Source organism: Bos indicus x Bos taurus, chromosome 3, assembly GCF_003369695.1.
Source record: "Bos indicus x Bos taurus breed Angus x Brahman F1 hybrid chromosome 3, Bos_hybrid_MaternalHap_v2.0, whole genome shotgun sequence".
Taxonomy (NCBI): Eukaryota; Metazoa; Chordata; class Mammalia; order Artiodactyla; family Bovidae; genus Bos; species Bos indicus x Bos taurus.
The window spans coordinates 11,182,291-11,254,379 of NC_040078.1; the positions used below are offsets into that span (position 1 = coordinate 11,182,291).

A 72,089-nucleotide genomic window follows, 5' to 3' on the forward strand; every position below is an offset into this window, starting at 1 on the left:
AAAATAAGATGTAGAATTATCAAGGAGAAGGCAATGGCACACCACTCCAGTACTCTTGCCTGGAAAATCCCATGGACAGAGGAGCCTGGTAGGCTGCAGTCCATGGGTCGCTAGGAGTCAGACACGACTGAGCGACTTCACTTTCACTTTTCATTTTCATGCATTGGAGAAGGAAATGGCAACCCACTCCAGTGTTCTTGCCAGGAGAATCCCAGGGACGGGGAAACCTGGTGGGCTGCCGTCTATGGGGTCGCACAGAGTCAGACACGACTGAAGCGACTTAGCAGCAGCAGCAGCAGAATTATCAAAGAACACATAAACTCATTAACATTAACCTTGTTCATATACTGAGCTTGGCATTGAAGACATGGGTAAAATGTCAATTGTTACCTGACAATTATACATATATTCTAATTAATCAAAAATATTGTAAGGGTTTTTGTATTCTATCTTCCCTCCCTCTCTTCAGAGTAGAAGGAAGGGAGCATGTTCTTTACTTTTAACATTTAAAGGCCTAACTCGCTTCTCCAAGAATTGCTAATAGCTTTGAACTTCTCTTACAATCATAAGCCATCAACCAAATGTAGTCCACAAATTCCTAGGAAGTCAAATATCAACCTTCACTCATTAGATATTTATATACAATATCATATGTGTAATTTATTGTGTTAGACTCTGATTCTATTAACTATTGAGCAGTGATTTCAGGGTTCAGAATCTGATCCAACTCTGAGTCACCTTTGCACATGAATTTCCTTTATCTGGACATGAATCATAGAAGTTTCTGTCCTTTTTAAGTTATCAGATAAGAAAATCCTTTTAAAACTAAGCCAGAAAAAGCCATAATAAGTAATTGAAATTGGTTACTCAACAGAGAAGAAAAAAGTTAATGAAAAAAAAAAAAGAAAAAAGTTAATGAAAATTATGAAAATACCCTATGTCTATACACACAGTTATTTTGCTAAACTAAATAAACCAATAAATAACCAATAAATTAGTGCAGCCACTACAGAAAACAGTATAGAGGTTCTTTAAAGAAACTAATATTAGAGTTACTATATGATCGTGCAAGCCCTCCCCTGGGCATATATCCAGAGAAAAAGTTAATTTGAAAAGATTCATGCACTGATTACATTAGCCAAGACATAGAAGCAGCTTAAATTTCCATCAACAGAGTAAAGGATAAAAGAGTCAGATATGCGTGAGGTGGCTTAGCAGAACACAGCACATAATTATATGCAATGGAATTACTAAGCCATAAAAAAAGTGAAATAATACCATTTGCATCATCATGGATGGACAGAGATGATCATAGTAAGTGAAGTAAGTCAGTCAGAAATGACAAACATAATACAACTTATATGTGGACTCTAGAAAGTGATACAAATTAACTTATTTACAAAAAAAATAAACTCACAAACTTAGAAAACAAGCTTATGATTACCAAAAGGGATAGCAGGGGTGGGGAAGAGAGATAAATTGAGTCTGGGATTAACTTACACTCATGGGCTTCCTTTCTGGCTCAGCTGGTAAAGAATTTGCCTGCAATGCGGGAGACCTGGGTTCAATCCCTGGCTTGGGAAGATCCCCTGGAGAAGGGAAAGGCTACCCATTGGCCTGGAGAATTCCATGGACTATATAATCCATGGGGTTGCAAAGAGTCGGACACAACTGAGTGACTTTCACTTTCATGATTATATGTAAAATTGTAGAGAACAGCAACCTACTCTATAGCACAGGGAATTATACTCAATGTCTTATAATAACCTATGATGGAAAAGAATCTGAATAAGATGTGTTTATATCAATATACATATATATAAAACTGAATCACTTTGCTGTACACTTAAAACTAACATTGTAAATTAATTATATGTCCATTTAAAAAAAAGAATCAGTTTGTAATTTTAACATCAAACATTTGTCTCATTCATAGAAAAAAATGTCAACTAATACTGGAAAATATAACATTTGTTTGTTGTTTCTTTTAGATTTCAGATGTCCAAACAATGAAGATCAACCAAACAGTCCTGGAAGAGTTCATTCTTGTTGGCTTTTCTGTTTACCCACATGCACAGACATTCCTCTTTGTGGTTTTCTTCTGCCTCTACCTTCCCACCCTCACAGGTAATCTGGCCATCATGGGTCTAACTTGGGTGGACAGACGTCTCCACACACCCATGTACCTCTTCCTTAGTGCACTCTCTTTCTCTGAGACCTGCTACACTCTGACCATTATCCCCAAGATGTTGGCAGATCTTCTCGTCAAGTACAGAAGCATTTCAGTCATAGGTTGTGGCTTGCAAATGAGTTCCTTCTTGGGACTTGGTGGCACTAATTGTTTCATTCTCACTTTGATGGGATATGATCGCTTCCTGGCCATCTGCAACCCTCTCAGATATCCTTTGCTTATGACCAATATGGCGTGTGGAAAACTTGTGGTCTCTGCTTGGGTTGCAGGCTTCTTTATCTCTGTGACAGAGACTGGAATGATATTCAGGGGCTCTTTCTGTCATCCCAACCTTGTCAAACACTTCTTCTGTCATATGAGGGCTGTTGTGAGGCTGTCCTGTCTAGACAGCAAATTCACAGAATTCATTGTAACAGCAATCTCAGTGTCAGGCTTGATAGGCACCTTCCTGCTTATCATACTCACTTATGTGTTCATTCTCTCTACTGTTCTTAGGATCCCTTCAGCTGAGGGCAAGCAGAAAGCATTTTCTACCTGTGCCTCCCACCTCACAGTGGTCATCATCCACTTTGGTTTTGCATCTATTGTGTATCTGAAGCCAGAAGCATCAGGGGGAGATGACACACTGATAGCAATCCCCTACACTGTCATTACTCCTTTCCTCAGCCCTCTTATTTTCACCCTCAGGAATAAGGACATGAAGAATGCTTTCAGAAAGGTACTCGGAAAAACAAATTCCTTGAATAAATAATCTTGATTTATTGCTGCATGATTGAATATTCCTAGATGTCAGTAAGGGATTTACCCTATGATATCTGAGAAACCTGTACCATTTGCCTTTTTCCAGGGGTTGGCATATCGAGATCAAGTGACTGAGTCTAGGACCCAAGAATTGACTTATCTTGTTAAGGAAGTTGTCTATCTCTTTTCATTCTGCATCTTCTACATCTACTATACTCAACTCTACTTTTACTAGTACTATCAGTTCTTTAATTCTGCTTTGATATCAGTCTCTGAAGGTACTAGGCTTCTACCAATCAACCTCTGGGTTTATTGCACCTTTGATGAAGTGGAATAAAAACGATTGTGGAAGGAAAAAATACCACGAGTGACCACTATATTCAGAAATGTTTAAAGATATCTAGAAATGTGAATTTTGAATAATGTATATAGGCAATGCTGTGAGGCACTGAATTGTGTCTCCCAGGAGATAAACCACTTTAACAGGAGGTTCACTATATAGTAATCATAATCTCTTTATCTGTGCATATCTGAATTGACATCTATATTTGTTAAGTACCATATCATACTGATTATTAAAAATTTTTAATAACACTGTTTATCATGGTGTTCCTTAATGATTTTCAGATGCTAGCTTCTGAATTTACAGGATGTGTTGGAATGTTGATTCAAATAAGTCAACAGGGCAGAAGTGCCTACTTGTTTCATAACTGGGGGAATCTATGTTGACAGCTGGAAATAACCTCCATTTTCTTTAAGATGAAGGCACTAAACAGCAAATGTTTGAAAAACTCTCATGGTATTGATGAGTGTGACATTAAAAAGTGTTTTGGAATAATTTTTACAGACATCTTATATGTAATAAAGGAAACTAGATAACACAGCATCAAATCTTTATATTACCTAAAAGAAAGTAAGAAATACTGTGGAGGTTGTATATCACAGAAAATTAGCAAGGGATCTTATGGAAAATTCCAGCATACAAGCCTGGGGCCATTGCTGAATCCTTTTTCAGTTCTGCTACTAACCAAATTCATGTCCTCTCATGAAGGTTATAACCACTGTACTTGTGGATTGTATATATAAAATGTATACAAAGTCTGGAGTAATTTCCAACCCAGATTATTTATGGGGATCATGTAAATATAGGTAACATAATGGATAAAAATGATTATGTACTTGCACTGATTAGGTTAATTCTTGCCATGATTCTCCTTTCTTCCCTGAGACCATTTTTGTAACACATATGCAGGCAGAATATTTACCCCTCCTTCATCTGTGATCACTGCTTCAGTGATGAAAGTGTTCCACCTCTGAGCACTGCTTAGTCAATCCAGAGAAGTTATACATCTCGGACATAAATACTAACAATCTGCTCACTCACAGTGAGTATAGAAGATAAAATGTTAAGTGTAGACTCAAGTTCCTGACTTGAATTTGGGCCAGTTAACCTGCATACATCTGACATGGTGACCATGGCAGGGATTGCTAGGTGCTACTTAGCATAGATTGTTAAACTAGAAAAAGCCAATTTGAGTAAATAGAATCTAGAAATACCTATATGGTTAGAAGTCAAGAAACACACTTCTAAATAAACAATGAATCAAAATAAGAAATCCTGTGGCTATTAGAAAAGAAGGTATGAATTGTAAGAATTAAAAATACTACAGAACAAAGCTTTAGGATACATCTTTTCAGTATTTGGATGAAATATGTAGTGCTCAAAATACATATTAGAAAGGTATAATAGGCTCCAGTTTCATCCACCTCATTAGAACGGTGGATGAAACTGGAGCCTATTATACAGAGTGAAGTAAGCCAGAAGAAAAAACATAAATACAGTATACTAACGCATATATATGGAATTTAGAAAGATGGTAACAATAACCTGGTGTACGAGATAGCAAAAGAGACACTGATGTGTAGAACCGTCTTATGGACTCTGTGGGAGAGGGAGAGGGTGGGAAGATTTGGGAGAGTGACATTGAAACATGTAGAATATCATGTAAGAAACGAGTTGCCAGTCCAGGTTCGATGCACGATGCTGGATGCTTGGGGCTGGTGCACTGGGACGACCCAGAGGGATGGTATGGGGAGGGAGGAGGGAGGAGGGTTCAGGATGGGGAACACATGTATGCCTGTGGTGGATCCATTTTGATATTTGGCAAAACTAATACAATTATGTAAAGTTTAAAAATAAAATAAAAATTTTAAAGGAAAAAAAAAAAAAGAAAGGTATATAGAAAGCAAATTTGTAAGATAAACATTTGTCTCAATAATTTAGTAAAGGAATAGCTAAACACAGAAAGATTGTGAAGAAAAAATAAATATAAGGGCAAAGATTAAATATATATTAGTATGTGATTGTTGCTTTCTAATCATTAACCCATGTCCAACTTTTGTAACCCCATGAACTGTAGCCCACTAGATGCCTCTCTCCATGGGATTTCCCAGGCAAGACTACTGAAGTGGGTTGCCATTTCCTTTTCTAGGGTATCTTCGTGACCCAGGGATCAAACCCATGTCTCCTGAACTGTAGGCAGATTCTTTACTGCTGAGCCATCAGGGAAGCCACCATTGGTTCAAAAAAGTCAGAGGTTGGAGTATTGAAAATATTGGTAAATTATGTTATTCTTTGATGAGATTGACTAGGGAATAAAGACAGATGACACAAATAAACAACTATGGGAATGGAATAGAGTTGTTTCTCAGGTCACAGAGACATTAAAGATGAGTGAATACTGTGAATGATTTCATGAATATAAATATGAGGATTTACATAAAGTTGGAAAATTCTATAAGATACAACATAAGATACATGCTAAAACAAACACAAAAGTGAAACATTTAATTGTCAAGAAATTGAATTTTAATTATATTTCACATTGAAAAGTTTGAGTCCTTTAATTTCAATTTTTTCTAAATTATTTTACTAATAAAAATTTTAATGGGAAGAAGCTAGATTTTTATTCCTGTCAATGAGAAATATAGTATGGAACCAATGAAGGAATAAAGTAGGAGGTCAGTGGCTTCTGTTTTCTTCCAAAATGGGAAAGATGTTCATTTTCCCCTCTATGTGTAATGAAAACTTCAAGGAACAAATACAATTTGTTCTCTCAAGAAATGCACATTCTTCTTGTGAAGAAAAAGACAATTAGTGAGAGTTGGACTGTGAAGAAAGCCGAGTGCCGAAGAACTGATCCTTTTGAACTGTGGTGTTGGAGAAGACTCTTGAGAGTCCCTTGGACTGCAAGGAGATCCAACCAGTCCATCCTAAAGGAGATCAGTCCTGGGTGTTCATTGGAAGGACTGATGCTAAAGCTGAAACTCCAATACTTTGGCCACCTCATGCAAAGAGTTGACTCATTGGAAAAAACACGCAAAAAAACATGGTTCAGTTCAGTTCAGTCGGTCAGCCGTGTCCGACACTTTGCGACCCCATGGACAGCAGCAGGCCAGGCTTCCCTGTCCATTACCAGAAACATGGAGATATTACCAACTACCAGAAAAAAATATTAGGCAACAGAAGCTACCTTGTGAGTGTGACTAGATTCTGTGTTTAAAAGACAAAAACTTTATTTAAAAAACTAAAAACAGAGTTACCATATAAACCAGCAATCCCATTCCTGGGCATATATCAAGAGAAAAACTCTAATTTGAAAAGATATATATACACACTCCAATGTTCTTTGCAGCAGTATTTACAAAACCAGGACATGGAAACAACCTAAATGCTCACTGACAGTTAAATGCATAAAGAAGTGGAGGAGAATCCTCAGCCACAAAAAAAAAAAAATGAAACAATGTCATTTGCAGCAATATGGATGGACCTAGAGATTATGATATTAAGTGAAGTAAATCAGACTGAATAAGACAAGCATCATATGATATCACTTAAATGTGGAATCTAAAATATAATTCAAATGATCTTATTTACAAAACAAAAACAGGTTCACAGAGACAATAAGAAAACAAACTAACAAAATTATGGTTACCAAGAGGAATGGGGGAGGGATAAATTAGGAGTTTGGGATTAGTAGATATAAACTACTATATATAAAATGATAAAAAACAAGTTCCTACAGTATAGCACTGGGAACAATATTCAATATCTTGCAATAACCCATGGTTGAAAACTATATGAAAAAGAAAAAAATATATATATATATATCTGAATAACTTTATACCAGGTTTAAATCAACTATATTTTAATACAAAAGACAAAAGTTCAAAGTAGCCATTAAAAATATTTTCAGATACCTAAAATTAATGATTAAAGAAATAAAGGAAGCCATCATGAAATGATAAATACAGAATATGAATAAAGAAAATAAATTTTTAAAAAGAACTAAATGAAATGCTGGACTTGAAAATTACAATAACTGAAATCTTTTAAAAATCAGCCTTGGACTCAGCAATGATAACCTTAACTTGAAGATGGCAGAACCAATTCTCCCACCTGTGACTTGTATAACCTTGTGAAGTTTAACTGTCTTGCTAGCCCCGCTAATCATGAACTGCTTGTCATTGCACTTTTATGAGAGAGCAGTATACTGTTTCATTTCAGACACTTTAATTTTGGGGTCTTAGTAGTAAGGTTGTAGCTACGTTGTATTGTTAAGATAATTAAATGATATATTTATAAAATTTTTCATAATGTGTCCAGTATATTATAAATTCTCAGTAAAAGATAATTAGACATAGTTTTCTCCATCCCCGGGGAGAAGTACAGAAGTATCTCTTTCTGTTTAATTTCTCATCTCCCTCCCCTTTCTGAAACCATCTAGTCATTCTCCCTCAAGAACACTGTAGTCTTGTGATTCTTTTCTTGGCCAGCATTTGGTCTTTTCTTTCTTTGGTCCACCAATGGCTATTTCTCAAGCTTTTCTTGTTCATATTCCACTATTTTGGTAGATTATGTTTCTCAGGTAAAATCTATCAAATCTGCACTCATTATATTTATCAGTTTTTATGACTACAAGGTTCATCATCTGAAGACAGACATAAGACTCAGGCCAACACTTCTAAATTTCTGTTGCATATATCTGCCTCTTCTTTGAGCTTAATATGTCAAGACTGATCTTGTTATTGATTTTCTCATGAAAATCAATAAACAAAATCAATAAACAACCTTCTATGTTTTCTAAGACTTAGCATCTCCTCACAACTTTAGGATAAAAATCAAAACAGAACTGCAGTTTTCCTACTCCTTATAATATCGTCTAATTTTTTAAGGTACAGTTGCTTGTAATCCTATTATTTTTTTGTAGAGAGAATACTTCTTCTCCATGGCATCTTCTCTGACCTTTGATCCAGTTCCTCTATCTTGTCTATTCAACGTTTGGGTCTTCAGCTCACTACAGTGCAATCCCCTTTTCATCTGTACTATCTTCTCTCCTCCATCAAAATATTAACCCTTGTAAGAAGAAACTATTACTCATACTTTTCTGATTTTTCCCACTTTAAATACAGTGAGCTTTTCTTAAATGCTCAGGGTTGACTAAAAAAATACACAAGCCAAAAGCTGAGAATATGCTTTATTTGGTGAACTTTCTGAGGAAAATAGCCAGGTTTACAGCTTTTCAGATAGTTTTTAGATATTGTTCTGAAGAGGTAAGAGAGGAGCCAGTATATGTAGGAGTTTTGCTGGAAAAAAATGTAGGTGAAAAATCAAAAGATTACTGCTAATCACAAAGAAATCCCAAACATCTGAAATCATTTTTAATGTTTTTCTGTAAATGGGAAGATGTAAGAGCCTGAGATCAATGAAATTATTCCTTTGGTCTTCATCTTAACTATCAAGGGCCAGTATCCTAAATTTCTTCATTTTGAATTCCCCTCCGGGTGCACCATTTGTGGGGTGAGATTCAGTGGTTCATTACTTGATGATTTGAAGGCAAGAAACATTCCTTATTTACTAAAAAAGGCAGACAATATTTTTTGTTCATACCAGGAGTGGACTCTGTGACTAGAGGGACAAAGTGTGTTTATGGTGAGGGGAAGAGCAAATTGAATGAGTATTAGGGATACAGTTTATTCCACTCTTCAGCAAAACAAAACTAACGGAGTAGCAGGAAGCCTTGGTTATGAGCAGAATATAGACTCTGAAAGTTTTAAATCCCCAGAGACTCCCAGAAGCCAAGTCACATATTATACAAACCCCTGTAACTAATGAGAGCAAATTACAAAGTTGAGTGAGAAAGTTCTTTTCCTCTCTCTGATGAAGAAGAGAGAAATCCCTGAGGGTCTCTTAACCAGAAACAAACCTCTAGAGCTGAGGAACTTCAAACAGGTGATTAGCAGATATCATCTTTAAAGTGTTAGAAGGAAAGGCTCTAAGCCATTGTAATTCAGTGAGTGTTGGGAACTGATCACAGCACATGTGGCCTAACTTCACACCTCGTGTCAGAAACTCTGGAACCATAGAAAGCTAAGGGGCATAGTCAGGACCTCTTTCCTTACTTGCCAGGTAGGAAAATTTGAAACTGGAATGTACAGGAACTTTCCCAGTGTCACTAAACTAGCAATGATAAAGTAAAAAATCTGGAGTCTTTGACCAATGATGTTCATAGTAAGTTGATCTTTACCTTTTTTGAGTTATGAACAAAGCATTTTCCCAACAATTTCAAGACTATCATAGAAGAATATAACTGATACTGAGTTGGCTTTGGAGCCCTGATAAAATACACGAGGTAGGAAACTATTCTTATATGGTTTGACTGTTTTCTTCATGATCAATTCACTACATTTTCTTCAAATTTACTATTTCTCTTTGACTTTAAATTAGTAGTGTATTATTTTGTCAGTGGATCCATATTCCAAACTAAATTTGAGACAGTTTGATTTAGCAACAACTTCAGAGAGAACTGAGGGTGAGGTAGAGTACCCTCATCCCCTTCACAAACACAAACAGCCAGAATATGCCAAAAGTAGAAGGAGATTCTAATATTCCTATTCTACTGAGGATGATTCTCCAAGTAGTCATTTACAACACAGTTGAGTAAAGACTGGATAAGGAAGGGGCTACTTTGAATTTGAATCACTGATTCTTTGCATTATCAAAATTCTTCTGAATTTAACTGTTTCTGTGAAAACAAATTTGATGGGGGGGCTGTCTTGGAAGGAATATGGCCTACTGTGTGAAGCCAGGCTGTTCTGCAAGTAGTGAGTTAGAAATAGCTTGGGTTTACACCATGGAGCTATTAAAACAACTTCTTATTATGCCAATATATTTTTCCTTTGGGGAACCTATGTAATCTTAGTTTACAAACCATAAAACTGCCTTTGTTGTAGAGTTATTGTAAAGAGTCATGAGAATTTAAGAATCTCAGCTTATAAATGGCTCTATAGGTAGAAGGAATTCTTAACAATGACTTAGAGATAAATAGAAGGACATGGTCTTCACTTTTCTTTAATATTTAGGTCCTAACCAATTTCTCCAAGAAGGGATAATGACAATGGGATTTTCTTATAGTTGTAAGTCATTGTCCAAATATAGTCCCAAAATAGCTAGGAAGTTAACAATCAACCTTCACCCCTTAGATAGTTAGACAACATTATACAGAGGAAGTTTCTGAGTCAGACAGTGACTCTGTCTATTAACTACTTGATAGTTTTTTTCAGGATTTAGAGTCAAATCCAAAGCTGAGTCACCAAATTCATCTGAATTTCCTTCATCTGGACATGAATTAGAATATTTTCTGTCCTGTTAGTATTATGGGCCATTAAAATCATTAATGAGGGCAAGAAAGAGCCATAAAAAGTAATGAGCATTTGTTTACAGAAACAAATAGTACATTGGAAAAAACATCACCTACATACACATGGTGAATTGCCAAACTAAATGATCTATCAGAAATTGTAAACTTGGACTTCTCTGGTGGTCCAGTGGTTGGGAGTCCACCTGCCAACGCAGGAGACATGGTTTGATCCTTCGTCCAGGAAGATTCCACATACCACAGGGAAAATAAACCCATGTGCCACAACTACTGAACATATGCCCTAGATCCTGCATGCCACAACAAGACAAGGCACCACAATGAGAAGTCCGTGCGTGCAACTAGAGAGTAGTCGCTGCTCGCTGCAACTAAAAAAATCCCATGTGCGACAATGAAGACCCAGCATGAACAAACATAAACAAAAAAAATGATTTTTTAAAAAATTGAAAATTTCACTATTTATCTATTTAAACCATTTCAAAAAATAATGGAAAGTTTAGTATTTATTTGTCTTTCTTTCATATTTCAGAAAATTCAACAATGAAGATCAATCAGACAGTCCTGAAAGAGTTCATTCTTGTTGGCTTTTCTGTTTACCCACATGCACAGACATTACTCTTTGTGGTTTTCTTTTGCCTCTACCTTCTCACCCTCACAGGTAACCTGACCATCATGAGTCTTACTTGGGTGGACAGACATCTCCACACACCCATGTACCTCTTCCTTGGTGCACTCTCTTTCTCTGAGACCTGCTACACTCTGACCATTATCCCCAGGATGCTGGCAGATCTCCTGGCCAAGAAAAGAAGCATTTCAGTCATAGGTTGTGCCTTGCAGATGTATTTCTTCTTGGGACTTGGTGGCACGCACTGTATCCTTCTCACTTTGATGGGATATGATCGCTTCCTGGCCATCTGCAACCCTCTCAGATATCCTTTGCTTATGACCAATATGGCATGTGGAAAACTTGTGGTCTCTGCTTGGGCTGCTGGCTTCTTTATTTCTGTGACAGAGATTGCGTTGATATTCAGGGGCTCTTTCTGCAGTCCCAATCTTGTAGAACACTTCTTCTGTCATATGAGGGCTATTGTGAGGCTGTCCTGTCTAGACAGCGAACTCACAGAATTCATTGTAACAGCAATCTCAGTGTCAGGCTTGATGGGCACCTTTCTGCTCATTATCCTCACTTACATTTTCATTCTTTCCACTGTCCTCAAGATCCCGTCAGCTGAGGGCAAGCAGAAGGCATTTTCTACCTGTGCCTCCCACCTCACAGTGGTCATCATCCACTTTGGTTTTGCATCTATTGTGTACCTGAAGCCAGAAGCATCAGGGGGAGATGACACAGTGATCGCAGTTCCTTACACTGTCCTCACTCCTTTCCTCAGCCCTCTCATTTTTAGCCTCAGGAATAAGAACATGAAGAATGCTTTCAGAAAGGCCCTTGGAAAGACACATTTCTTGAATAAGCAATCTTGGATTATGGAAGATTATGAGAACATACATAACTGAATGTTCTCATAAGTCAGGAGGCATTTACCCTGTGACATGTGAAATCTGTACCATTTACCTTTTTCCAGAGGTTGACGTATGGGGATCAAATGACTGAGTCTGGGACCTATGCCTTGACAAGCACTTACTTGGCCTGAAAGAAAGGTGTCCAATGACTTCTATTCTCCGTCCCTGCAGATTTTAGGCTTCTATCAATGAATCTCTGGGTGCACTTCACTTTTGATGCAATGAGGAAAGCAAGATTATGGAAAGAAAAAAAGCAAAACCTTTGACCATTTCACTAAAAGAAATGCTTTTAGAGAGCTAGAGATGTAAAAGTTGAAGAATTTTTCTAGGTAATATTGTAAGGAACTGATTTGTTCCTTCAGGATATAAACCATTTCTGATATGAGCTATAGTACGTATAAATATTCAACTATGTGTAAATATATATATTTGTTAAGTTCCATGCCAAACTATTAATGATTTTTAATAACTTTGTTCACGATTGTGTCCATCAGAATTAGATACTAGATTCTAACTACACAGGATGTTTTGGAACAATGATTCAAATAAGTAAATTGGACAGTAAAGTCTATATGTTCTAAGTCTATGGGAACCTGTCAAAGCCTGAATATAAACTCTACTTTCTTTATGAAGAGGGCGTTAAACAGCTAACCTTAAAAAAATGCCTCAATATTAAGTGGTTTAACAACAAAAAAGTGTTTTTGAATAATTTTGGCAGACTATAGGTAATGAAGGTAAAAAGGCATACACAGAACCAAACACTTATTTTACCTAGAGGAAAATAAATATTGTATAGGTTATATATCACAGAGAAGTTTTTAGTAATCTTAGTGAAATTCCCAACATACAAGCTTAAGAATTTTCTGAATCCTTTCTCAGTTCTGCTGCTAACATGTCCTCTCATGAAGGATACAATTACTATACAAAGGATCGGTGTATATAAAATATATAAAGCCTTTGGAATAGTTTCTGACCTACATTATTTATGTGAATGTTCTAAAGATAAGTAAGATAATGGGTGAAAATTATTATGCCCTTACCCCAACTCAGGTTATCTATTGCTGTGACTGTTTTCTTCCCTGGGACTATTTTTGTAATACACATGCAGGCAGAATATTTGCCCTTTACATTTGTGCTTATTGCTTTAGTAGTATTTCTCTCCATTCCTAAAAATTAAAACCTAGAAAATATCTAAATGTTTAGAAGTCAAGAAACACATTTCTAAATAAAAAGTAAATCAATCAAGAAATCCCATGAATATTAGAAAAAATATTTGAACTGGAGGAAATAAAAATACTTCAAGTCAAAGCTTGTGGATGTAGCTTTTCAGTGCTTGGATGAAATATATAGCATTCAAAATATATAGCATTTAAAATGTTCATAGGTTGAATATTTATAAGATAAGCATTCATCTTTAAAATTTAGTAATAGCTAAGCACAAAAAGACTGTGAAAAATAATATTCCTTGATGAAATTTATGAATAAATAAAAACAGAAGACACAAACAATCTTAAGAATTGAAATCTGGATGTTTCTCAGATAGACATTAAAGATAAGAGAATTCTGTACATTATGTTATGTTCATAACATAATTTGAGAATTTAAACAAAGTGGGAAAAATCCTATAAAATACATACTAAAACTGACATAAGAAGAAAAAGTTATTTAATTCTCAAGAAAATGAATTTTAATTAACATTTCTTGTGAGTTCTGCCCTAAGGCCACAGGTGCAAGGCCTTCCATCAAGGTCACAGAAGTAGAGCCCAGAACCAAGGATTATGTCTGGAACTGACTCACAGCCTCTGTAAATGTTGCCGAAAGACCCCCTCATCATCAACAGCAAGCTTTCTGACTCCAAATTAGCAAATGTGCCCACCCCAGTAGTCACCCAATAGTCCCCTAACCAGTCATCTAATGCCAGTCTCCCACCAGGAACTTTCTTTGCCTTGAGGCTATACAAATTGGCATTGCAGTTGGATTCTTTACCAGGTGAGCCCCCAGGGAAGCCCAAGAATACTGGAGTGGGTAGCCTACTCGTTCTCAAGTGAATCTTCCCAATCCGGAATCAAACCAAGGTCTCCTACATTGCAGGTGGATTCTTTACCAACTGAGCTATCAGGGAAGCCCCCAAGTTGGATACTGACCCACAAACAGTGTCAGCTTTCCTTGGTCTATCAGGAAGTGTTGACCCACTGGACTCACAGTGCCCATATTATCTCTGTTCTTTGTTCTTAATAAACTGATTCCTTACTGAAATACTCTGTGTCTGGAAATTGTTCTCCAACCCATTTTCAAACTGCCCTAATACTTATCACATTAAGTATCTGGGTCCTTTAATGTCACTGATAGATTCTGCCAAACTCTCAAAGTGGAAATTGCTCCAAACTGCACAAAGAGATTACATGGAATAGATAAGAATAAATACCCTCAACTCATTTTTTTTTTTTTTTTGGCTCAGTTCAGTTCAGTAACTCAGTCATGTCCGACTCTTTGCAACCCCATGAATCGCAGCAGGCTAGGCCTCCTTGTCTATCACTAACTCCCAGAGTCTACCCAAACCCATGTCCATCGAGTCGGTGATGCCATCCAGCAATCTCATCCTCTGTCATCCCCTTCTCCTCCTGCCCCCAATCCCTCCTAGCATTAGGGTCTTTTCCAATGAGTCAACTCTTTGCATGAGGTAGCCAAAGTATTGGAGTTTCAGCTTCAGCATCAGTCCTTCCAATGAACACCCAGGATTGATCTCCTTTAGGATGGACTGGTTGGATCTCCTTGCAGTCCAAAGGACTCTCAAGAGTCTTCTCCAACACCACAGTTCAAAAGCATCAATTCTTTGGTGCTCAGTTTTCTTCACAGTCCAACTCTCACATCCATACATGACCACTGGAAAAACCATAGCCTTGACTAGATGGACCTTTGTTGGCAAAGTAATGTCTCTGCTTTTGAATATGCTATCTAGGTTGGTCATAACTTTCCTTCAAAGGAGTAAGTGTTTTTTAATTTCATGGCTGCAATCACCATCTGCAGTGATTTTGGAGCCCCCCAAAATAAAGTCTGACACTGTTTCCACTGTTTTCCCATGTATCTGCCATGAAGTGATGGGACCAGATGCCCTGATCTTAGTTTTCTGAATGTTGAGCTTTAAGCCAAATTTTCCACTCTCCTCCTTCACTTTCATCAAGAGGTTCTTCAATTTCTTTTTTTTTCTTCTTTTTGAATTATTATTATTTTTTAAAATTTTATTTTATTTTTAAACTTTACAAATTGTATTAGTTTTGCCAAATATCAAAATGAATCCACCACAGGTATACATGTGTTCCCCATCCTGAACCTTCCTCCCTCCTCCTCCCCATCCCATCCCTCTGGGTCATCCCACTGCACCAGCCCCAAGCATCCAGTATCGTGCATCGAACCTGGACTGGCAACTCATTTCATACATGATATTATACATGTTTCAATGCCATTCTCCCAAAGCTTCCCACCCTCTCCCTCTCCCACAGAGTCCATAAGACTGTTCTATGGACAGTGTCTATTTTGCTGTCTCGTACACAGGGTTATTGTTATCATCTTTCTAAATTCCATATATATGTGTTAGTATACTGTATTGGTGTTTTTCTTTCTGGCTTACTTCACTCTGTATAATAGGCTCCAGTTTCATCCACCTCATTAGAACTGATTCAAATGTATTCTTTTTAATGGCTGAATAATACTCCATTGTGTATATGTACCACAGCTTTCTTATCCATTCATCTGCTGATGGACATCTAGGTTGCTTCCATGTCCTGGCTATTATAAACAGTGCTGCGATGAACATCGGGGTACACATGTCTCTTTCCCTTCTGGTTTCCTCAGTGTGTATGCCCAGCAGTGGGATTGCTGGGTCATATGGCAGTTCTATTTCCAGTTTTTTAAGGAATCTCCACACTGTTATCCATAGTGGCTGTACTAGTTTGCATTCCCACCAACAGTGTAAGAGGGTTCCCTTTTCTCCACACCCTCTCCAGCATTTATTGCTTGTAGACTTTTGGATCGCAGCCATTCTGACTGGTGTGAAATGGTATCTCATAGTGGTTTTGATTTGCATTTCTCTAATAATAAGTGATGTTGAGCATCTTTTCATGTGTTTGTTAGCCATCTGTATGTCTTCTTTGGAGAAATGTCTATTTAGTTCTTTGGCCCATTTTTTGTTGGGTCATTTATTTTTCTGGAGTTGAGCTGTAGGAGTTGCTTGTATATTTTTGAGATTAGTTATTTGTCTGTTGCTTCATTTGCTATTATTTTCTCCCATTCTTAAGGCTGCCTTTTCACCTTGCTAATAGTTTCCTTTGATGTGCAGAAGCTTTTGATTTTAATTAGGTCCCATTTGTTTATTTTTGCTTTTATTTCCAATATTCTGGGAGGTGGGTCATAGAGGATCCTGCTGTGATGTATGTCAGAGAGTGTTTTGCCTATGTTCTCCTCTAGGAGTTTTATAGTTTCTGGTCTTATGTTGAGATCTTTAATCCATTTTGAGTTTATTTTTGTATATGGTGTTAGAAAGTGTTCTAGTTTCATTCTTTTACAAGTGGTTGACCAGATTTCCCAGCACCACTTGTTAAAGAGATTGTCTTTAATCCATTGTATATTCTTGCCTCCTTTGTCAAAAATAAGGTGTCCATATGTGTGTGGATTTATCTCTGGGCTTTCTATTTCGTTCTGTTGATCAATATTTCTGTCTTTGTGCCAGTACCATACTGTCTTGATGACTGTGGCTTTGTAGTAGAGCCTGAAGTCAGGTAGGTTGATTCCTCCAGTTCCATTCTTCTTTCTCAAGATAGCTTTGGCTATTCAAGGTTTGTTGTATTTCCATATAAATTGTGAAATTGTTCTAGCTCTGTGAAGAATACCGTTGGTAGCTTGATAGGGATTGCATTGAATCTATAAATTGCTTTGGGTAGTATACTCATTTTCACTATATTGATTCTTCCAATCCATGAACATGGTATATTTCTCCATCTATTAGTGTCCTCTTTGATTTCTTTCACCAGTGTTTTATAGTTTTCTATGTATAGGTCTTTAGTTTCTCTAGGTAGATATATTCCTAAGTATTTTATTCTTTCCGTTGCAATGGTGAATGGAATTGTTTCCTTAATTTCTCTTTCTGTTTTCTCATTATTAGTGTATAGGAATGCAAAGGATTTCTGTGTGTTGATTTTATATCCTGCAACTTTACTATAGTCATTGATTAGTTCTAGTAATTTTCTGGTGGAGTCTTTAGGGTTTTCTATGTAGAGGATCATGTCATCTGCAAATAGTGAGAGTTTTACTTCTTCTTTTCCAATTTGGATTCCTTTTATTTCTTTTTCTGCTCTGACTGCTGTGGCCAAAACTTCCAATACTATGTTGAATAGTAGTGGTGAAAGTGGGCACCCTTGTCTTGTTCCTGACTTTAGAGGGAATGCTTTCAATTTTTCACCATTGAGGATAATGTTTGCTGTGGGTTTGTCATATATAGCTTTTATTATGTTGAGGTATGTTCCTTCTATTCCTGCTTTCTGAAGAGTTTTTATCATAAATGGATGTTGAATTTTGTCAAAGGCTTTCTCTGCATCTATTGAGATAATCATATGGTTTTTATATCCCAGGGATGCAAGGTTCTTCAATTTCTGCAGTAAGGGTGGTGTCATCTGCATATCTGAGGTTATTGATATTTCTCCCCACAATCTTGATTCCAGCTTGTGCTTCTCCCAGCCCAGAATTTTTCATGATATACTTTGCATATAAGTTAAATAAGCAGGGTGACAATATACAGTCTTGACGTACTCCTTTTCCTATTTGGAACCAGTCTGTTGTTCAATGTCCAGTTCTAGCCTTTGCTTCCTGACCTGCATATAGGTTTCTTAAGAGACAGGTCAGATGGTCTGGTATTCCCATCTCTTTCAGAATTTTCCACAGTTTATTGTGATCCACACAGTCAAAGGCTTTGGCATAGTCAATAAAGCAGAAGTAGATGTTTTTCTGGAACTCTCTTGGTTTTTGTGATTCAGCAGATGTTGGCAATTTGATCTCTGGTTCCTCTGCCTTTTCTAGAACCAGCTTGAGCCTTTTTTTTTTTTTTGGCTAGTATAAACCATATACTGGGGCTTCCCTGGTGGCTCAGTCAGTAAGAAATCCACATGTAATGCAAGAGACCCAGATTTGATCCCCTGGAAAAGGAAAAGGCAACCCACTCCAGTATTCTTACTTGAGAAATCCCATGGACAAAGGAGCCTGGTGGTTTACAGTCCATGCAGTTGCAAGAGTTGTACATAACTTTGCAACTAAACCACCACCAAACCATACACTATATCTTGAAATCTCTCCCAGGAACATAGATGTAAAAATCTCAGGTAAAATAAAACCAACCAAATACATATACTCAAGTTCAATTTAGTTCAGAAATGTAAAGTTTTCACATTTGGAAATCATTCGGTGTAATTATCAGAAGAAAAAATACTAATCATGAGATTATTCATTGGTACAGAAAATCTTTTGATAATATTTAATATCCATTCAGGTGATAGAGAAAAAAGCTTGTAGTGTAATAGAAATTAAGAGGAAATTCCTTAAACTAATGAAGATTATCAAACTTTTTACTTTATGGTAAAATACTTAAATCTGTCCAGGTTAAATTAGGAACAAGACAAGAAAAACTTCTCTCATCAATCCTATTCCATGTTATTCTAGACTGTCAGTATAGTAAGAAAAGAAAAGAAATAAAATACATTAGCTTTATAAAGAAGATAAAGGGCCATTTCTTTACAATATTGTATGTTATAAAATCCAAAATAAACTGCATGCAAATTATTAGAATTAATAATCAATATACTGCTGGACACATGAACATAAATCAATTGTAGTTTCTTAAATTAACAACTATAATGTAGTATAAAAGTGTATACTACATGTAAAAGCTTTAAAACTATCAAACACCTTGGAACAAAATTCATAAAAGACAAGCAAAGTCTCTACAGGGAAATTTGTAAAGAATTACTAAAATACTTTTTTAAATATGTAAATTATGAGTTATATAATTTCATGGGTTAGAAGACTCAATGTTGTATAAATGTCCATTCTTTCCATAAAAATCTATGTTTCAAGAAAATACCAATGGGAATTCTAATAATTTCCTTGTTTGTGTCTGAAAATGAAGTATATTAAAATTTATATGGATTTACAAGTAGCCAAGATATTATTGGCAGAGAAGGTGATGGCAACCCACTCCAGTACTCTTGCCTGCAAAATCGCATGGATGGAGGAGCCTGGTAGGCTGCAGTCCATGGGGTCGCGAAGAGTCGGACATGACTGAGCGACTTCACTTTCACTTTTCAGTTTCATGCATTGGAGAAGGAAATGGCAACCCACTCCAGTGTTCTTGCCTGGAGAATCCCAGGGATGGGGGAGCCTGGTGGGCTGCCAACTATGGGGTTGCACAGAGTCGGACATGACTGAAGTGACTTAGCAGCAGCAGCAGCAGCAAGATATTATTGAAGAACAATTTAGCATTATTTGTTTTAACAGATAACAGTTCTCATTATGCAACTGCAGCATGTTATTGGCACAAGTGACAAATACAACAAAAGAGCTGAAGAATGAGTCCCCAGATTTACATGCACATGGGTATAGCTGGTGGCTAATTATAATTGTTACTATATTTCTTAGCCTCCTTTGCATCCAGGATTAGCTAAGCAACTAAGTTTTTCCAATCACATGTAAGATGAAATAATGGGTGCAATGTCTACATGTCTCCCTTAAGAGCAGCATTTCTCTTTCTGCTTTCCTGATGGCTAGGAATGGGAAACCAGTACTTTGAACTCTGAAATAGAAGCCTTATTTTGAGAATGGCAGAACCACTCTGTGACTTGTACAACTTTGTGATGCTAAGCTGCAGTGCCAGCCTTGCCTACTGTGAACTGATTGTCACTGGTGTTATATAAGACAGAAATAAATTCTGTCTCATTTCAACCACTTTAAGGGACTTGATCATTGAGACTGTAGCTACATTGTGTGAAGATAACTAAATGAGATTTTTCTTAAAACTTAAACAAAGTGTCCAATGAGTGACAATTGTACATATTTTTCCAGCATCCATTGGAAAAAGTACAAAAGCACTCCTTTCTGCTTCACTTGATTACTAAGATACTTTCTCGTTTTTCTCATCTCCCTCTCCTTTCTGAAGCTATATACCCCTTCCCCTCAAAAAAACTGCTGTCATGATTCTTTTCTTAGCCAACTTTTGATCTTTTCACTTCTTTGGTCTACCAACGGCCATTTTCAAGCTCTTGTTCATCTTTCTCTCTTTTTATAATATCTGGTTTTCTCATTAAATCTGTCAAATTTACTCCTGTTATATTTACTAGAGTTTAATATTTAAAAATTTATAAAGATTGGCAAAACCCAGGCCAATATTTCTAACTTACTGCTGTATATACCTGCCTCTTTTTTTTGCACTTAGTGTGTTAAGACAACGAATCACTGATTTTCTTATGTTGTTCCTCCTTTTGTGTTTTCTAAGAGTTAGCATCTCCTCACTCCTTCAGGCTAAAACTCAGAAATACACCTTATAGCATCATCTAATCCATTGTAAAGACTATGTTTAAAGCCCTATTGTTTTGCTTCCCTCATAGCTCAATCAGTAAAAAAAATCTGCCTGCAATGCAGGAGACCCAGGTTCAGTCCCTGGGTTGGGAAGATCCCCTGGAGAAGAAAATGGTAACCCACTCCAGTATCCTTGCCAGGAAAATCCCATGGACAGAAGAGCCTGGCAGGCTACAGTCCATGGGGTCGCAAGAGTCATACATGACTTAGTGACTAAACCACCATTTTGCAATAACAATAAACTTCATTACAGAGAGGAGTAAAAATTACTTATATTAGGTGGGTTCACTCCCCAATATTGCATTCTAAACAGGATGCTTTTGGTCTCTCTTTGAACATTTCCAGTGATAAAGAGATTAACACATACCTTTGGCCACCTGATCCGAAGAGCTGACTCATTTGGAAAGACCCTGACACTGGGAAAGATTGAGGGCAGGAGAAGAAGGGGACGACAGAAGACGAGATGGTTGGATGGCATCACCGACTCAATGGACATGAGTTTGGGTGGGCTCCAGGAGTTGGTGATGGACAGGGAGGCCTGGCATGCTGCACTTCATGGGGTCCCAAAGAGTCATACATGACTAAGCGACTGAAATCATAGGAAATAATCTACCCCATTTGGGACAGTTCTAGTAGACTGGGAAGCAAAGGGACTGACAGGACATGAATGGCAGTCAGGACCCCCAGATTTATGACAGAAGAAAAAAAAAATGTATTTTCAACAGATTCAGGTTTGTACCAGGAATCATGAATCTGAAATTACTCCTCTGCATACCTTCATCCAATTATCCTGAGGTCTTCCTATGTGCTCTCCAAGCCCAGTTCTATTCAAAAAAGGGTATGAAAGGGGGCAAACAAGAAAGAATGCTTTCCTCTTTGGAGCCTGTAGACTTATGCATGGGAAATAAAGAATCTCTCCTTCACACATACAGACAAGTTATATAAATGCAAAAGTGGACAGAGTTTGACAAATAATATTTTCTCAACATTTAATAGCTTTACAGAGGTTGCCAGAATTAGTCCTTAACTTGCTTACTGTATTTTGTAATTTCCTCAACAGAATTTAAATTTGAGTTAGTTTTATATTTGTCTAGTATGCAGACAAATAACCTCTTCAGCACCTCTAAAAATAGAATTTGTATAAGCACTGCACAGATGACACTCTGGCAATGAACTCAAGGACTTCATCCTGCATTCCTCCAGAGCTGTGTCCCTCCAGATTGTGTTCTTTCATCGTATCATGGATTTCCTTGAACAAATGGTCCCTGAGGTGACTTGGACATAGTCTTCGTAGGGAGAGGTAAATCACCATGGCAGTATGTCTTAAGGGACCATATCCTAAAGATGTGATTATAAGGGCTATCTACTGCTGCTCCTGCTTACTTAAGAAGTATGCCCTCTTAAGCCATCTGACAAACCTCTTTCCTCTCACGCCACACATTACTCAGAGACCAGCATGAAACATCAACTTTACTGAAGAGTGGCTGGGGCTGCCCACCCCTGCTTGATAGAGAAAGGTAACTAACTTACTGATAAACATCCTAAGATGGGTATTTGAGTGAATGCAGAGGACTAGCAATCAAAGGAAAAAAAGATGAAACTCTATGAAGATGTTATCTTTACTCAGGCTGCTGCTGCTGCTGCTAAGTCACTTCAGTCGTGTCCAACTCTTAGTGACCCCATGGACTTCAGCCTACCAGGCTCCTCTGTCCATGTGATTTTCCAGGCAAGAGTACTGGGGTGGGGTGCCACACCTTCTCCTTACTCAGGCTAGATACCCTCAGATCCTTCCTTAGTTCCCTTTGGTTTTCTGATTCCTCGTAATAATGAGAAAACTCTTGGTTTCTTCAGACGCTCAATTGGCTTAAAAATCTCAAGAAGCTTAGCTGTCCAAGCAGCTCATGCCTAGTACCCTGTTCTTTCACTCATCTCCGAATATTTATTATTAAGGATTTGGTGCCTGAGAAATATACATTTGAAATGTTCACAAATATAAGAATCTTCTTAAGCTACATAGTAGAGAAGTGTCGGAGATCTTGAATGTGATAGAAAAAATAGGAAATTGTGTATGGAAAGGGGGATCCAGAGAGCAGAAGTTGATAGTAGGAGAGTCAGACACCAATTTTATATATATTCAGAAAGTGGCACTTCTTGCCCTAAGACCAGGTCCAAACCCATACCTACTACTTTCTTCAGTCCATATCTATATATCCCAAATTTAAATGAGATTTTAAAGAACTACTGGTTGAATTTTACTGTCGTGCACAGATGAGCCCAAACACAATGCAACATAACATGGCAAAACAAAGCACACTTTGTTTCAACCCAAATGAGTGAGTTTATCTGGCTGTATACTGTACTTATGAACATCTACCAACTTCCATGGAAGTTTATAGGATAACAATTTTGTTCCCAAACATCCATGAACAGATCATCTGACTTTACCCCAGCTCCACTATTTTCTAGATATATGATCTTGAAAAAAAAAATCACTCATCTGTCTGTCATTTATAGAGAACAAAGTGTTTAAACTCATTGTGCTCTTATAAGGATTAAGCCAGCATATAAAAAGTACTAAGTACCTTGAACACACTAATCAATTTTATTTTTATGTCTTCTCTGAATGCCATATGTACACAGACTATGATAGTCATGATAGTGATTCCAGACAGGAATCAGGACTCTCAATTGTTGATTCACCAAGTTCTTTGCTAACTGAGTTATGAGTATTCAATTTGTGATGATCAAAGAAAGACATCAAAGAAAACAAAATAGACTTAATTTACTCTGAAAATGAGATATACCTGTGTATAGGTCTCTGCCCAGTTTGTCTCTGGACAAATGTATATGTAGCTTCCTGAAGAACATCATTAGGAGTCAGGCAATTTATTGTTCAGCTTCATTTATGTAAGATCTATGAAGTAGAAGTCCAGAGAAGGCAATGGCACCCCACTCCAGTACTCTTGCCTGGAAAATTCCATGGATGGAGGAGCCTGGTAGGCTGTAGTCCATGGGGTCGCTGAGTCAGACACGACTGAATGACTTCACTTTGACTTTTCACTTTCATGCATTGGAGAAGGAAATGGCAACCCATTCCAGTGTTCTTGCCTAGAGAATCCCAGGGATGGGGGAGCCTGGTGGGCTGCTGTCTATGAGGTCACACAGAGTCGGACATGACTGAAGCGACGTAGCAGCAGCAGCAGCATTAAGTAAAAGTCAGACAGAAATCAAAGAAATTATGCTGGTATAAATAGACATTTGAGGTGACCCAAGTCACCCCATCCAGCTGAGGAAAACTGTGGATTTCAGATCTACAGACCTATAAAATCACTAGTTGTTTTAAAATATTGAGGACATTTGACACTCTGACCAAATCATTCTCAAGTAAATTGTCTCTTTAATTGTCATATAAGCCAATGATTTAGGAATGACAGATACTATGACCAGCAGTAACAGCATCTCTATGTGATAAATTTGAAAAACAGGTAGGATTTAATCCTCCTACCTCTGAAATAGAAGAGAAACCTTAATTTTCCCAAATTATAAATTATTGGTTACATATGATATGTAAAGCACTTAGTGAGGATAAAGAAGTGAGTTTTTCCTGTTCTTGAGGAGGAAAAATCCAGGAAACTACATAAATGCTCCATAGGTCTGTTAATACAGTCATAGTCACAGCAACAGATGTGAGTGGTCTACTGGACAAAGTCGTCACAGAAGAATTGATATTTATAATGTTTATCATGTGCAAAGGACCAGAAGTAGAAAACAGAGTGATGTCTTAAATAACTTTGATGTGATTGGAGGACTAAATAAGACTAGTGGTTGATAGATGTAGGAAGAGAAGGTAACCATGAAAGGGAGCATTTGACAGTAAGCAAAAGATGAATTGTATGATACCATCCATATGATTTTGTCCTAAGAGGACCTATGGATAAAGAGCTGCTCTTGGTTCTAAAGGGAGGTTCAATGAAAAAAATCTTAGAGATCTTCCTCACTAATTATTTTTTGGAACCTAAGCTGTCAAATGAGAAGTGTGTTTAAACAGCTCACCTCTGTGTGATTGCTGAAGCTTCAGGTTCATCTGCCCTGTGCTGTCATGGTGGTAGAATGCTACCCTGATGCCATAAAAATCCTGAAGTGTCAATAAAGTGTTTCTCTGAGAATGACAAGGGAGAAAACATATTGCCCAGAAGTTAGAGTACATAAAAAAATGGTGGGGAGGTGGGCAAATAACACAGGAGTTAAGAGCATGTATTACATTGATATAGCCATAGTTACCTGGGGGATCTGAATACTGTGGGTAGGGAAGGTAGATTGGAACAGGGTGTAGAAAATGGGAAGAGACAATATCTGGCAGGGATTAGTGGCCAGAGTTGCAATAGCTAGAGAAGAAAATCCTTGGCAATAGCAGTGCAGTCGGAGTAGTAAATACTATTCAATTTTCAATAACTGAGCTAGAACACTATGAAGATTATGATGTAAAGTAATACTGAGGAGTGGACAGGAGTCAGGGTCATGGGCACCTCTGGGCACAAGGGACCCTTCTTCAGGTTTGAATTTGAACTTGCAGACTATTTAAGCCCCTGTGGTCTGCAGAACCAGACAGGCTTCAGAAGAAAAAAGTAAATAAAAAAGGAAAAAGCTTCTGAACCAGATGACGATTTTCCAGAGTGCTTCCCACTCTCCACCCCATTTTCTAGCAACTCTCCTCTGTCCCTCAGGATTGTTCCTGGGGCAAATGGAAGTTTCAACCAAATTTCATGCAGTGCTACAACTAACAAGAACTGTAGTTTGCATTCCATTTGTATAATCTATAAAATGTGTATCTGAGTGATACAAATTTTGTATCAATGACATATGAATCTTATTCAAGATTACACAAATCAAGACAAACTCATTCCACTAATATTTTTGAGTGTCTATTGATGCTTTTGAACTGTGGTGTTGAAGAAGACTCTTGAGAGTCCCTTAGACAGCAAAGAGATCAAAACAATCAATACTAAAGGAAAGACTGATGCTGAAACTGAATTTCCAATAATTTGGCCACCTGATGTGAACAGCCAGCTCATTAGAAATGACTCTGATGCTGGGAAAGATTGAAGGCATGAGGAGAAGGGGATGACAGAGGATGAGATGGTTGGATGGCATCACCAACTGGATGGACATGAGTTGGAGTAAGTTCCGGGAGATGGTGAAGGACAGGGAAGCCTGCTGTGTTGCTGTCCATGGGGTCTCAAAGAGTTGGACACTACTGAGTGACTGAACAACAACAACTATGTCCTAGGCATTGCTCCAGCTACTGAGAATAGAGGTGTGAAGACAGGCCCATATTCAGATTTTGTCTTTACTCAGTCTACTTTAGTATCTGAATTCCCTTACCATGGCTCTTGGCTGTTTCCAGTCACCATTTTTGAATTTTTCCTATATTGGATCATCATCTAGCCCCAAGGCATGTTGTACTGCCTTCTTATCCAGCTCCCAAACTTCCCACCTCTCCAGATTCTCTTGGAAAACTATGTGTGTGCTTAGTGGCTCAGTCATATCCTCCTCTTTGCAACCCTCTGGACTGTAGGCCACTAGGCTCCTCTGTCCTTGGGATTTCCCAAGCAAGAATACTGGAGTGGGTTGCCATTTCTTCCTCCAAGGAATCTTGCTGACCCAGGGATAAAACCCATGTCTCTTGTGTCTTCTGCACTGCAGGCAGATTCTTCACCCCCTGAGTCAAAAATTTCTAACGCATTAGATCAATTTTCTAAACCTGGGTCATTGTACACTAGAAGATGCAAAAAATATTTCAAGATCCAGACATGAATTGTTCAAAGGGAATCATTCCCTGATCTTCAACTCCACAGTCAGCTCTGCTTAAAATGTATTTGCTTGAGAAAGTATTTCTTCCTCTTTTCTACTTTCCTTTCAAAACCTTATCTTCCTTTGCATAACTGAATCTTACTGAGTGGAAGTGCCTCAGAATGAAAGTTTATCAGTGCCAATGTCAGTGATGAGAACGTGAATGACTGGATAGTGCATCCTTTTGCAAGTCATGGTTTCCATTATGTTCCTTTCAACACAATTGAAATAGAAGCTAAATGAGTTATCAACTAATAAGTCAATAAAAATAATTTTGATAATGGATCAACTAATAAAAATTTCAAATAATTTAGTGTTTTCACTATAATGAAACAAATTTCATTCCCTGAGCTATGGCATATGAATGTCATTTAATTGTGTAAATTAGTTTTCTCTGTGTTTGTATCTCTAAAATAAAAAGTAAGACTGGATTTGATGCTGAAAAATTTATCATTATGGTAATAAGTACTCTTCATGAATGCATACCACAACTGAAAAAAATTACAATTCAAATTATTATTAATATTCCAATATATTTTAAGTATTACTTTAAAAACATCATATTTTTATTGATTTGTGAAATTATATAACAACATACAGAAGAAAATCTTTTTACAGTTTCAAGGGTACAGGAAATAAACAAACTAAAAAAAATGTAAGTAGATAGAGAAATCAAAAGTCTTGCAATTTAAAAATATATTCAGTTCAATTCAGTCACTCAGTTCTGTCCAACTCTTTGAGACCTCATTAACTGCAGCATGCCAGGCCTCCCTGTCCATCACCAACTCCCAGATTTACTCAAACTCATGTCCATTGAGTTGGTGATGCCATCCAACCATCTCATGCTCTGTTGTCCCCTTCTCCTGCCACCTTCAATCTTTCCCAGCATCAGGGTCTTTTCCAATGAGTCCGCTCTTCGCATCAGGTGGTCAAAGTATTGGAGTTTCAGATTCAGTATCAGTCCTTCCAATGAATATTCAGGACTGATTTCCTTTAGGATGGACTGGTTGGATCTCCTCACAGTCCAAGGGACTCTCAAGAGTCTTCTCCAACACCACAGTTCAAAAGCACCTATTCTTCTGCACTAAGCTTTCTTTACAGTCCAACTCTCTCATTCATACAAGACTACTGGAAAAACCATAGCCTTGACTAGATGGGCTTTTGTTGGCAAAGTAATGTCTCTGCTTTTTAATATGCTAAGTTGGTCATAACTTTCCTTTCATGGAGTAAGATTCTTTTAATTTCATGGCTGCAGTCACCATCTGTAGTGATTTTGGAGCCCAGAAAAATAAAGTCTGTCACTGTTTCCACTATTTCCCAATCTATTTGCCATGAAGTGATGGGACTGGATGCCATGATATTAGTTTTCTGGTTGTTGAATTTTAAGCCAACTTTTTCACTCTTCTCTTTCACTTTTATCAAGAGGCTCTATAGTTCTTCTTCACTTTCTGCCATAAGGGTGGCATCATCTGCACATCTGAAGTTATTGATATCTCTCTTGGCAATCTTGATTCCAGCTTGTGCTTCACCCAGCCTGGCATTTCATATGATTTACTTTGCATACAAGTAAAATAAACAAGGTGACAATATTCAACCTTGTGGTACTCCTTTTCCAATTTGGAACCAGTCTGTTATTCCATGTACAATTCTAACTGTTGTTCCTTGACCTGTGTACAGATTTATCAGGAGGCAGGTAAGGTGGTCTGGTATTCTGATCTCTTCATGAATTTTCCAGTTTGTTGTGATCCACACAGTCAAAGGCTTTGGGATAATCAATAAGGCAGAAGTATACGTTTTTCTGGAACTCTCTTGTTTTTCTATAATCTAATGGATGTTAGCAATTTAATCTCTGGTTCCTCTGCCTTTTCTAAATCCAGTTTGAACACCTGGAAGTTCTCGGTGCACGTACTGTTGAAGGCTCACTTGGAGAATGTTGAACAATACTTTTCTAGCATGTGGGATGAGTGCAATTGTGTGGTAATTTGAACATTTTTTGGCATTGCCTTTCTTTTGGATTGGTATGAAAACTGACCTTTTCCAGTCCTGTGGCCATTGCTGTTTTTTTTGCAAATTTTCTGGAATATTGAGTGCAGCACTTTCACAGGATCATCTTTTAGGATTTGAAATAGCTCAGCTGAAATTCCATCACCTCCACTAGCTTTGTTTGTAGTGAAGCTTCTTAAGACCCACTTGACTTCACACTCCAGACATTCACAGGATGTCTGCCTCTAGGTGAGTGATTACACCATCATGGTTATCTGGATCATGATGATCTTTTATGTATAGTTCTTTTGTGTATTCCTGCCACCTCTTCTTAATATCTTCTGCCTCTGTCCATACATTTTCTGTTCTTTATTGTACCCATCTTTGCATGAAATGTTCCCTTGGTATCTCTAATTTTCTTGAAGGGATCTCTATTCTCTCCCATTGTATCATTTTCTTCTATTTCTTCACATTGATCACTTAGGAAGGCTTTGTTATATCTCTTTGCTACTCTTTGAAATTCTGTATTCAGATGTGATATATCATTCTTTTTCTCCTTTGCCTTTACAAGTGCTTAAGTTATACCAAAAATGAAAATGCTTGATGACATCTAATGTGATCCAATCTCGAATGCCAGGTCACTGGCAATATTGATAGGAGATTGCAAAAGCACAGGTGGATGATTAGGAGGCATAGGAATGCCTTTTTCACTTTCACGCCTTAAGAGCTGTATCTGTTTTCTGTGACTGCTGTACCAATTTACCACAAATTAGCTGGCTTAAAACAATAGAAATTTATGCTCTTACAGTTCTGGAGGCGAGAATTCTGAAATCAATGCCACGTGGCCAAGTTCAAGGTATTGTCAGGGATATACTTTCCACAAGACACTAGCAAAAGTCTATTCTTTACCTCCTTTGTCTCTGGCACTGCTGGCATTCTTTGTTTCATGGCCACATCACTGCAGTTGTCAAGGTTGAAGGTTGGAATCTTCAAATCTCTCTATTTTCCATCTTCATATTGCCTTCTCCTTTGTGCATCTATTTCAAATTTCCCTCTGCCTCTCTGTTATAAGGACACTTGAAATTGCATTTAAGTTTTATCGGGATGATCCAGCATAATCTCCTGTGTCAATATCTTTAATTTAAGCACATCTGCAAAGACTTTCTCATAGATGTCACATCTATAGGTTCCAGAAATTAGAACATGGATCGCTTTTTGTGATCTATTTTCAACCCATCACCTGGGAATGAGAAATATAATTCTAGCATAGAAAATGTACCTAAAAAAACTTGCAAAATGAATGAAAAAAATTACTCCTTTTTCTGGTACAGAATTCCATTTTCTCTTCTATACTGAATTATTTCTCCAACTGTGAAAAAACAGTTCCCAAACCAACCACCCTTCTCCAATACTGCCTTGAACTATAGCTCAAGTAATGTCCCTGAGCTACTTCTTAGTTCAATTTCCCTTGAGAGATAAGCCCTCAAGCTCCACCTTTCTATCATTCTTTCTTTTATCCATTCCATAAACAAGTATTGAGTAAAGATTCTATGAGGGTTAGAAGTTTGTGGAAAGTAAAAAAAGAACATATCATAAATAAGAAAATAAATACTGAAATACTAAGACTTGTTTTGAAACCACTCAGCAAACATTTACCAAATACCCAGTGCTGTTATAATTGCTAAGCTATTGAGTAACAATCCTTAAGTCTAAGAGTTTTTCCCTGGAGGTGGGAGGTGATACAGGAAAGGGATGGAACAAAATGATGTACAAAATGGAACAAAATAATTGATAATATACTGTTGAGTATCTTCAGAAGGTTGTAATCTGGGGGTGTCAGCAGTTTGATCTATTTGTCTTTCAACATCTTGCTCTTCCTGTTACTTTTTCAGGCAATCAAGTGGACAGAGATCATGAGAAATTTGAGTGGAGACCACACAGTAGAGTTTGTTTTGGTGGACTTCCCTACCTCCCCACCCCTTCAGCTGCTCCTCTTTGCACTCTTCCTTGTAATTTTTTTGTTGACATTGTTGGAGAATGCACTCATTGTTTCCACCATCTGGCTCACTCCAAGCCTTCATCGTCCAATGTTCTTTTTCCTTGGACATCTCTCCTTCCTGGAGCTATGGTATATCAATGTCACTGTTCCCCGACTCTTGGGGGCCTTTCTTACCCAGGAGCATAGAGTCTCCTATGTAGGTTGTATGACCCAACTCTATTTCTTCATTGCCTTAGCTTGCACCGAATGTGTCCTGTTGGCAGTCATGGCCTATGACCGCTACCTAGCCATCTGTGAACCTCTCCGTTATCCTAGTCTAATGCCCTTCAGTATGGCCACTCGCCTTGCTGCTTCCTCTTGGGGTAGTGGCTTCTTCAGCTCCATGATGAAGCTTCTGTTCATTTCCAGATTGTCATACTGTGGGTCCAATATCATCAACCACTTTTTCTGTGATATCTCTCCACTACTTAACCTCACCTGCTCTAACAAGGAACAAGCAGAACTAGTAGACTTCCTCTTGGCCCTGGTGATGATTCTGCTCCCTCTAATGGCTGTGGTTTCATCATATGCCGCCATAATTGCCACTATCCTGAGGATTCCTACTGCCCAGGGACGTCACAAAGCCTTTTCCACGTGTGCTTCTCACATGGCAGTGGTTGTTATCTACTACTCCTCTACTCTCTTTACCTATGCACGGCCCCGGGCCATATACACCTTCAACCACAACAAGGTCATCTCTGTGCTCTATACTGTCATTGTACCATTTCTCAATCCAGCCATTTACTGCCTGAGGAACAAGGAAGTTAAGGATGCCCTCAGAAAGACAGTGCTGGGTAGATGCCCCTGTTCCAGGGATATCCCAGATTGATGTACAATAAAACCTGGCAAAAAAGAACAGTATCCTAATAGTGACATATCAAAAAATCATAAAATAGACTTAACAGGACCAAAATATCAGTTAGCACCCTGCTTCTTTAAATAGTGTCAGGAAACTTCTTGATACAAACAAAAAATTGTGAATCATTGATCATATACAAGAGTTTCCAAACTAAGATTGAAATGGTTATAGAATCTCTGGGGGGTTGTTAAAATGCATATTCCCAGAAAAATTGTGGAAAATCTGATAGAGTATGCATTGTTTGCCTATTGGATAAAGAACCCACCTGCCAATACAGGAGACATAAGAGACGTGGGTTTGATCCCTGGGTAGGTAAGATCCCCTGGAGGAGAGCATGACAAACCACTCCAGTGTTCTTGCCTTGAAAATCCAATGGCCACATGAGCCTGGTGTGGTACAGTCCATGGGGTCGCAAAGAGCTGAACACAACTGAAGTGACTTAGCACACATGCCTTGTTTGCAACCCTGACATGCGTAATTTTCAACTTCTTAAGAAGTCTTATTTCACAGCCAGTTTGAGATTCTTTACTCTAGACCAAGGCTATTATTTTGCAAGTGAGAAAATAGGTAATAAAAGGGACTTGCTGATGCATATGTCAAGACAAAATGATGTAGAAATTGTTGTAGCAGTTTCAAGGATTCAAATTCTCACATCTTAATTCTGTGAGAATCACAGAAGTATAATTAACCCCCCCAAACTGAAACTAATGTCACCTAATGCATACTCCTTATCTCTATAAGTCTTATACCCACTGCAAGTCAAAGGAGGAAGAAAATGCAGCACTGGTATTCAGCCATGTGTGCAACAATTAATATGGCTAAATAGTTATCTGCATCTCCTTCATGTTAACTGAAGAGTAATACACAGCTTATTGACCTAATGAGTGTTGGTTAGGAGATCAAACGCATTAGAGAACTTTCATGTACCTTCCCCTTTGAATCTTCTCCAGCACTATGGCCAACTTCTGTTTCAACTAGCTGCTGCCTGAGTTATACCAGCTGCCAAATATTTTACATTTTGCCACTGGGGGCAAATGACTACAGGAACAGAAAATGTCTTAATAAAGAGGCAAGAGTGGGGAACAAGAGACATCTCTGCAATGAGTGGTATGCTTCAAGTTCAAAATCAGAATGATAGACAGTCTTCTAAGTTCTCTTTACTTTTGGAAACTAGCTTGCATTACTTAGAAAGTAATTCCAGTTCCAAGCTAATTTCTGCACATTAGAACTGAAGTCAATGTTTCTGTGAGTGGGATATGTAAAAGAACAAAAAATGCTATTGAATAGATACTCATAAACAGAAATTGTCTCTCAGTGGACATTTGCTTATTCTGAACTGGGCTTTGGGAAATAAGATAATTGTCCATTAAAAAAAAAAAAACTGTTTGATCAATAATTAGTTTAGGTTTTCTAACATCTAAAATAACATAACTCCAAAATAATAAATCTGACATTTAAAAGTATAAGCTGCTTTACTGTCATTAAGTTTCTGAATAGCCTTTTAAAGAAACATCCTTGAGGGACTTCCCCTGTAGTCCAGTATTTAAGACCCTGGGCTGCCAGTGCAGGGGTTGTGGGGGGGTTCCCTTGTTGGGAAATATGGCATAGTTAAAAAAAAAAAATAGAAGCAAATCTTTGACTTTGGGCATAGACAATGGATTTTTACATATGACACCAAAAGAATAAGCAATTAAACAATAGATAAGCTGGACCAAATCAAAAATTTTAAAAAATACATAAGAATTAAAAAACATCCTTGAAATTGGCTTAATTTACCTCACATTCAGTACATTATCTTTTTGTTTCATACAGTTCTGGAAAGCATAATTTTATGGTTAAGGATTCCACCCCTAGAGACAAGAAATTTGGTATAATTCTGGTTTTACCCTTAACACGTCCCTCATAATGCAAGTTACCCATCTACCTCATATGCATGTTGTGAATATTAAATTAATTGTATGTGACAGTAGGATTATAAAATCTTTTCTCTTTGTAGATAAATTTTACCTTGGATTATTTTCTTTCTTATCCAGATTTATTGATAATAGAATTGAAAAAAAAAGTAAAATTATAAGATATTTAAAGAGTGCAGTGTGATGATTTGATATACATATACATATTGTGAAGGGTTTCCCTGGTGGCTCAGATAGTAAAGAATCTGCCTGCAATGCAGGAGATGAGGGTTCTATCCCTATATCAGGAAGATCCACTGGAGAAGGGAATGGATACTCACTCCAGTATTTTTGGCTGGAAAACTCCATGGACAAGCCATGGGGTCACAAAGAGTTGGACATGACTGAGCAGCTAGCACTATATTGGCTATATATATTGTGAAATGATTCACTTTGGGTTTACTTTATAGTTCCAGTCTGTTGGAAGCTTACTAAATATTGCTAAGAAACATGATACAATATCTTGATTAGTAAAAGTCTTCTAGACTGGGAGAATATGAAAGTATTATAAATATCCAGTGGTCATAGGTTCATAATGCTGAGAAAGACTGAAGACAGGAGGAGAAAGGGATGACAAAAGATAACATGATTGGATGGCATCACTGACTCAATGAACATGAGTTTGAACAAGTTCTGGGAGATGGTGAAATACAGGGAAGCCTGGTGTGCTGCAGTCCATGGGGTTGCAAAGAGTTGGACACGACTGAGTGGCTGAATAGCAACAATTTTTATAACTTGGCATGCCTTTTGCAGGAAACTCTGGCTGCCCAGGAAACTGTTATAAGAGATAATTGCTCTTGTGCACCTTGAGGAGTCGAAGTCAAGCTGGCTTAAACACCCCTTTGTGTGAATTGCATGTCCTCACACCTGTGGTATGACTTTGCATCCAGATTAGCCCCTTGTCTGCTTTCAGCACTCCTTCCACATAAGAGAAATCCCTCAGTCTGTCATGCTGCCATGCTGTGTTTTTATCCTATAGTTCTCCAATAAAATTGTTGCCAAGTGTGACCTTTTGTAGTGTGTAAGTTTGATTGGTAAAGCCTAAGAAGGTCTGGTTTATGAATAGCTCACAGTGAGCACTCAGTTAATGTTAAGCCCCTGATATATGACAATTATTTCTCAAAAATAAAAATTGGAAAAATAAATGCTAAGCCCTCATGTTTATTTTCATTAACAATTTGATTATATGCTTTCTAACAGATGTGCCTGTTCTAAATACTAACCATGCCTCACATTCACTCATTCAAATGGAGATTGGCAGATTGACTTTTTTCTCTAGGACATAAGTGGAAAGCAAAGCTGCAAACATCCTTGGGTAATTGTGTGTAGATGGTAATAAGTTTAGCATTTCCAATTATCTAATTTAAAATTATGCCAAGCTGTCATTAGGTTGAGTCACACCTGTCATTAGGTTGAAGTTCATGCTCCTTTTCAAATGATCAGAACACACGACAACTCTTTGTTAGGATATTACACATAGAACATTTTCCTCCTCAATTATTTTGGTCTTCGATTTTGTCTAGATACTCATACATATTTGTCTGCATATTAAAAGGGAAGAGCTAGAGAATGTCAACTGATAATATCCTCTTTGTATGACTCTTGTCATGTCACATTCTTTCTTGATGGGAAGATGACCCTCCTGTTTTTTTTTTTTTCCTACAGAGTGAGATTCCTACAGTGCAATAATTAGTGTAGATAGTTTATTTTTCAACTTGATTTTTTTCAGCTGAAAACATGCTGAACTCAAACAATGAATCCATGTCTCTTTGCCAGGTATTAGATTTATTTCTCTTCTGGCAGTTAGGAGTGATCATATACCCCAATATCAAATAAAATGTAGGTGGAATTCTGCCTTGGAGGCTTTCATTTTAAAAGAAATGTAGCTGGCACTGGGGCTTCCTCTTTCTTTATGTTGAACTTGAATATAATGCCTGGAGGTCCACCAGCTCTTTCTAAGGTAATAAACATAAAGAAGAAAGCTCAATATATGGAGTCTGAAGATACAGAAATACATGAAAATCATGAGTCTTTGTTAGTACAATTGAGAATTTGAACCTACATCAGCAAATACTTATATGTGTGTGTTAGTCGCTTAGTCATGTCCAACTCTTTGCAATTCCATGGACTGTAGCCCTCCAGGCTACTATGTCCATGGAATTCTCCAGGCAAGAATACTGGAGTGGGTTGCCATTCTCTTCTCAAGGGAAACTTCCCAAGCCACAGATCAAATCCAGGTTCCTGCATTGCAGGCAGATTCTTTACCATATGAACCATGAGGGAAGACTTTTCTCTAAATTACTATGTGTGTGTGCTAGCTTCTCAGTCAAATACCTATATCCATTTTTAACATAATACTATAAAGCAATTATCCTTCAATTAAAAATAAATACTTTTTTTAAAGATAAAAAAAATTAAATGATAAAAATTAACTGCCATTTGTGGAAGTTATTGAGATTTGTTCTTTTTTAAAACTTTCAGCCTAATACGTTAATACTTGATATATTTATGTAACTTTGTATTGCATTCTTCTAGAAGTTTTTCAAATAATTTTTAGTTTTAGGTTTTTAATTTTTTTTTCAAATGAAATATATTTTTCTAAGTTTCTAGAGAAAGACCATTACACTTCTCACGCAATTTCTTATTTTGTCATTCCTAGAAGTCAGTTTTATTTTATTTTGCTACACTTAAGAATCTGCCTGCAATGCAGGAGACACAGGAGACATGCATTCCATCCCTGAGTTGGGAAGATTCCCTAGAGTAGGAAATGGCAACCCACTCCAGTATTGTTGCCAGGAAAATCCCATGGACAGAGGAGACTGGTGGGCTACAGTCCATGGGATCGCAAAGAGTCAGACATGATTGAAGCAAATGAGCACAGCACACTTTATTTTGTTTTGTTTAGGTTATAAATGTGTACTCAGTATAGCCAAGTTTTTACCAGAGAGGGATAATAGAAAGGAAACAAAGAAGTAGCAGTCAAGTTAATTATGATTTTTTTAAAAATAAAATCATCAATCTCCTTTAAAATGGCAGATCTGTTCATCACATTTGACTAAAACTGTTCCTATATTTAAAAAGAAAGCATAAATTGTGTGATTATTATTCATAAAAGGCTGCATAGAAAAGAAGGAAAGTGAAGTCACTCAGTCGTGTTCGACTCTTTGTGACCCCATGGACTGTAGCCTACCAGGCTCCTCAGTCCATGGAATTTTCCAGGCAAGAGTACTGGAGTGGGTCTCCATAGAAGCACAAAATCTGATTATCTGCCTCAAAAAATTATAACTTAAAAGAGGAAATAGAAAATGTATAATTTTCAGAAACTATTATAAAATATGAGGAAAAATATTCCCCCAGTAAACTTTAACTTATTCATTTAAAAATTACTCTATTTTTTCTTACTAAAGCTGAATACATGTTTATCTTGAATATTTCTCCAGAGTCAGACACATTATAGTATATAAGCTCTGTCCTTTTTCTCATTCAATTCAAGGTATAATTTCTATCAATTTTTTTTCAGTATCACTATTTTTTTTTCTTTTCTAGAACAGGAGACAATAAAGAGCAAACTGAAAATTCCATTTTTACTTTGAGTATTCAAAGCTCTAACTACAAATTTTTTTTTTTTTTTTTTTTTGCACCAAGGAGTAGTGTTAGCTGCTCAGTTGTGTCCAACTCTTTGGGACCCCATGGACTATAGCTGCCGGACGTGGAATTTCCCAGGCAAGAATGCTGGAGTGAGTTGCCATTTCCTCTTCCAGGGGATCTTCCTGACACAGGGGTCGAACCTAAATCTCTTGCCTCTCCTGCTTTGGCAGGAAGATTCTTTACCACTGTGCCACTTGGGAAGCACAAGCCCCAAGGAATGACTATAAATAATTATAATGAAAAAATACATATTTTTCTTTTTTAATCAGTTCTAAATTCACAATAGTAGCTACAAAGTTTTTTCTTTTTGTTTTGTTTTTTTAAATTCTCAGATAATTAAAAAAAAGTAATTATACTTTTATCAATAAATCTTGCCATAATAGTATATAGTCAACCAGGTCCTTTGCTGTTTTCTCATTTTCCTCTGTATTGATGTTGTACATTTATTATGGCATATAAATAAAATGGACATATCACTCTTCCCAAACTCAACAGAGTTTTAGGTGCTTACTAAGCATCAAACATGTATTAGGAACTGGACAATGTCTCTACCTTTGAGAACTCTTTAAAATCCAGGGATTTTTAAAATAGATTTTTAATTTATTTTTTAAAAACTCAGTCTACCTTTCACTAAATTTTGTCAATTAAATGAATAGAAGTTTTTTTTTAAGAAGTAATATACAGTGAATTCTACCACTAGCTTAAAATGAAGACTAGAAAGATGAGACAACCCTTGAAGAAGCCAGTTAATTCATGAGTCACTTAATTAGAAACAGCTTCATTATTTCATTCAAATATTTAAGAAATTCCAAAAATACCCAAATTTCTTATGTTCCCATGAAGGCATATTACAAAGGATATTGGAACTTGTATTACTTAACATTTTGAATACTATCAATTTGCTAAGAATGATACAAATACAAGCAAGATCATGAATTTATGTTACTTATTACATGGCAGGTGCTGTTTGAAACTCCTTACATATATTAATTCATATAATGATCACAATAATTCTAAGATCATTAAATGCCAAGTGCTGAGTAAAACTATTGCAGTAAACTATTTGAAAGACTGCTGATCCACATAACCAGAATAGTTCTTAAAACACAAAGATCCTCAATAAATATTTACTAAATAAATAAATACCAAATAAGAACAAGGATCATTGTAATCTGAAGATTTTTCTCTTTCTTAAAGGAATTTTGTCACTTTAATAAATATCCTAATTATGTATTTGGGAAGGTTGTTTTATCTTGACTGCTCCTCATCTATCCTAACTCCAGAAAATCATGGGTTCCTTCACTAGTCAACGTTCTTCATAGTAAGGTATATCAAATCCCCACAGATACTATTAACTTTCTGCCCTACTCTTGGGTCTGTAGTTCTCTGACTAACCAATCATCTCTGGTGTGCAGGTATTGTAACCCATGTACAGCATATTCAATTCTGTACATCTAAAGAGGTAATTTTCTAATTTCTATCCCAGTGTACTTTCTATATAATCTTATTAGTTTCTATGTTCTCTGAATACCCTTACATTATAGCTTCTGAATGTGTACTATTTACAGATAGTAAGAGTAAACATACAGGTATCCTTATTCCATTTAGAAAATACAGACTTTATACAAATATAATACTTTTTGTTATATCTACTAAGTTACTAATGCATGAGAATCATGTCATTGTATGGAGTTGATATTTGTGTACACAGTATCTTCGTGTATTTGGAATTTTTATGTGTGTGTTTGTTCATATACTTGGATCTCCACATAAGAATGGATGAATATCAATCTTATGTTATGTTGAATGATTTGGGTTATAAGCACTATCATCCCCAGAAGAATCTTATTATTTGTCAGACCATTCCCCAGAAATAGAGGAGGACACACACACACACACACACACACACACACTTTGCCCACATTTCTCTTCCCCAGAGTCTGTTAAAAAGAAGGGCAGTGTGCTTTAAGCCACTCAAAGGTCTCTCTTGTTCCTCCAGACTCCACTTAACTTGCCAGCTCTTCCCTTAACATTCCCCAAGTATCCCCTTGAGCCCTAGAAAAGCCAAATACTTTCCTGAGGTCTGTGCCTGTTGGGAAGCCCTCTGTGTGTGGAAGGGAGTTCTTTTTTTCAGTAGCTTAGAAACAGGTAAAAGCACAAATAGATCTATTCTGCCCCTTCTTCATGCTGAGCAGAGACACACCAGATTTGCCAGCAACTCTCTAGGCTCAGGGATGGTACCTTCCTCCTCCTGGTCTACATGATTTCTCTTTTCTCCATGCAAGCTGACCATTCCTGAATGAGGCTTGGAAAAGTCATAAGTTTCATCACTGATAAAATAGTGAGTTGAAAAAAAACTCAGATAATTCCAAAAGGAAAATTTGGCCAGCTTTTAATTATTCATTATTATGAAGGGAAGCAGAGGGTATATGAAAATCATTTTTATTTAAATCATTGATTCTTTGGAGCATTCAGCTGATTGATTTTTTAAAAAGTTTGCCATCTTTGAGTCTATAATTAGTAGTATAGCAACAGTGTATAGTTGGGGCATAAACTATGTTCCTATATGAATTTCAAATCAACAAAGATTTCTTTAGCACCTATGTGTATTATGATGTATGAAAAATGTTAGCAATTCAGGGATATTGTGTAATATAGATTATCACGTCTACTACTGAAGAACACACTGTAGATGCAAAATGCCTGATTCTCTAAAAATTGCCCTCCTGAAGACATTTCAGTTTAATGCATTAGCCCCAAACTATGCCTTGCAAAGTTCAGGGTCCAGGTATATTCTGATTTGAGACAGAAAGAGAGAAAACTGTCATGTATAAGAGTACACAGATAAATATATGTATATGAGGAGCAGTAGTTGGAATAGAGGTATGTAAATATGTATGTGTGTTTTTATGTTAAATACGACAGGGGCTGGTGAGTGTGACAGTGTTTGCAGTTTTGATAACTTAAATCCTTAGAAGATAAAGAAGATTTCACTTCTCTTCGTAGTACCATAACAGGAAGAAGGTAAATTTCCATTTCCATCGTGTTGACTGTTCACAAAATTCATCATATGGTCACATTTATTCTCAAATTGGGATCTTGAGATAAACTACAAAGATTATCATGTTCAAATGAGACATACAGAAATTCAATCATTATTCTAAATCTCACTAGATGGGAATAAAAATTAGTTCAAAATAGAAGCCATGGTTTTGAAAAGTTATAAAGGGTGTATGGGGTCAGGGATATGACACCCAGATTTTTTCCATTGAAGTTTTCAAAATCAACTCAGAGATTGAGAGGTGCAGAAGGGTCACTGAATCATAGATAATTATCTTGCCCTGCTACAAACTTGGGAATTGCGATGCACATAGACCTGAAGCATATTTGTTCCTAAGAGATTCTGGGAAAAGGGAGATGGACTAGAATTACATCCTTTTAAAACTGATTTGAAGGAGTAAAATTGTGTTTCTCTCTTTTAGAAAATGTCTTGTCACTGAGGGTCCAAGACTAGTATGTTGGCCTCTGCCCAACCTATATCTTTTTCTCATCTCCCTGCAATAATTGTTAGGTTGAACACAAATGATTATCCTGCCACATCTCTCTACCTGTGTCCCAGTCTGGAGATTTGGGGCATCCTGTTTGGTCAGATCCATCTCCACAGAGCTGGCATGACAACTTCAAATGCCTCTACTTCTGGGAGTGCTTTGACTGTACAAGCTTTCTCCCTTGCCCCTCACTTCTAGTCTTAGGCATCTATTTCTCCCCAGACAACAGCAATTTCCTTCCCATCCCAGCATGACCACTGCACTGATAACCTATTACCTTTTAGGAAGACTTATTTACATCCTCCTTTAGAAATCAGAGCCTCCTGATCTTCTTTGCTGGCAGGCTTAATGAGATAAAGCTGTTCCTAATGACTGTTTTCAGAATGAAGTTAAGCCTTAAATATTGTGCTATTGTTCATAGTTTTCTGACATTTCTCCTCATTGAATGTCCCAGTTTAACTGGAGTTATTCAGGAAGGATGATCACAAACTTCAGAGGGAATAGCAACCAGATGAAACAAAAAAAAATTTTTTTTGAATGGTTTAGTCTAGAAAAAGAAAAACAAGGGAACATGAGACATTAGTGGGTTTGGGGTGGGGATTGAGGTTAACAGAGCTGATAGCTGTTTTCAGAGCATGAAAGCTATCCTTGCAGAAAGAAATGAGACTTATTCTTTGAAGCTTCAGAAAGCAGAAGCAGAATCCATGGATGTGGCACCACTATGTTCCCTTGGAGAAGGCCCTATATCTCCCAATCGGTGGTTTCTTTTTTTAAAGTGTGGCTGTATTTTAGACACTATTTTCTGCTCCTAGAGAGGATCAGGCAAAAGTTAGGTTAATACTTACAAAATTAGCAAGGACTAAAATCATTTAGGGCTTCCGTGGTGACTCAGTGGTAAAGAATCCACCTGCCAATGCAAAAGACGCTGGGTTAATCCCTGGGTCAGGAAGATCCCCTGGAGAAGGAAACGGCAACCCACTTCAGTATTCTTGCCTAGGAAGTCCCATGGACAGAGGAGCTTGGTGCGCTACAGTCCATGGGGTCACAAAAGAGTCAGACACGATTTAGTGACTAAACAACAACAAAATCATTTGATCTATGAGGTTCCCTGCAGCAATATGATCCTGTGCTTCGAACTCTGTTCTTGTGAAACACAGTTTTTTGAAAAAACATTATGATTGTAAGATTTACATTAACTTTTAGAGTTCTGTTCAAAGCAAGCTAAGATGTAAGATGAAGTGCCTCACTTATGCTTAGATTATTGGTCCATAGAAGAAATTAAACTGAACAGAGTTTGTTAGATAACCATTTTGCCAAGGCTGAAATTTTATCAATAAATTGCTACTTTGCCATTTTATAGTTGCTTGACATTCACAAAATCATTTAAGCACTCTGAGATTCACTTCTACTACATGAACAAAACAAGAAGTTGAACTAAAATTCAATTGGTTTTAAACTGTTATAATTCTATGAGCTAAGTCCACATGGATAGTGGAGGGTGGGCTCCAAGGAACAGATCTACTGTTACCAAATGTGTTTGAGTTCCAAGATGCTGGAATCTTCACCTAGCTCTTGGCTCTTATCCTGACAATTTGATTCTCCACACTCTAAAGTTTTATTTCTCAGACAAGTTTTCTTTAAAACTGTTTTCAGAGGTACAACTTAAAGCTGTGCTTTTGGCACATCTGGCAGTGTATTAGCGTCTCAAAGGTACAGTTTAATGCTCTGAAGAAAAAATAACTTACAACGAGGGAGAATTCATAGATCTTGCCTTATTTATAATCTCCACTGTCCAACTACCTAGTGAATCCTAGACTAGTGAGCAAGGCCAAGTTTTGTGTTAAGTGTGTGCGTGTGTGTGCATGTGTGTGTGTCCATATTCCAACAGAAGACAAAATTGTTGAATTTGCACTATTATAAATTGCTCACCTTTTTGGTTAACAGCGTCTATTTTCCTCTTTTGCATGTGTGCCAAGTGACTTCAGTAGTGTCCGACTCTTTGAGGCAGTATGGACTGTAGCCCACCAGGCTTCTACAGTTCATGGGATTCTCCAGACAAGAATACGGGGGTGGATTGCCATGCCCTTTTCCAGGGATCTTCCAGACCCAGGAATCAAACCTGTGTCTCTTACATCTTCATTGGCAGGTAGCTTCTTTACCAGCAGCACTACCTGGGAAGCCCATTTTCCTCTCCAAACATGGATAATTGAGTTGACTCTTCTGCCTTTCTTCGGGATCCTAAAGCTGAGATCTAAGTAGGACGAGGGAAATGAATGGGGTGGGCAGTAGCTTTCTATCTCTTTTACTCCATGATTGTTTCCTCAGGAAAATAAATAAATAATCTTCTCTACTGTCCCCCATCTTTATGTAAACAAAAGCAAGATTGTTGAGATACACAGAGAATAAGAGTGACTGGCTCTGGATAAGAACAGAAAAGAAGAATCAAGCAGTAAGACACAGAGAAAGATTGGAAAAGGTAAGGCATCCAGTCTCTATCAGTTTTTAGAATGGCTCTCAACTCAGTCAAGAAGGCCATAGGTTTTGCTGAATGACTGGTCAGGAATGCAGAAGGGTCACTAATGGTAAAAGGCAGCTCATTACTTCATTTTTTGGATATTGCTTTCAAACAAGTTATGAGTTCTTTAATGCCTTTGAAAAGGTCTTACAGTCTCCTCCATCTTTATTATTAACAGTGGTCTCTACCATTAAGTGGAGAAGGCAATGGCACCCCACTCCAGTACTCTTGCTTGGAAAATCCCATGGATGGAGGAGCCTTGTAGGCTCCAGTCCATGGGGTCACTACGAGTCGGGCATGACTGAGTGACTTCACTTTCACTTTTCACTTTTATGCATTAGAGAAGGAAATGGCAACCCACTCCAGTATTCTTGCCTGGAGAATCCCAGGGACAGAGGAGCCTAGTGTGCTGCCCTCTATGGGGTCTCACAGAGTCGGACACGACTGAGACGACTTAGCAGCAGCTACCATTAAGATCTTTGTTGGTTTTTTAGAAGGGTTTTGGGGAGGTTAGTGGTGAATCCTAAAATGATAACAGCAAACATCTATAGGAACTTAATTTAAACTCTAGAACTCATTAGATGTTCACAAAATGTAATGTAACACCTTAGAAATAAAAGAAATAATATTCTAAAAGTTATGTAATATCTTCTCCTAACTAGAGTGGGGACAAAGTGGGATTTAAATCTACTTTTTTCATACTTCTAAGATATCACCCTATACAATGAATTGTATCAAGGGAAATATTACCTCTTTTACCTCTTTTAAAATTTGTTTTTTAATTGAAGGAAAATTGCTTTACAATGTTCAGTTGTAAATGTTCTGTTGTACAGGCTTCTGCTGTACAATATGAATCACCATAATTATACATATAGCCCCTTTCTCCTGAACCTCTCTCCCCTCCCCCATCCCACTCCTCTACGTCATCACAGAGTGCCAGACTGGGTTCCCTGTGTTATATGGCAACATCTTGCCAGCTATCTATTTAACTCATCAGATCAGATCAGATCAGTCGCTCAGTCGCTCAGTCGCGTCCGACTCTTTGCAAATAGTAATCAATGCTACTTTTTTCATTCATCCCACCCTCTCCTTTCCCCAATGGGTCCTCAAATCTATTCTCTACATCTGTATCTCCATTCCTTCCTTGAAAGTAGGTTTATCAGTACCATTTTTTCTAGATTCCATGTACATGTATTAATATGTGACATTTGTTTTTCTCTTTCTGACTTCACTCTGTATAACAGATTCTAGGTTCATCTACCTCACTACCATTGACTCAAATTCATTCTTCTTTATGGTTGAGTAATATTCCATTGTATGCATGTACCACATCTTCTTTATTCATTCATCTGTAGATGGACATTTATGTTGTTTTCATGTCCTGGATACTGTAAATAGTGATGCAGGGAACACTGAGGTACATGTGTCTTTTAGAATTGTGGATTTCTCAGGGTATATGCAGAGTAGTGGGGTTGCCGGGTCATATGGTAGATTTATTTCTAGTTTTTTTAAGGAATCTCCTTAATGTTCTCCATAATGGCTATATCAGTTTATATTCCCACCAGTAGTGTAGGAGTGTTTTTTTCTCCACATTACCTTTTAAACTATCAATTCAATTTTGTTCTCTGAGAAGCCAGTGCATATTCACATTGAATTGGCTATGAATCCTGTGTATTTGATCAAATATCATTTCACTCAAGCTTTACAGCACAGTTAAATAGGTCAAGAAATAGGAGGCATCTATCTGTTTTACAGATAACAACTTACACAATTATATATGGAAAATGAGCAAATGAGCCCTCCACCTTCTTTCCATATTCAGTAGATGAAAATGTGTTGCTTAAAGGTTGGTATAAAGGCCACTCTCCTATGTCTAACATCCTCCCAATACATCTAAGTGATGTATTGGGAAAGGATAAAGCTGAGAGTTAGGAGGTTCAGACTCCACTTCTGTGTGACGTTGGATGCATTCTCAGATTAATTTGAAAAAAAAATAATAAAGCATGAACTCATGAAAGTACATTTTGGCTGAAAAGTTTTGGTTCTCTAATCATAATTTGGAAGAAAGTAAAGATATAAAGGCCAGAGAGCTTCTACTGTGATGAGTTTCCAGGCAGCGGGCTCTACAGTCAAAAACTGTAGGTTGGTGCTTGGGACATGGAAGGAACTGATTTTGTCTATGTTCACAGTCAGTTATGATTACCAAGGTTCTGGAAGTAGATAACCATACAGTGACAACACATTTTGTTCTTCTGGGATTTCCAACACGGTCAGCCTTCCAGCTACTCCTCTTCTTTGTTTTCCTGGCAATTTACCTTCTGACACTTGTAGAGAACTTTTTAATCATCCTCGTCATTTATAGTGATGGAAAGTTGCACAAGCCCGTGTACTTCTTTCTGAGCAACCTCTCTTTCCTGGAGATGTGGTATGTCACAGTCATCAGCCCCAAGATGCAGATAGACTTCCTCAGTCATGACAAGACAATTTCCTTCAATGGTTGCATGACTCAGCTTTACTTCTTTGTGACCTTTGTCTGCACTGAGTACATCCTCCTTGCTGCAATGGCCTTTGACCGCTATGTAGCCATTTGTAACCCACTACGGTACCCACTCATCATGACCAACCAGCTTTGTGGTACACTGGTTGCAGGATGCTGGTTCTGTGGACTCATGACTGCCATGATTAAAATAGTTTTCATAGCCCGACTTTACTACTGTGGCACACCTCGTATCCATCACTACTTTTGTGATATTTCCCCACTCCTCAATATTTCCTGTGAGGACTCCTCACAAGCTGAACTAGTGGATTTCTTCTTGGCCCTCATGGTCATTGCTGTTCCCCTTTGTGTAGTAGTGGCGTCTTACGCCACCATTCTCACCACCGTTCTCAGGATCCCTTCTTCTCAGGGACGCCACAAGGCATTTTCCACCTGTGCTTCTCACCTAGCAGTTGTAATTCTCTTCTATTCCACCACCCTTTTCACTTATGCCCGCCCTAAGCTTATGTATGCCTATAATTCCAACAAAATGGTGTCTGTGCTCTACACTGTCATTGTCCCACTCCTCAACCCTATCATTTACTGCCTGAGAAACTGTGAAGTTAAGGCAGCCCTCAGGAAGGCCATACTTTGCAAAGGCAGTGAACCCAGGGAAGATGGGGCTGTGATTAATTAATGTGTAGAATCCCTTCATGCATGAATCAGCAGATGATTCCCACATAGTTCTTCCCACATTCCTGCCTTTGGTTATTTATCAACCTTTAGTACCTTAACACTGATCTCCTTTGTGTGTGTGTGTGTGTGTGTGTGTGTGTGCACATGCACATACATGGCTCGAGGGATAGCCCCAAGAAATAGCCTCTCCTTCTAGGTCAGTAGAGAAGTTTTAAATACTTTCCCAAAATTATGAAAATAGATTTTTCTCTCCCACTAAAATATTAATTAAAAGGAGAGATTTTTGTTTAATTTATTAATGTATCATCTGTACATTCAGCTGTATCCAACACATAGTAGGTGCTTCATAGATATTTGTTGAAAGTATAATTGAATATATACATGTTTGAAATCAGGAGATGAAGATGGGAATTGTGAATACATTTTTAATTTATGAGCCTTCCAGTTCCTCCTTCATCCCATTCTGATTGTGTCTATTCTACATTGTCATTTTCACCTATCTTTGTTTTCTTCCCTTATAAATCCACTCTTTTTAGTCCCTCTTTCCTTTTATAGATTTGTAGATTTCTTGCCTCTTTTCTCTGTCTTTCTCTATGTCCCTTTGTCTCATACCCTCCTCATTTTCTCTCAGCCCTATTTTTCCACAGAAAACATTGGCATGTATTCATCTAAGTTACCATTTCATCTTAACTGACTCATTTATATTTTTTAAAAATGTTCAAAACCAATGAGTGGCATTGTGAAAGCCCAAGTGAAAATTTAGAAATATTATTGTGTTAAACATTAAAAGCACAGCTTTTCTGTATGTCCTTAAGCATAGATTTTATGGCCAATTACTTTTCATTTCTTCTATTACGATTAGTTTTTTTCAAATTCACTTGTGTAAAGTATGATTCCATTAATAAATTTCACCTTTTTCAAGTGTGTTGTTCAATGAATTTTATAAAAGTATATAATTGTGAAACAACAACAGTCACCATATAGAACATTTACACCATCTTGAAAAGTTTCCTTGTGTCCTTTTAAATTAAGTTTCTTATCCATATCCTAGACCTAGCTACTGGCAGCTGACATGGTTTTTATCACTTTAGCTTTGCCTTTTCTAGGAATTCCTTTAAATGAAATCATATAATAGGTACTCTTCTGAGTCAGGCTATTTTCACTTATCATATTGCCTTTATGATTCTTCTATGTAATTATCAGATCAGATCAGATCAGTCGCTCAGTCATGTCTGACTCTTTGCGACCCCATGAATCACAGCACGTGAGGCCTCCCTGTCCATCACCAACTCCCGGAGTTCACTCAGACTCAAGTCCATCGAGTCAGTGATGCCATACAGCCATCTCATCCTCTGTCGTCCCCTTCTCCTCCTGCCCCCAATCCCTCCCAGCATCAGAGTCTTTTCCAATGAGTCAACTCTTTGCATGAGGTGGCCAAAGTACTGGAGTTTCAGCTTTAGCATCATTCCTTCCAAAGAAATCCCAGGGCTGATCTCCTTCAAAATGGACTGGTTGGATCTCCTTGCAGTCCAAGGGACTCTCAAGAGTCTTCTCCAACACCACAGTTCAAAAGCACCAATTCTTTGGTGCTCAGCCTTCTTCACAGTCCAACTCTCACATCCATACATGACCACGGGATAAACCATAGCCTTGACTAGATGAACCTTTGTTGGCAAAGTAATGTCTCTGCTTTTGAATATGCTATCTAGGTTGGTCATAACTTTCCTTCCAAGGAGTAAGCATCTTATATATATATATATAATATATAATACAAATATTATATATATGTATATCAAATATTTTATATATGTATATAATTATAATATATATCAGTTATATGAAATGATTATCATAATTATAGATTATAGTTATTTAATAATTATATATAAGTTTTATGGAATTGCTGGGTGCTATTTCATTGTATGGATATAACACAATTTGCTATATGGCCATTCAACAAACTGATGGACATTTAGTCTATTTCTAGTTTAGGGATTTTATTAATAAATCTTCTAAGAATGTTTATGATTAAAATAAGGGTTTTTTTAAATTAATATAAAACTTTAATTTCTCTTCAGGATATGAGGGTTGTTTGGCATCATTGGGCTTCCCAGGTGGTGGTAGTGGTACAGGGAGGGAGGAGGGTTCAGGATGGGGAACACGTGTATATCTGTGGTGGATTATTTTGATATTTGGCAAAACTAATGCAATTATGTAAAGTTTAAAAATAAAATAAAATTTAAAAAATAAAATAAAAAAATAAAAACCTTTGTTTACATACAAAAATAAATAAATAAATAAATGGAAAGTAAAAAATAAAAATAAAAAAAAAGAAATAAGCTCACAAAAAAAAAAAAAAAAAGAAAGAAAGAAAGCAATTGCCCACTATTACAGAATATGTAAGAGATGCAGGTTCGATCCCAGGTCGGAAGATCCCCTGGAAGAGGAAATTGCAACCCACTCCAGTATTCTTGCCTGGAGAGTCCCATGGACAAAAGAGCTTGGCAGGCTACAGTCCATAGGGTCACACAGAGTCAGACACAATTGAAGCAACTTGTCATGCACGCACACGTGGCATTGTTACCGAGTAGTATGATGTTTTTGCTTAAATTTGTGAAAAAGTTGTCAAATTTTCCAAAGTAGCTGAAATGTTTTACATTCCTATAAGCAATTTATGAGACTTCCTGTTGATTTATGACCTTGTCAATTGTTAGAAATATTAAACTTCTGATGTGATTTTTGATATCTCATTGGTTTTATCTTGCATTGCCCTAATGATGAGCATTTTTTCATTTACTTTCTTGAAATTTATAAAACTTCTTTGTGGGAGTGTGTATTGCTTTTCCTGTTCGTGAAGCCAATTGTCTTGCTGTTCACACTGTTTGTACTGTTCACTGAACCAGGGTAGGCAAGGCACAAACTAAGAAGCTGGAAAGAGATTTAAGGAGCCATAGGAACTGCAGACATTCACTCTCTCCTGGCTGGCACAGCAGCCATAATACAGTCTCTCTTCTGGCTGATGCAGCGACCATAGCGGCAGCCACAACATAACCATAACAGAGCCTAAGCATAACCTCATATAATGTAACCATTGTGTTGCTCCAATGTAGCCCCAATACAGCAGTGGGTTCCCATTTCCTTCTCCAAATACAGGAGCAGCCAGGGCTTTCGTGGTGAAGCTCATACAGGCATTCCTCACAAAGTAGCTGGTGACCAAATGAGTACTTCATCATGTGCATGCACAGTGTTACAAGAGATCTCAGCTGTTACATACTCATTCTTTGCAAAACGTGGGGTGAGAGAGTCTGACATGCCATTGTGGTTAATCTGCTCTCTCCCTCAGAGTGTCTAATCAAATATTTTATCCAGTTTTTAATTAGAGTTTTTATCTTATTACTAGGACTTCCCTGGGAACTCAAGACAGTAAAGAATTTGCCTGCCTTCCAGGAGAGCAGTGTTCAATCCCTGGGTCAGAAAGATCTAAGCTTTAAAAATTCTTCTTATACACTGTTGCAATTACTTGTCAGATTTGTTTTGCTAATATGTTCTTGCACTTGGTGGCTTGCCTTTTATTTTATTAAAAGTGTCTTTCAGTAAGCAGCTTATATTCTCACAGTTTTGAAGTACAGAATCTAATTAGGTGCAAGCCATTCAGTTCCCGTGAGGATTTGCTCTGGCATGTAGTAGGTAGGCCCCTCTTCTTGTGTGTGCACATGGTGGAGAAAGAGAACACAGCCACATTTAACCTTAATTTTCTGTACAATGGTCCTATCTCCAAAAAGAGTCACACTGTAGGTTGAAGTTGCAACATACAAATTTTGAGGGGACATTAACTTTCAGTCCATAAGAATGAGTGTATAGAATTGATATTATTTTCCCCTTAAATATTTGGTAATTTTTGCCAATGAAATAATCTGCATCTGTTTCTATTTAATAATATATCTCCTGCTTATGGATTATATTCCTTCCACATCTTTGAATGTCTAGCATCTTTTTATTAGATATCAGAAATTAGATTTCATTGTTTTACTACTAAATTTTGTTTTATTAAGTATGATCATATATTGTTATGGGGGCATTGGTGATTCAGTGGTAGAATTCTCACCTCCCATGTGGGAGACCGGGGTTTGATTCTTGGACAGTGAATCATGCTCATGTTTGTTTTGGGCTTCGTTGGTGGCTCAGATGGTAAAGCATCTACCTGCAATACAGGAGACCTGGGTTTGATCCTTGGGTTCAGAAGATCCCCTGGAGGAGGAATTGGCAACCCACTCCAGTATTCTTGACTGGAGAATCCCATGGACAGGGGAGCTGGGTGGGCTACAGTCCAAGGGGTTGCAAAGAGTTGGACACGACTGAGCAACTAACACACACATATATTGTTCTGGCTCAATGTTGTTCTATTTAAGATCAGTTAGATAATTTTAAGCCTTTGCTTAAAGTTTTTAAGTTGTGTCAAAACAGCCTTCAGGCTAGTACTGATTTATTCCAACTACTGGGCAAATATTCTTAGGATTCTACCTTGTGCTGTGTAGCCTACAAAGTCTACTCTGGCTGCTGGGAACACAAACTCTTCTTTTGTGAGCTCTAGGAATAGTGTGGTGTACTGCTTACAGTAGTTTTTTTCCCTCCTTCAGTAAGTAGTAGTTTCTTCTCATAGATGTGTTTGTCAGTACTATGCCAAAGGCTTGAAGTCAAAGACTTTTTTTAGATATGTAGAGCTCTTTCTGTGTGCTAACTCCTCTCTAGTCTCTGTTTTGTAAAAAGCCCTTTCATCCTCTCTGAACTCCAATCTCTGTCTTAATTCAGTTAGATTCGCTGGCACTCTTTGGATTCCCCCTCTGCCAAAAACTGGGGTAACTAAACTTCTAACTTTAGTATTTAAACATTTTAAAATAAAAAATTTTCTCACCACATCATAATCACAGAGTAATATTTATTGTGTTCTGTGAAATTATTTACCTTCAACTTAATGCCCAGACACGGCTACTTTTCTACATGACTAAAATAAGTACCTCTAGCTAAATCAGTCAATCAGAGACTGTTCTTTTCTCTTTTGGACTCTCCACCAGAAACTTCATTCTCAGCATTTTTTAAACTAGAGTCAATTTCCTCTAGGGTCTGCTATTGGGGTCCATATTCTGTGCTATGCACCCAGGAAACTGCTCACAGGTTGTAAGGTAGAGAAATCATCTCTCTTCTGTCAAGGACCACATCTTACGCTGCCTGCTGCCCAGTGTCTGAAAACTGACGTTTTGCATATTGTTTTCAGTGTTCCATTTTTAAGGTGGAGGTGGGTTCCAGTCCTATTAATTCATTGTAGGAAGAGATGAAGTCATTATTTACTGTATTGTTATATTAATTAAATTAGATATAAGATACTTTAATTTAAAGATATGTAAGGAAGGGAACTAAAGAAAAAGAAAGACTGTATAGCTATTAGCATCATTTATTTAATAAAAAAAAACCCCACTATTCTTGTCTGGGTGAGAAGTTTGGGAAAATACACAGTAGATTCAATATTTTAAAGCAGAAAAAAATGTTTATCTTTGTTTCTTCCACCATATAACAGGTACTCAGTAAATAAAAATAGAGTAAATACTTGAGAGAATCTGAAATCTGGCTTTAGCAATCTTTTAAATTAATATCAGTCAGTTGATTCCTCCCACATCTTTGTTTGTCAATATTGATACTAAAACTGCTTTTTACTACTCAAAAAAACCTTCATAAACTGTTAATCTGAGTCCAAGCTAGTACTGTTCACTATGCTTGTGCTCAGTCGCTTCATTCATGTATGACTCTTTGTGACCCTATGGACTGGAGTCCGCCAAGTTCGTCTGTCCATGGGATCCTCCTGGCGAGAATACAGGAGTGGATTACTATGCTTTCCTCCAGGAGATCTTCCCAAACAACAGATTGAATCAGCATCTCCGACTGCAGGCAGATTCTTTACCCACTGAGCCACCTGGGAATCTCCACTATACAATAGGCCAATAAATTTGAGAAAAGCTGGTGCAGGAATAGAGACTTTATTCACAAAGTCAGCAGAATGAGAAGATGATGCACTTGTGTCCCAAAGAACCAGCTCGCCTGAGCTAGAATCAAGTTTCTTTTACTAAAAGGGGAGGGGGGTAAATTCCTTGTTCTACACTGTGTTAATTTCTTCCTTCCTTCAGTGATTTGCAGGTGGGCCTTGTCAGGAAGTTTCCTGTGAGCTGAACAAAGGTATTTTAACTTAATGCTTGTTACAGGGAAGGCAGGGCTCCCAGCGATGGGCCATTTTATACAATTTAAGCTAGTAGGTAACATCCCTTTGGTGATTAATTTGTAGCAAAAGCAATAGAATACAAAGGTTAAAGTGAAAGGAGCAGATCCAATATGGAATAAGACTTTTCTTTTCTCTATGGGAATATTGCATGTCAAAGATGTTATATTGATAGTTCTTGAGAATTGTTTACAATAAGGCACCCAAGCACTACGGGAGCACAATATAAGGAAGTGCCATTATTCATTTCTAGGTTTTATTTTTTTCATGTTATGAAAATATTAAGTGCACAACACACACACATACCAAAAAAAAAACCCTCAAGATAAATAATAAATAAAAATCAACTAAAAATTGCAAACAACAGCAAAACAAATATAACTTTTTAAAAATTAATTAATTCATTTTAATTGGAGGCTAATTACTTTACAATATTGTACTGGTTTTGCCATACATTGACATGAATCAACCATGGGTGTACATGTGTCCCCCATCCTGAATCCTCCTCCCACCTCCCTCCCCATTCCATCCCTCTGCGTCATCTCAGTGCACTGTCCCTGAGCGTCCTGTCTCATGCATCGACCTTGGACTGGAGATCTGTTTCACATATGATAATATACATGTTTCAATACTGTTCTCTCAAATCATCCCACCCTAGCCTTCTCCCACAGAGTCCAAAAATCTGTTCTCTATATCTGTGTCTCTTTTGCTGTCTCACATATAGGGTCATCATTCAGTTCAGTTCAGTTCAGTCACTCAGTCGTGTCCGACTCTTTGCGACCCCATGAATTGCAGCACGCCAGGCCTCCCTGTCCATCACCAACTCCAAGAGTTCACTCAGACTCAGCTCCATCGTGTCAGTGATGCCATCCAGCCATCTCATCCTCTGTCATCCCCTTCTCCTCCTGCCCCCAATCCCTCCCAGCATCAGAGTCTTTTCCAATGAGTCAACTCTTCGCATGAGGTGGCCAAAGTACTGGAGTTTCAGCTTTAGCATCATTCCTTCCAAAGAAATCCCAGGGCTGATCTCCTTCAAAATGGACTGGTTGGATCTCCTTGCAGTCCAAGGGACTCTCAAGAGTCTTCTCCAACACCACAGTTCAAAAGCACCAATTCTTTGGTGCTCAGCCTTCTTCACAGTCCAACTCTCACATTCATACATGACCACTGGAAAAACCATAGCCTTGACTAGACGAACCTTTGTTGGCAAAGTAATGTCTCTGCTTTTGAATATGCATTCTAGGTTGGTCATAACTTTCCTTCCAAGGAGGAAGCGTCTTTTAATTTCATGGCTGCAGTCACCTTCTGCAGTGATTTTGGAGCCCAAAAAAAAATAAAGTCTGACATTGTTTCCACTGTTTCCCCATCTATTTCCCATGAAGTGATGGGACCAGATGCCATGATCTTTGTTTTCTGAATGTTAAGCTTTAAGCCAACTTTTTCATTTTCCACTTTCACTTTCATCAAGAGGCTTTTTAGTTCCTCTTCACTTTCCGCCATAAGGGTGCTGTCATCTGCATATCTGAGGTTACTGGTATTTCTCCCGGCAATCTTGATTCCAACTTGTGCTTCTTCCAGTCCAGCGTTTCTAATGATGTACTCTGCATAGAAGTTAAATAAACAGGGTGACAATATACAGCCTTGACGTACTCCTTTTCCTATTTGGAACCAGTCTGTTGTCCCATGTCCAGTTCTAACTGTTGCTTCCTGACCTGCATACAAATTTCTCAAGAGGCAGGTCAGGTGGTCTGGTATTCCCATCTCTTTCAGAATTTTCCACCGTTTATTGTGACCTACACAGTCAAAGGCTTTGGCATAGTCAATAAAGCAGAAATAGATGTTTTTCTGGAACTCTCTTGCTTTTTCCATGATCCATTGGATGTTGGCAGTTTGATCTGCCTTTTCTAAATCTGGCTTGAACATCAGGAATTTCACGGTTCACATATTGCTGAAGACTGGCTTGGAGAATTTTGAGCATTACTTTACTAGTGTGTGAGATGAGTGCAACTGTGCGGTAGTTTGAGCATTCTTTGGCATTGCCTTTCTTTGGGATTGGAATGAAAATTGACCTTTTCCAGTCCTGTGGCCACTGCTGAGTTTTCCAAATTTGCTGGCATATTGAGTGCAGCACTTTCACAGCATCATCTTTCAGGATTTGAAATAGCTCAACTGGAATTCCATCACATTCACTATCTTTGTTTGTAGTGATGCTTTGTAAGGCCCACTTGACTTCACATTCCAGGATGTCTGGCTCTAGGTCAGTTATCACACCATCATGATTATCTGGGTCGTGAATATCTTTTTTGTACAGTTCTTCTGTGTATTCTTGCCATCTCTTCTTAATATCTTCTGCTTCTGTTAGGTCCACACCATTTCTGTCCTTTATCGAGCCCATCTTTGCATGAAATATTCCCTTGGTATCTTTAATTTTCTTGAAGAGATCTCTAGTCGTTCCCATTCTGTTGTTTTCCTCTATTTCTTTGCATTGATTGCTGAAGAAGGCTTTCTTATCTCTTCTTGCTATTCTTTGGAACTCTGCATTCAGATGTTTATATCTTTCCTTTTCTCCTTTGCTTTTCACTTCTCTTCTTTCACAGCTATTTGTAAGGCCTCCCCAGATATAACCTAGATAGCAAAAGCCATTTTGCTTTTTTGCATTTCTTTTCCATGGGGATGGTCTTGATTCCTGTCTCCTGTACAATGTCACGAACCTCATTCCATGGTTCATCAGGCACTCTATCTATCAGATCTAGGCCCTTAAATCTATTTCTCACTTCCACTGTATAATCATAAGGGATTTTATTTAGGTCATACCTGAATGGTCTAGTGGTTTTCCCTACTTTCTTCAATTTAAGTCTGAATTTGGCAATAAGGGGTTCATGGTCTGAGCCACAGTCAGCTCCTGGTCTTGTTTTTGCTGACTGTATAGAGCCTCTCCATCTTTGGCTGCAAAGAATATAATCAGTCTGATTTTGGTGTTGGTGATGTCCATGTATAGAGTCTTCTCTTGTGTTGTTGGAAGAGGGAGTTTGTTATGACCAGTGCATTTTCTTGGCAAAACTCTATTAGTCTTTGCCCTGCTTCATTCCGTATTCCAAGGCCAAATTTGCCTGTTACTCCAGGTGTTTCTTGACTTCCTACTTTCGCATTCCAGTCAAATTCCATATATATATATATATATATATATATATATATATATATATATATACATGCATTAATATACTGTATTGGTTTTTTTCTTTCTGACTTGCTTCACTCTGTATAATAGGCTCCAGTTTCATCCACCTCATTAGAATTGATTCAAATGTGTTCTTTTTAATAGCTGAGTAACATTCCATTGTGTATATGTACCACAGCTTTCTTATCAATTCATCTGCCAATGGCCATCTAGGTTGCTTCCATGTCCTAGCTATTGTAAACAGTGCTTTGATGAACATTGTGGTACATGTGTCTCTTTCAGTTCTGGTTTCCTCAGTGTGTATGCCCAGCAGTGCGATTGCTGGGTTGTTTGGCAGTTCTATTTCCAGTTTCTTAAGTAATCTCCACACTGTTCTCCATAGTGGTCATACTAATTTGCATTCCCACCAACAGTATTAGAGTTTTCCCTTTTCTTTACACCCTCTCCAGCATTTATTGTTTATAGACTTTTTAAAGGTGGGAGGGGGAGGGGATGACAGAGGATGAGATGGTTGAATGGCACCACTGACTCAACAGACATGAGTTTGAGTAAGCTCCGGGAATTGGTGATGGACAGGGAATCCTGGTGTGCTGCCGTCCATGGGGTCACAAAGAGTCAGACGAGACTGAGCGACTGAACTGAATTGAACTGACTCTGACCGGCATGAGATGGTACTTCATTGTGGTTTTGGTTTGCATTTCTCTGATAATGAGTGATGTTGAGCATCTTTTCATATGTTAGTCATTGTATGTCTTCTTTGCAGAAATGTCTGTTTAGTTCTTTGGCCCATTTTTTGATTGGGTCACTTATTTTTCTGGAATTGAGCTGCAGGAGTTGCTTATATATTTTTTAGATTAATTCTTTGTCAATTGCTTCATTTGCTATTATTTTCTCCCATTCTGAAGGCTGTCTTTTCATCTTGCTTATAGTTTCCTCCATTGTGCAAAAGCTTTTAAGTTTAATTAGGTCCCATTGTTTATGGGTCATAGAGGATCCTCCTGTGATTTATGTCGGAGAGTGTTTTGCCTATGTTTTCCTCTAAGAGTTTTATAGTTTCTGGTCTTACATTTAGATCTTTAATCCATTTTGAGTTTATTTTTGTGTATGGTGTTAGAAAGTGTTCTAGTTTCATCCTTTTACAGGTGGTTGGCCAGTTTTCGCAGCATCACTTGTTAAAGAGATTGTCTTTTCTCCATTGTATATTCTTGCCACCTTTGTCAAAGATAAGGTGTCCATAGGTGCATGGATTTATCTCCTGGCTTTCTATTTTGTTCCATTGATCTATATTTCTGTCTTTGTGCCAGTACTATACTACCTTGACTGTAGTTTTGTAGTAGAGCCTGAAGTCAGGCAGGTTGATTCCTCCAGTTCCATTATTCTTTCTCAATATTGCATAGGTTATTCAAGGTTTTTTGTATTTCCATACAAATTGTAAAAGTATTTGTTCTAGTTCTGTGAAAAATACCATTGGTAGCTTGATAGGGATTGCATTGAATCTATAGATTGCTTTGGGTAGTATACTCATTTTCACTATACTGATTCTTCTGATCCATGAACATAGTATATTTCTCCATCTATTTGTGTCATCTTTGATTTCTTTCACCAGTGTTTTATAGTTTTCTATATATAGGTCTTTTAAAACAAAGATAACTTTACTAGCATGTTGATATATGTACTGGTGGCTCAGACAGTAAATAATCTGCCTGCACTGCAGAAGACACAGGTTTGATCCTTGGGTTGGGAAGATTCCCTGGAGAATGGAATGCTATCAACTCCAGTATTCTTACCTGGAGAATCCCATGAACAGAGGAGCCTTGCAGACTACAGTCTATGACATTGCAAAGAGTTGAACACGACTGAGCAACTAAGCACACACATACTACAAAACCAGAGGGAAGTAAAAATGTCTTTAACTTGGGACTGGATTGATCCACTCAAATGATCAATTATTTTGCATTCCTCTAGCTTTATATATATATATATATATATATATATATATATATATATACACACACACATACATATATATATGAGGGTGTGTATGATCTGGCATAACTGGCCCCAAAATGCCCAATCTGAAAAATGTAGATGCATTCACATTTTAAATATATTTGCATAATTTCAAGTTATCAATTCTTGTTTCTAAGATTAAAAAAATGAAAACCTAATTGCATGGAGAGGGACTCAGGGAACACTGATAAGTAATAAATAGACAAAATTCAGATAATTTGAAAAGGAAGAGGTATTTGAGAAAGCTAAAAAGAACTGTTTCTACTGCAACAGGAATTAAGAAAAATATTAAAATAATTGTGGTACAAGTATATTTACAAATGCAGTGACAAAAAAAGAGGGTGTTTTGGTTTATACCTTACATTTCCTCTAAAGTATGATGCAATAATATCAGGTAACATTGTGTTTGGAAAGAGTGACAGAGAGGGCCGTGGGAGGGGAGAACAGTTAATTGTTTTAAATGGAAGTGTGAATATGCACAATACCTTCTTCAGAGAACAGAAGATTAGTGATAATTGAAAAATAAATATCCAGCTAAGCAAAACTGATCAAAATATGCTTTAAAATTAAAGGACTGTGGATATATAACATATAATCCTTTAGTCTGAAAAACATAAGGGTCAGAAAAGAATACACATGTAATAGAATTTATAGAAAAATTATAGGGAAGAAACTCGATGTATTAATATAAAATTAACTTTAAGGATTAGGGAGAGGATTATCCAAAGTCACCTGGATTATTATACCCATTTCCTGGTGACTCTATCAAAGAATACTGTTAATGAAATGAAAAGTACCTTGAGAATAATCCAGAGAAAAATAACCAGGATTTATCAGCTAGGTTAAAGGTGTTTTAGGGAAAGCATACATTATTCATCTTCAAATATTTAAATTGCTGCTGTGGAAGTGAAAAATTATATACAGGATATTCATCTCCAGAAATAATATATGTAATGAAAAGGAGGACAGTATATAAAAGTGGAGCTTTATAACAGTGATATTTAACAGTGGTTAAACTAGAGGCAGAAATACTGTAGGTAAGATCCCTGCAACGACAGAGCAATTGGAAGTGATACACTTGGGTCCTTTTCAACACTGATAACTCATGGTTATATTAAATTTCAACTAGATTTATTCCATTTTCTTAACGATTTTTTTGTGAAGAGTCCTGTTGAAGTTTTTCTAAACTTGAAAATTTGTAATGACTGAACCTTCTATATTGAATTACCATTCACAGTATGTTACTTATCCTTCCTGGAAGAGACTAAAATTATTCTTACCTAAGTATACATACAGCTTATTCAATTTTTGGTATAGTAGAAACATTGGGAAACAACTATATTCCAATAAAATTAATTTAAAATATACTTCTCTGTTCAAGTTTAAGAGCATTTCAAATATGTATAGTATTAATAATTACCCCCAAGTTTAAGATTGCACTTCACCAAACCTATCAAATTAATACCATGGAGAAGCTTTCACTATGAGGTTATAAAGTGCTATGTGAATGAAAGACAACATTGTCATCACTTTTACAGTTATTGGTATATCCTCAGAAAAGAGTATTTTGTAGATACGAAGTATTCTCATTACAGAGCTTCAGAATAAAATCCTCTTCTGCCAATCACTTTTCAAATGGCCATCTGGACATCTTTCTTCCTTAGGCTAGACACCAGGGGGTTCAACAATGGAGCTGCAACTGTGTAGGTCACTGTCACAAGTCTATCTTTGCTGGATGAGTACTTCGATGACAGCCCCAGGTAGACAAAGGAGGCACAGCCATAGTAGACAATGACTACGGTAAGATGTGAGGCACAAGTGGAGAAGGCTTTTCTCTTGCCTTCAACTGATGGGATCCTCAGGATCGTATGAACAATGAAGCCATAAGAGATGCAGATAAAAGTCATAGGGACCATGAATGCTAAAACTCCACCAATGAAGATGATGAGTTCATTATAGGAATCAGTACAGACAAGGCAGATAACTGGTGAGATGCCACAGAAGTAATGGTTAATCTTGCTGGGACAGAAAGGTAGTTCAAAAAACTAAGAGGAAGCCTATCAATGAAAACAACAACAACAAAAAAACAATTACAGCACAAGTGGCTGCCAACTGTCCACAGACTTGCCAGCTCATAAGGATAGAGTACCAAAGTGGATGACAGATGACAACAAAGCGGTCATAACCCATGATTCCCAGTAGCATGCAATTAGTGACAGCAAAACCAAGGAAGAAAACTATCTGAGTGGCACAGTTAATAAATGAGATTGTTCTGAACAGAGACGACAGATTTATGAGCATCTTGGGCAGAATGACAAAGGTATAGCATGTCTCAGAGATGGAAAGGATCCCTAGGAAGAAATGCATGGGTATGTGGAGGCTGAAATCCAGTCAGATGACAGTGGCAATGGTGATGTTTCCACACAGGATAATTAGATACAGGCACAGAAAAAACAGCAAAGAGGATGAACTGGATTTTTCCAAGGTTGGAGAATCCCATCAATAGGAACTCTGTGACAGAGGAATAATTAGCTTGGTTGACTTGTTCCCCAAGATTGATCTACAGAGGACAAAAATGAAGAAACAGTGTTTGCCATGAAAGGTGGAGATAGTTAGTTCCACTATAGATTGAGGAACAAGAAATAGGAGAAGGGATAAGGACTGATGCTAGTAGGAAATGCCCAATGGACTATGTCAATTCATGGAATTCTTTCCAAAACTCAAGAGTACATATTTCCAGTGATATTTCTGCATCTTTCTTAGTGTTTAAGTCTAGGGAATTATTTTCACACTCCCTACTTCAAATAGCAATTAGGGAATGGAAATGTCTGAAACTTCCTGCATGTCAGCCTAACTCTATCATTTATTATCAGTGTAATTTTTTGTGCTTCAGCTTTTTAATGTGTAACATAAAATACTAATAATACCTCTTTCCTAGTTTTCTTATGAAAATTAAAGCACTGAGCAGAGCACATGCACACTGTAAACTTCTAGTAAATGTCAGCCTCTGCTACATGTTATTTAATTTTCAGGTAGTAGTGTTAGTTTTTCTTAAGCTTCCTTGTGGAGATACTTTAAACATATATCTACTTCAGGTTTTAGTTTTTAATCCTATTATTTTATTAAAAAAAAAAAACAACTACCAGACCAACATGCATACCCAATTCATATTTGCATGCATTTACAGAGACAATATTGTATTGACTTAAGTACATCTTTTCCCCTTAATCAATCAATTTCAAACACTTAATAGAAGAGAGTTGGATGGGATTTTAGTATATTTAAGTGACTCTAGAGAAACACAAAGTTATTACAGTCAGGTTGGCCATTGATATTACTAAATACCTACCATTCTGCCAAGATAATTCTCTGATTCTTCTCTAATTGTAGTTTCAAACTTCAAAAGACAATAAATCAAACACATCGGACCTTACTTCAATATGAGCCATTGTGTCTACTCACATTTTACCCGGATTTCCAACAGAACTCAATATTGCGTTGGGTGCACCTGGCCTCAAGGAGTTTCAGCTTCTCCAATTTCTCCTAACTAAATGATGAGAAAATCCTTTTGACAATTCAACTAAAATCAAGTTTGAATTTTTAAAGTAATAAAAAGATCAAAGCAACCAAATAGTTGAAAATATAAGGCACAAAAGAAGAATACAAAAAGAAAAACTTCTACCTAAAGTAGCTCAGTTGCAGAGACCAGCTGTCGATCCTACATTTTCAAGGTATATTTCTTAATCTATACCATCTTTGAATATTTTCTCTTCACATTCTCTCATTTCAAGAGAAGCAAAAGTATGTTTCATTTTTCTACCTGACTGTAGCAGAGTGACCCGTAGGCTAATAGGTAGACTTGATATGCTCTCTAAGTAGACAGGGCTTCTTTGGTGGCAGAGTGGTAAAGAATACATGTGTCATGAAGGAGATGCAGGTTTGATACCTGGGTCAGGAAGATTCCCCTGGAGAAGGAAATGGCAACCCACTTCAGAATGATTTCCTGGTAAATCCCACGGACAGAGGATCTTGGCAGGCTAGAGTTCATGGGGTCCCAAAGAATCGGACATGACTTAGTGACAGAGCATGCACACTGAGTAGACAAGTCATCACTTTCATCGGTTTATCCATTCATTAATGTGTTAATTTATTGATAATTAAATTAATATATCTAGTTACTACATATCTATTTTTAAATTATATCTATCTTAGGTTGAGTACTGTTCTTAACTGAAATAATTGTAAACCACTTTGCCTTCTTCAACAAACAGCAAGACTGTGTCTTCTCATCTTGCAGTATCTCACCTCTGTGTTTTTACTCGTACTTTCCCCTTCACCTGGAAAACGTTATGCACTTTCTATTCATTTTTGAAACTTAGATAGAAGGTGTGACCTCTGACTACTCTTGTCTCCAATGGTAAGAGGGACATGAACTTTCCCTTCTCTTAGTTTAGTGACTTTCTATTGTGTATGAGATGTATCATGAAAGTAGCAGCCTCCACTTTCTCATATATCAGAGTGTGAATGCCTTAGGAGCAGTTTTATATTTCCCATAACATAAATACAAATTGATACTTAAGAACTATTTGTTTAATGAATTGATGACTAAACATTTTATTTTTTTAAAGATGGCATCTGCTAAAGGCATAATGTAAAGTCATGAAAGAGATGATGGAATTTTAAACCTTATTTGGAGAATCTGGGAACAGAGATTTAGCTCACAATCTATCAGATCACACTGCAAAGTTATAATTGTGTTAATGTGTCACACAACCAAGAAGTTATAGAACATTAACCAGACCCAAGGTCTCCTGATACCCTACCATTGCTTTTATTATTATTATTATTACTACTCTTACTAAAACTCTGTTTTTTCCAAATACTTTCATGCATAATTAGATATCTAACAAAACAAACCACCATGTTATTCCCTGAACAATGTAATTTATTTTATCTCCTCAGTTCCCATTTATGAGTCTTATGCAGTAGATTATGTGTCCACAGAATGTTAGAAGTGTGAGAGCTAAAGACAGTAGAAAGTCTGTAAGGAAAAATAAGTCAGTTATACTTCCTTTACTCCTTCATTCTCTGTTAGATTTTTTTTTAATATACCACTGTCACCAGAGAATAGTTTCATGTGATGTTTGAGAATGGACATTGAATGAACTAAATGTTGAAAATTCATTTTTATAAGGAATTAGCAGTTTCTGTCCTTTATTTTTCAATTACCCAGAAAAGACTTTCAAAAGGAATCAGTCTTTCAGAGATGGCTGATAGAAAGGAAGTAAGTTCCACGGACTAGGGGAGCATATTCTATGGCACTTATTTATAGCCATTCCTGTGCCTACTACAATTCATTGGTGATGCTCTATTTATCACCCCACAGCCTTATATTATTCTCCAACTTTTATGTCTACCTTGTGTATTTGTGCCTTGATTTCCCTACATGCTCTTTTTAACCATCACTCATAGATAGACTAAAACTCACAGGATGATTAGAACATTTCTGAAATTATCATTGGAGACCTCTCTATCACTATACCCAACACTAATTTTACTCAATTTTCCACATAAAATAACCCAACAGGGCCTGTTTCTCTATGTTTCCTAGCACAAAGCTATTAGAAATCAGTGAAACCTAACAATCTAATAAAAATAAGACTCAAAAACTAATATTACTACAATCATTTCTATTTTTAAATGATTCTATTCTCTTTCTACTTCTGACATCTCAATACCTCCAAACTGTGTTCCTACCTCCTCTGCTGAGAATTATGAAAAGTATCCCCTAAAGCATCACTGAAGAACTTTTCTTTTGTCTCTTATTAGTTGTGGGCCTAGCATGCTGGTTTATGTTTATACTTTCCCAAGCTCCAGGGATCCATTATTGCAGCATTAACTTTGGCAAAGTTCCAGTCTTTTCAATGAGTAAACAGGATGTAGAAAACAACGTGGATCCTAAATCTCTCAGGTCCAACAGGCTAAAAAGGACACAGGAGAAGGTTAATACTGGCAATTAGCTGGCAATTAGTCCCAGGTTGCCTGATAGCTCATTAGAAGCTGAAAATTGTTGCAAATTAAGAAAAGAGATGTAAATATAGAAAACCCATATTACAATAGGTAACACAGGACTGAATTTTCTGAGGTCATTAGGTAAGAAAGAAAACCCTTTTCCTCCTTGGACTTCACCAAGACAAATAAAGCCTGCTTTATCATTGCAAATAAAGAAGCAAAGTTATCCTTTTTAGTCTGGTTTCATCTGAACTCTATAAATTCAGTTTCTGCACCAAGGAGAGGGGCATAGGAACACATAATGTGAGGGATGAGAAAGGGTGATATCATAGCTAGTAAAACTGAGACTTTGAAGAACAGAGGCAAAGAGCTGGTTTGAGGACTGAAGGATAGCCATGGACTGTTTAGATGTGGGCCATAGAGGCAATACTTCACTTCTTCCAAGCTTGATGGAGATGAAAAGATCTCCAATCAAGTGTCTGCCTCAAGGATAGGGAATAGGATGCAAAAATCTTGGGTAGCATCCTAGAGGGTTTGGCCAGTCCCCTAATTATCCTCGTTCTTTCTCACAATTCTCTGTTGAATAGACCCAAGGCAGGTGAGAGAAGAAAAAAACACATAATCGCCTGCTGTACACACATATGCCATTGTTTTCATATCCTGTATTTGAAATGAAGTTAAAGTCAAGTTTTCTGTTGCTGGACTCAGCCATCACAATTTCTAGACTTTTTAGATTTTCTAGAAATCATTATTCTTCATCTTCTGTGAGATAATGAAGAAAAATTCACCCTCTCTCTCACATGTGTGACTCACAATGGGAGGTCAGAAAAGATTTCAGGCACTTAGCATCGAAGTCTTCTCCCACTTGACTCTATTGCAGTTCCTGTCAGTAGTTCTTGGTTGAGATGTAGCTGATAGAACTCCCTAGCAGCTGTCCTCAAATGAGCAGAAGCTCCCAAGTGAGATGATTACTGACTCAGAGTCCTTATTTCCAGCTATACCATTTTCAGAGGTACCAACAGAGCTATAACAATGACTACTGCTTCTTCCAACAGTTTTCAAATGTGCACAACAGTTCTGCCTAATAGTGGCAGAATTCCTGGGTTTCTTTGCCATCTTGTCTGCTCAGTGTATCTTCCCAAGCAAATAATTCCCCATGGGGTGCAGGCCAAGTCCTCAGCATAAACCTTTAAAAAAATCTGTTCAAAGACCTCTAAGGTATCAGTGCAGAAATAAATCTGAAAAAATACTGTAGTTAGTCACATTTCTAGAATCACTTCTTGACACAGTTGTGGATGTAGGATAATCTCTATAACTGTATGAACCAATTTCTGTGACTAGAACATATGTGAATATAATCTATTGGTTGTGTTTCTCTGGAGAACCTAGTGAAAATAAAAGTGTTAGTCCCTCAGTTGTCTGACTTTTTGTCACCCCATGGACTATGACCCACCAGACTCTCTGTCCATGGAATGCTCTACCCAAGAATACTGGAGTGGGTACCCATTTCCTTCTCCAGGGGATCTTCCCTACAGAGGGACTGAACCTGAGTATCCTGTGTTACAGGCAGATACTTTATGTCTGAGCCACAAGCGAAGACTGATACACAAAACATACTCTGCACATAAAGGAAGATAGATATGGAGATGAAAATGTAAAGAAGAAATCTTAAAAATTATTAAAAGACTGTGTCATGTTAGTCAGTAGCTTTGATTTTCATGTAAATGAAGCACAATATAACCCAGCATAAGGAAAGGGCATCTATTGGCTTAAATTATTGGGTGGTCCAATAGTTAAGATTTCACCTTCCAATGCAGGGACTGAGAGTATGATCCCTGGTCAGGGGGCTAAGATTCCACATCCCTCATGGCCAAAACGAAGACTTTGAAAATGGTCCACAGCAAATAAATAAATCACTAGAAAGTTCAAGACATTTCTGATCAGATATGGCTCGATTCATAGACTTGCATTACAACAGTATGCTGAGTCTTGACTCAGAGGTCAACCTTTGGAAAACATCTTCATCTATAATTTGCCTTTTCTCTTTAACACATATTTTTATGTGTATTTAAGATTATATATGGAGAAGGCAGTGGTACCCCACTCCAGTACTCTTGCCTGGAAAATCTCACGGACGGAGGAACCTGGTGGGCCGCAGTTCATGGGGTCGCTAAGAGTCGGACAAGACTCAGCGACTTCACTTTCACTTTTCACTTTCCTGCATTGGAGAAGGAAATGGCAACCCACTCCAGTGTTCTTGCCTGGAGAATCCCAGGGATGGGGGAGCCTCGTGGGTTGCTGTCTATGGGTTTGCAGAGTTGGACAGGATTGAAGTGACTTAGCAGCAGCAGCAGCAAGATTATATATATACTTTTCATTTACATCTCTATTTCAACCTCCATGGGGAATTTTTTCCTGTTTTGCTAAATTCTTAGCCCATCTCTAGGATATTGCCTGATTTATAGTAAGCATTCAATACATATTTGTTGAATAAATGAATAGTTTTTCTCTTTCTGTCTTTCACTTAACTCAGCTTCACACTCTTGCTAGGTCTCTTTTGCAATAAGCTGGCTTTATCCAAATAGCTTCTCTTTATCCAAAAGGCTTCCCTCATAGCTCAGTAGGTAAAGAATCTACCTGCAATGCAGGAGACCTGGGTTCAATTCCTGGATTGGGAAAAATCCCTGGAGAAGGAAATGGCAACCCACTCCAGTATTCTTGCCTAGAGAATCCCATGGACAGAGGAACCTGGAAGGCTACAGTCCCTGGAGTCGCAAGAGTCGAACATGATTTAGTGACTAAACCACCATAACCATCCAAATAGCAGAGGGGAAAAATAAAGATGAAAGTCTTAAAACTCTGTACTATTCAAAGGATTGTCAGTTGCACACAGCTAAATATCTAATTTAATCAAGATGCTTTCTAGATAGAAGTTGGAACAATGTGTGATTGATTTCACAGAAATTTTCAACCAATATATGGTATGAAATGGAGAAAGTAGGGTTTGTCCATTAACTAGTATACTTGAAATGGTTCCAGGATAATTTTTGTCTATCGTATTGCAAAAAGTGAAAAAAATCATTATATAAGATTCAGCAGATAAAAGAAATTCAATTCATCACTCCAATATCTGAAAAACCATCTGAATATCAAATGATGAGTTGCAGGCAAATTGTGAATCATAAACTATGGCATTGCCGTAGGCTTAATTTATCTCTTTTCTTAGTTCTCCTTTGACCTTTATTTCAGTTTCATTCTTTTCTTGGTTTTCCTCATGATAGTAAAGTGGAAGGCAAAGTTGAGGTCATCTTTCTTTCATCTTGATTATATAGAGAGGCAAACTATTAAGAACCTGAGTGCTGAGAGTTTCCTGCAGGAGTTAGACTAAGTTTCTGCTCCCTATTTTTGTGAGTGCTTTGAGAAGACTGTAAAACAGTTACACCAACAGAAGCAGCATTTTCTTGACCTGTAGATTTCAGCTAATGGTCAAGTGTTCTTCAGTCACTAATTCCAGTGACAGACTCTTGATTATTTCAAACTTTCAATAATTTGTAGGCACATAATGTCTCAAACTACATTTTTTTTCTTAAGACACTGAATATAATTTTATATTACCTGTATCAATTTTCAACTGGATGATTCAGTTTAAATTAGATAATTTCAACTAATTAGATAAAAACGTATTTAAATTGCATAAAATATTTTATTAAAATGTTTGGGCAAGTAGATGTAAATGTAAAGGCAAGTAGAAATTTTGCTTCTCATCTAAAGGAGTTCAGAACTTGGTCTGTTAAACCTCTTGAAGATAACAATTACAAACTCTGGAAGAAATACAAAGAGAAACTACTTGAAGACAGTAGAGACAGGGTAAGCAGACACATCTAGAATGCATTCAGCACTAGGGAGAATGTAAGTACACAAGATGATTACTCTCTGATAGAGTTTTGGTTTGAATGAAGAACACAGCTAGCACTGTTTGTGAAAAGAGTAAGATTCCAGTTCAGTTCAGTTCAGTCACTCAGTTGTGTCTGAATATTTGCAACACCATGGACTGCAGCATGCCAGGCTTCCCTTGTCCATCACCAACTCCAAGAGCTTGCTCAAACTATGTCCACTGGGTCAGTGATGCTGTCCAACCATTTCATCATCTGTCGTCCCCTTTTCCTCCTGCCTTAAATCTTCCTCAGCATCAGGGTCTTTACCAATAAGTCAGTTCTTCTCATCAGGTGGCCAAAGTATTGGAGCTTCAGCTTCAGCATCAGTTCTTCCAATGAATATTCAGGAGTGATTTCCTTTAGGATGCCCTGGTTCAATCTCCTTGCAGTCCACGGGACTCTCAAGAGTCTTCTCCAACACCACAGCTCAAAAGCATCAATTCTTCAGCGCTCAGCTTTCTTTATATTCCAACTATCACATCCATACATGACTACTGGAAAAACCATAGCTTTGACTAGATGGACTTTTGTTGGCAAAGTAATGTCTCTGCTTTTTAATAAGCTGTCTAGGTTGGTCATAGCTTTTCTTCCAAGGAGCAAGTGTCTTTTAATTACAGGGCTGCAGTCACCATCTGCAGTGATTTTGGAGCCCCCCAAAATAAAGTTTCTCACTGTTTCCATTGTTTCCCAATCTACTTCCCATGAAGTGATGGGACTGGATGCCATGATCTTTGTTTTCTGAATGTTGACTATTAAGCTAAATTTTTCATTATCTTTCACTTTCAACAAGTTCTTTAGTTCTTCTTCAACTTCTGCCATAAGGGTGGTGTCATCTGCATATCTGAGGTTATTGATATTTACACGGAAATCTTGATTCCAGCTTGTGCTTCATCTAGCTAGGCATTTCACCTGATATATTCTGTATATAAGTTAAATAAACAGGGTGACAATATACAGCCTTGATGTACACCTTTCCTATTTGGAACCAGTCAGTTGTTCCATGCCCTTTTCTAACTGTTGCTTCTTGGCCTGCATACAGATTTCTCAGGAGGCAGGTCAGGTGGTCTGGTATTCTGGTCACTTCAAGAATTTTTTCACAGTTTATTGTGATCCACACAGTCAAAAGCTTTTGCATAGTCAATAAAGCAGAAGTTCATGCGTTTCTGGAACTCTTGTGTTTTTTCAATGATCCAATGGATGCTGGCAATTTGATCTCTGGTTCCTCTGCCTTTTCTAAAGCAAGCTTGATTATCTGGAAGCTCACATCTCACATACTGTTGAAGCCTGGCTTGGAGAATTTTGAACATTACTTTGTTAGCATGTAAGATGAGTGCAATTGTATGATAGTTTAAAGATTCTTTGGCATTACCTTTCTTTGGGATTGAAATGAAAATTGACCTTTTCCAGTCCTGTGGCCACTGCTGAGTTTTCCAAATCTGTTGGCATATTGAGTGCAGCACTTTCACAGCATTGTCTTTTAGGATTTGAAATAGCTCAACTGGAATTCCATGACCTCCACTAGCTTTGTTCATAGTGATGCTTCCTAAGGTCTACTTGACTTTGCATCCCAGGATATCTGGCTCTAGGTTAGTGATCACTCCTTCGTGGTTATCTGGGTCATGAAGATCTTTTTTATATAGTTCTTCTGTGTATACCTGCCACCTCTTCTAAATATCTTCTGCTTCTGTTAGGTCCATACCATTTCTGTCCTTTATCGAGCCCATCTTGCATGAAATATTCCCTTGGTATCTCTAATTTTCTTGAAGAGATCTCTAGTCTTTCCCATTCTATTGTTTTCCTCTATTTCTTTGCACTGATCACTGAAGAAGGCTTTTGTATCTCTCCTTGCTGTTCTTTGGAACTCTTTATTCAAATGCTTTTATCTTTCCTTTTCTCCTTTGCCTTCACTGCTCTTCTTTTCTCAGCTATTTGTAAGACCTTATCAGACAACCATTTTGCCTTTTTGCGTTTCTTTTTCTTGGGAATGGTCTTGATCACTGCCTCCTGTGCAATGTCATGAACCTCCGTCCATAGTTCTTCAGGCACTCTGTCTATCAGATCTAATCCCTTGAATCTATTTGTCACTTCCACTGTATAATAACAAAGGATTTGATTTAGGTCATACCTGAATGATCTAGTGGTTTTCCCTACTTTCTTCAATTTAAGATTCAAAATGAGCACTAACAGACTTTCTGGCATGAAGGACTGGAAGATAGAGTCGGAGGTAATCAGAATAGCTGGAATGTGAGGAAAGAAGCCTAGAAAGTGAGAGCTAGAGTTGTTCACAGTCACTCAGTTGTGTCCCACTCTTTGTGACCCATGGGCTGCAACACACCAGGCTTCCCTGTCCATCACCATCTCCTGGAGCTTGCTAAAACTCATATCCACTGAGTCAGTGACGCCACCCAACCATTTCATCCTCTGTCATCCCCTTCTCCTTCTGTTTTCAATCTTTCCAGCAACAGGGTCTTTTCTAATGAGTTGGCTCTTTGCACCAGGTGGCCAAAGTATTGGAGCTTCAGCTTCCACATCAGTCCTTGCAATGAATATTCAGGGTTGATTTGCTTTAAGATTGACTGGTGTGATCTCCTTGCTGTCCAAAGGACTCTCAAGAGTCTTCTCCAACACCACAGTATGAAAACGTTAATTCTTACATGCTTAGACTTCTTTATTATCCAACTCTCACATCCATACATGATTACTTGAAGAGTCATAGCTTTGGCCACATGGACCTTTGTTGGTAATGTAATGTCTCTACTTTTTAATACGCTGTCTAGATCTGGTCCCATCACTTCATGGGAAATAGATGGGGAAACAGTGTTAGACTTTGTTTCTTTGGGCTCCAAAATCACTGCAGATGGTGATTGCAGCCATGAAATTAAAAGATGCTTACTCCTTGGAAGGAAAGTTATGACCAACCTAGATAGCATATTCAAAAGCAGAGACATTACTTTGCCAACAAAGGTCCGTCTAGTCAAGGCTATTGTTTTACCAGTGGTCATGTATGGATGTGAGAGTTGGGCTGTGAAGAAGGCTGAGCACCAAAGAATTGACGCTTTTGAACTGTGGTATTGGAGAAGACTCTTGAGAGTCCCTTGGACTGCAAGGAGATCCAACCAGTCCATTCTGAAGGAGATCAGCCCTGGGTATTCTTTGGAAGGAACGATGCTAAAGCTGAAACTCCAGTACTTTGGCCACCTCATGCAAAGAGTTGACTCATTGGAAAAGACTCTGATGCTGGGAAGGATTGGGGGCAGGAGGAGAAGGGGACAACAGAGGATGAGATGGCTGGATGGCATCACTGACTCAATGCACATGAGTTTGGGTGAACTCTGGGAGTTGGTGATGGACAGGGAGGACTGGTGCTCTGCAATTCATGGGGTCGTAAAGAGTCGGACACGACTGAGTGACTGAATTGAACTGAACTGAGGCTTGTCATAGCTTTTCTTCCAAGGAGCAAGCATCTTTTTATTTCATGGATGCAGTCACTGTCTGCATTGATTTTGGAGCCCAAGAAAATAAAATCACTTTTTCCGTTGTTTCTCCATGTATTTACAATAATGTAATGGACTGGTTTTCATGAACTTCGTTTTTTTAATGTTGAATTTTAGGCCAGCTTTGTCACTCTCCTCTTTCACCTTCAAGAGGCTTTTTAATTCCTCTTCACTCTCTGCCATACGGGTGGTGTCATCTGCATATCTGAGGTTATTGTTATTTCTACCAGCAATCTTGATTCCAGCTTGAGCTCATCCAGCCCAGCATTTGGTGCTAAAGCTGAAACTCCAGTACTTTGGCCACCTCATGCGAAGAGTTGACTCATTGGAAAAGACTCTTATGCTGGGAGGGATTGGGGGCAGGAGGAGAAGGGGACGACAGAGGATGAGATGGCTGGATGGCATCACTGACTCGATGGACGTGAATCTGAGTGAACTCTGGGAGTTGATGATGGACAGGGAGGTCTGGCATGCTGCGATTCATGGGGCCACAAAGAGTCGGACACGACTGAGTGACTGAACTGAACTGAACTGTGCATTATACATTAAATAAACAGGGTGACAATATACAACCTTTCCCAATTTTGAACCAGTCTGTTGTTCCATGTTTGCTTCTAACTGTTGCTTCTCAACCTGCATGCAGGTTTCTCAGGAGGCAGGTAACGATGATCTTGTATTCCCATCTTTTTAAGAATTTTCCACTCTTTGTTGTGATCCACCCAGTCAAAGGCTTTAGCATAGTCAGTGAAGGAGAAGTAGATGTTTCCCTGGAATTTTCTTGCTGCTTCTATATTCCAGAAGATGTTGGTAGTTTTATTTCTGGTTCTTCTCCCTTTTCTAAATTTA

At 37.7% G+C, this 72,089-nt stretch overlaps 4 protein-coding genes and 1 pseudogene across 4 annotated transcripts; 4 read left to right on the forward strand and 1 right to left on the reverse strand.

Annotated features, from left to right (window-relative positions):
- Nucleotides 1-1,982: 1,982 nt before the first annotated feature.
- LOC113890412 (olfactory receptor 10X1-like) lies at nucleotides 1,983-2,942 on the forward strand. Its single transcript, XM_027538300.1, has one exon. The coding sequence runs from the start codon at nucleotides 2,010-2,012 to the stop codon at nucleotides 2,940-2,942; it is 933 nt and encodes a 310-aa protein (XP_027394101.1). The 5' UTR covers nucleotides 1,983-2,009.
- Nucleotides 2,943-11,154: 8,212 nt separating this feature from the next.
- LOC113882744 (olfactory receptor 10X1-like) lies at nucleotides 11,155-12,162 on the forward strand. The gene has a single exon (XM_027525840.1). The coding sequence runs from the start codon at nucleotides 11,191-11,193 to the stop codon at nucleotides 12,160-12,162; it is 972 nt and encodes a 323-aa protein (XP_027381641.1). The 5' UTR covers nucleotides 11,155-11,190.
- Nucleotides 12,163-30,530: 18,368 nt separating this feature from the next.
- Nucleotides 30,531-31,484, forward strand: LOC113890413 (olfactory receptor 6P1). The gene has a single exon (XM_027538301.1). It carries the CDS (start codon nucleotides 30,531-30,533, stop codon nucleotides 31,482-31,484), a length of 954 nt encoding a protein of 317 aa, XP_027394102.1.
- Nucleotides 31,485-45,372: 13,888 nt separating this feature from the next.
- LOC113890414 (olfactory receptor 6Y1) lies at nucleotides 45,373-46,350 on the forward strand. Its single transcript, XM_027538302.1, has one exon. The coding sequence runs from the start codon at nucleotides 45,373-45,375 to the stop codon at nucleotides 46,348-46,350; it is 978 nt and encodes a 325-aa protein (XP_027394103.1).
- A 13,041-nt stretch (nucleotides 46,351-59,391) lies between these two features.
- LOC113882752 lies at nucleotides 59,392-61,251 on the reverse strand (annotated as a pseudogene).
- Between the last annotated feature and the right edge of the window lie 10,838 nt (nucleotides 61,252-72,089).

Excerpts from the sequence above, each read along its gene's own strand:
- LOC113890412 (XM_027538300.1), top strand. The coding sequence starts at position 2,010 with ATGAAGATCAACCAAACAGTCCTGGAAGAGTTCATTCTTGTTGGCTTT.
- LOC113882744 (XM_027525840.1), top strand. The coding sequence starts at position 11,191 with ATGAAGATCAATCAGACAGTCCTGAAAGAGTTCATTCTTGTTGGCTTT.
- LOC113890413 (XM_027538301.1), top strand. The coding sequence starts at position 30,531 with ATGAGAAATTTGAGTGGAGACCACACAGTAGAGTTTGTTTTGGTGGAC.
- LOC113890414 (XM_027538302.1), top strand. The coding sequence starts at position 45,373 with ATGATTACCAAGGTTCTGGAAGTAGATAACCATACAGTGACAACACAT.